Source organism: Equus asinus, chromosome 1 (genome assembly GCF_041296235.1).
Source record: "Equus asinus isolate D_3611 breed Donkey chromosome 1, EquAss-T2T_v2, whole genome shotgun sequence".
Lineage (NCBI taxonomy): Eukaryota > Metazoa > Chordata > Mammalia > Perissodactyla > Equidae > Equus > Equus asinus.
The window spans coordinates 35,625,091-35,697,179 of record NC_091790.1 but is presented as its reverse complement, the minus strand read 5'-3'; positions in this window follow the sequence as shown (position 1 = coordinate 35,697,179).

Sequence of the window (72,089 nt, the reverse complement as noted above, 5' to 3'; positions counted from 1 at the left end):
GTCTGCTTATTCTATCAGTTTCTGAGAGTGGTGTGCTAACACCTTCTGATCATGATTGTGGAGTTGTCAAACTCTCGTGGAAATTCCATCAGCTTTAGCTGTGCTTTTAGGTACATGCATATGGATAATTGTTATACAGTCAGCTTTCTTAGAAATTATACTTACTCCTCCTCCCTTAACATTTCCATGCCTCCTTCTTCATTCTCAGCTGATATTTTACTGAGGAAATAGAGACAACCAGAAGAGATATTCCACGTTCTTTCTCCACCAAATTTGCCAAACAACCTTCAATGATACCTACCTTCCTTCTTGTCACAGAGAGTGATTGCCCATCTCTCCAAAAGCTGACAGTCACTCCTCTAGAGAACACACAGACTTGCCCCTGCAATTCTGTCTTTCCCTCATTGTTAATTTTTTTTCCTGTATACTGGGTCATTCCCGTCAACATATCAACATGCTATATTTCTCCTAAATTAAAAAATCCTCCCTTAATCTTAGTCTCTCTTATTTAAATATTTATTTCTGTTATCTTTTACAGCAAAACTCCATGAAAAATATGTCAATTTTCAGAGTCTTGAAGGTTGGACTGGGACTTAAGACTACTCAAGCCATATGGCAGCTGCCAATGGAAAAGGCATGAAATAAATGCAGGTAATCAATCAACAATGCCCAATAAACTGATCAATATCCCTTCAGTCCTCTCTTAACAACCATAATGGAAGTTCTATTCAATCTCAAGCATCTCAGAAGTCGCTGAATACATAGGCAATTTCTCTCTTCCTTAGGGCTCTCCTCCACTGAAGAGAACTTAATATCCATAGTTTAACCTCCAAAGGAGTGAGTGCTTAAAGACTTTCCCTTGTTTACCTGTTTCTCAGTTAAAAACTGAAATCCAAGCTGAGACTCAGTGGGCTTTGGATGGGGTGGAGTTGAGATCGCTAGAAACCGAGATGCCTTATGCTCAAAATACTCCAAGTTTTATTTTCTTCATAACCTCCAGTGTCCTGTTATTCCTAATATGAATTATCTTCTTTGACATGAAATCATTATGACAGGCTCCTCCTTTCTCTACCTCTTGGGCTAGATATAATGGGGAATTCCTAGCCTTAGTCCTCTGCTGATTCTGGGGCCTGGGGTAGCTTGAGTTTGATTCTCTTGGAAAGGGGAGAGAGGTATAAACCCATAGATATTTCCTCTGTCATTTGGTTTCTCACTTTTAGATATTCTGCGGTAGTGTTTCTTCCTAAAATTCATAAAGGCAGCACAGTTTGCCAACACAAGAATTAATTTTCTTTGAAAGACTACTGGATCTGGTTTATAGGAATGATGCAAATTTTTTCTGCTAATATAACTCTTTTGCAAAGATGATAAAGCTGGCCTTACTATGTAAGCACACATTTTTTTTCCTGGCTTGATTTTCATTAAAAAGGTTTATTACCTTAATCAATGAAGACATTACTGCAGTGAAGGAAAGTTTCATTCTGGAACACAGGTTTCTTTCCTAATAAAAGGGGTGCTATGTGTAGATGTGGTATTGGCGGCTGGGTGAAGAAAAAGAGTTGGAAAATTTTCAGTTTATTTTGTCCTGACAGTAGGTGTAAATCTCTCCGTCTCTGAAACATTCAAGCTGTTTTCACAGTCTCATAAAAAATTGTTTCTCATCTCATCCATTTTGAACATCAAGCTGTTGTTGGTTTGTCTGTCCTCATCGACGGCAAAGGAATTGAAGAACCATCGATCTGATGAACTTTTGAGAGTTCATCTAGTTCTCCTAAGGATCTTGGTGAGGTGTAGTGATGGAACACAGGACTCCACATTTTGGAGTTCTGCCAAAATGTGATTTCTTCACTTACTGTCCATATTTGAGTAAAGTTGTTTAATCTCTCTCTCTGTAGAAACATGCAAATCTCATAGATTGTGGGAAAATTATATCTTATAGGGTTTTGGTAAGGGATTCCATAAAGTAACAGATACAAAGTACCTAGCACAGAGCTCGTCATATAAGTACTACATAAACATTATTTTACTTTTCTCCTGCTGTGTATCTGCAGAGGCAAGTGCTGGACTCCTATAGGAATATGGTGAGACCTCAATCAGAGGAATGGGAATTTCTCCTGGCCTTTCTCTTTTTACTGCAGCCTTTGATTGTCATGTCTCCTCTCACAAGTGATACAGTCGAGTAATGTCTGGGTGGAACCGGACTTTTGCACTGTACACAGAAAAGTCTGCAACTCTATTCCAGCCCTTAAACTGGCGGGGTGGGAAATACATTTGACACCACAGCCAGATCCCTTTAAGACGCTCACCAGAGTAGAACAATTTTCAAGATATCACTAAGGAAGGAAGCCCTGCTTTGCATCTTCCTAAGTGGACTCTTTCATGGCATCACTTGTAGAATGTTGTATTTCAAAATTGGCACAGAGTACTTTTCCAGGACATGTGAATTTTCTTTTCTTTCCCTTTAGGCAGGCTCATTTATCCCAAATGACTTAGTAAACACTTGACAGCTCACAAACCTAGAGAGACACCTGCATGTTGTCCTTGCATATTATCAGTCTGCAGCTGGGGGAGCCTCTCCTGCACAGCTGCTCCCGCTGTCACAGCCAACCCGGCTGGCCCTAGGACAGCATAGCCCTGTCCTCCACCACTTGCAGGACTGGTGCTTTCTTTCTTATTTGCTTGCCCTAGACGGGATTGCTTGTCTGCAAACCAGAGATGAAAGGTAAAGTGGCTTCACTCCATCTTAGACAAAGAAGGGATTGTACAGAGGTGACAAGGACAGTTGCTATTTTTCATTCTGCTTTGGAGGCAGTTATTAGTTCCAGTAGTTACTCTAGAGGGAATATCTTAATGATGTTGTTGGGACTATTACTGCTTTTTTGAGCAGAGGTGTGGGGTGATTTCTAGTTTTAAGAATTAGCAATCCACCTTTCTTACAATGTCTATAGGTTCTAATCAAAAAGAGATTCCAATTAGTTATGTGCGCTCATGTTCTTATCTTTGGACTTCCAGCATGTGATAAAATGTATAGTTTATGCCTGTTTGAAAAATAAGGATGTTTTTACTTTTTAATTATTCTTGGTGCATTAGTTTCCTGTGACTGTTATAACAAATTACCACAGACTTGGTGCTTAAAACAACAGAAATTTATTCTTTCCCATTTGGGAAATCTGAAATCAAGGTCTCAGCAGGGTCGTGCTCTCTCCAGAGGCTCAAGGGAAGGAAGTTTCCTTGTCTCTTCAAGCTTCTGGTGGCTGTTGGAATTCCTTAGCTTATGGTCGCATCGCTCCAATCTCTGTTTCTATCCTCATCTAGACTTCCTGTGTGCCTGAGTGTGTGTGTGATCTTCCTATGCCTCTTTTATAAGTGCTAGCATCTAGGGCCCACCCAGATCATCCAGGATAACTTCCCCATCTCAACATCCTCAACTTAATTACACATCGGCAGAGTCCCTTTTTCCAAATATGGTACCATCATTTACAGGTTCCAGAGATTAGGATCTGATATCTTTGGGGCCACTGTTCAGCCCACTAAACTTGGTAAGTAGCATTATTAAGTAATGGTAAATACAACACTCATGATTTTAACGATAGCATATATGAAAAAATTAATCTGAAATACGTCCTAAAGTAAATAAGAAAAATATGTATAAAGCCAAAGGAAGAATAGATTTGTGAATGAGGTTGTGAGGGACGGCAAGGGAGGCAGAGAAAAGAAATAGGAGAAGCCAATAAATTAGCTTCTGAAAGCATTCAAATCATTCTCATTGCTAAGGAAACCACTTCGCAATTTCCTCTCTCTATCTCGGCTCTGAGCAGCTGCTTTACTTATAATCTGGCTTCACTGAAGGACTTTAATTGCTAGGTGAAGAAAAGCCAAAGTGACAAAGTTAGAGTGGAAAGAAAAATTATGGTAATGCAAAATCACATAAAAACAAATTATTGAAGATAATTGGTAAAGCTGGTCCTTTTAAAAAGGAAGTTATTACTCGTCTCTTTCTGTTTAAAGGTACCCTAATGATGGTGGCAAAGTTATTTAAAGTGATTGCTTAAAATTAGTGCTTTTAAGTTTTCTCTGGATGAAAAAAATTAACTAAGCCATAATGTTAATTCATTTTCTTCAACCAGAAGTGTCAAATGGACATTTTGTTTCTTAACTTTCTTTTCTTCTGTTATGTTTTTAACTAAAAGAAGCCAAAATAAATGTATTGCTGAGTACTCTCAAGTGCCTCTCTGAATGAATGGGAGGAAATCACCAAAGTATGTCAGTAGCTATAATTTTGCTAGTTCTATAGGAATGTAGCTTTGCCTTGGGTTTTGTCACATAGAGTTCCATCAAAAGAATGGAACTCCTCTACCTTCGTCCTCTACTTTCTTGTTTTCTTCTCAGGAGGATTCCCTGAGTCCAGCAGCTTACCTCCTCCTCTGCTGCCTCCAATACTACTTGCGAAGTTTTAACCTCTCTTTTCCATCCTTCTTTTCAGCCAAAAAATTAATTTTGTTCCTTTTTAAATAATTTTTACAATGTATAGGGTAGTTAAGAAATTAATGATTGCAAGCTATTTAAAGCTCTTCTTGTGCGTATATAAAATTAGTCAAAAAACTCAAATTACTCTATCTTTTATTGAGTGGAAACTCAAGATGTTCTGTAATACTTTCAGCAGCAACCTTAAAATATATCTAGATCAGCAGCATCCAGTACAATTTTCTGCAGAATGGAAATGTTCACTTATGACACTGCCCAGTATGATACCTACTAGCCGTTAGTTGTTAGTAAGCACTGGAAGTGTGACTGGTGTGACGGAAGAACTGAATTTTAAATTTAGAATTTTAATATTTAAAAATTATTTTAAATATTTAAATTTTTATTTCATTTTAGGTAATTTAAATTTAAATGGTCTCATGTAGCTCGTGGCTACCGTATTGGACAGTGCGACTCTGATGGATCACGCTGGTATTATTTTATTTGTTCTTATTCCACAATATTTCTAGCTATGTTGCCACTTTTCACCCGTTGAGGGTAAGATAGGCAAAGGTGTCTTTTTTTATTTAAAAAACATATTTAAGGCCTGGAAAAAACTCAAAATGCATTTGGAAAGCGATCTAGGGTAGTGCTGTGCGCATACCTGACTTCATGGTTATTTAGGTAACAGATAAGTGGTGGGAAAGTAGTTGCAACAATATAAAAGCGATGATGCTATCAGCTATTTAATTCAATACCTACTAACTCATATATAACTAACACAGCCTGATGATTACACTTAGCTTATCCTTGTCTCTGTTACCTGTATAGACCGCAATCCTCGGGAAAAAGACAGATACAGGCTAAGCACATAGTCTAAGTCATGCTCTTGAGCCGGATGTAGAATAGACCTCGGTCTTAGGTGATTTGGGAAATCACCTGCTCTTGGGAAAACATGGCTCTATCCCATAATTTCAGGAGTTTTTGAAACCTCACTCTCATTGCAAAATCTACCCAGATCTGTTGGAAATCCAGGCAGTGAGTGTGTCAACTCCACTTGTCCCCTAGTCTCGAATCCCTAGTCCCTCTCCAGATCTCCATGTGATCATGAATTGTTCTGCTTCATGTCACGAAAAACTGTCACTGATGTTAATATGTTATTGCTCTTCTGGTATCATGTTCTTATTCTGTTGCTCTTTATAAATGGAGTAGGATGGTCTGCCATAGATCGCAAACTTCCAGGAGGCAGGGATTATCCTACCTAATCATTTAAATTCAATGTCAACTTCGACATTGCAAAAGTTTAAACACTAGAAAAAATCACTTTTTCCTGCTGCTGCTGGATGAGAGTGGAGCTCTAAGCTGCAGGAGAAGGATCGTTTCTTCTTTTAAAATTGACATCCATTAAATTATTATGTGCAATATTACTGGGAAAAAGTTTAAATATTTTGCAGATTCAGAGTGAGGAAAATAAAGGAAGGAATCTGGTGTTTAGCAATGAGAACAGATGCTTCTGCAAACATGTTGAGTCTGGAAAAGGGGAGGGCTCCACAGGGAGAGGCGAATATCAGAGAACGTGCAGCTCCTGACTTTATTCCTTTTAAAATTATTTTCCTGTTAAACAATCCAAAATGTACTATTCCTAATCTGAACTCATCGGTTTATGTGGTATATTCCTGCTTGGTTCATTTTCACTGTATATTGTAAAACTGACACTATGTGTTGCTTAATTTAAATTGTGAATATGACCCAAGGGTGAAAAATAAAAACAGAGCTAAAGTGTTTTTAAAATAACTCATACCCACTTTGCTATATTTAGTAAATCACTCCAGGCAACCCGCCCCCCCCCCCCCCCCCCACCAACACAGACACACTGGCCCCCATTCTCTCAGTGTTGGAATCCTCCACTATTTTCCATTAACAATCAGATATCAGTGCACCTAAGCTTTGGAAATTAGCTCTTGGTTCCCACTTGGGGATTAATAAAAGAGGTGAAAATGAATGTTAATTGCTACACCATTTAAGAATTCTGAGGATAATTAATAAAAGCCTTTTTCATAAGAAATACAATAAAATCACCAATTAATTTTGTGAAAGACCCAGAGAGGCTGTCAGTCACATTATTCTTTGATCTGTTTGGTCCAGGTAATGAAGAGTAATTGACCTTTAAAACTCAATATTTGGGTAAGGAAAAAAACAATGACAATACCTTGAATTTTATTTAAAAAGTAAAGAACTCTGGCAACCAAGTGAATTAATATAATAAAGAAAATGTTCATTTCCAATTATTACTATAGAGAAAAGCTCCATATCCTATTAAAATCAGCTTTCAATTTTGTACTACTGCAGATATACATACACGTATATTCACAGATATACAAGCACACACACACACCCCCCACACATATATATATATAAACGTTAGTTTGCTCAGGCTGCCATAGCAAAGTACCTCAGATTGGGTGGTTTAAACAACAGAAATCTATTTTCTCACAGTTCCGGAGGCTAGAAGTCCAAGATCAAGGGGTCAGTTGGTTTGCTTTCTTCTGAGGCCTCTTTCCTTGGCTTGTGGGTGGTCATCTTCTCCCTGGGTCTTCGCATGGTCATCCCTCTGTGTGTGTCAGTGTCCTAATCTTCTCTTCTTATAAGAACATCAGTCATATTGGATAAGTGCCCAAACCAATGACTTCACTTTTAACTTAATTACCTCTTTAAAGACCCTATTTCCAAATATAGTCACATTCTGAGTTACTGGAGGTTAGGACTCCTACATATGAATTTTGGAGGCAACGATCCAGCTTATAATATATATTTCCTTAAAATTCACTTAGCTTGAATTTTTTTTTGCTTCCTTAAGAATTTACTTTTTGTTTTTCTCCTGAGGAAGATTCACCCTGAGCTATCATCTGTTTTTAATCTTTATCTTTTGCTAGAGGAAGATTTTCCCTGAACTAACATCTGTGCCAATCTTCCTGTATTTTGTATGTGGGTCACTGCCACAGCATGGCTGTCAAGGAGTGGTGTAGGTCCATGCCTGGGATCCAAACTCTGGGCCACTGAAGCAGAACATGCTGAACTTAACCACTAGGCCACAGTGCTGGCCTCTACTTATTTTTTTATAATGAGCAACGTAAGTAAAAAAGACAAAATTTTAAAGTACAAAATATCTAGTCTCTCTCTTTCGCAGACAATCATTACTCATGCCCAGAATCAGTCACTACTATTAACTGCTTATTCTTCTAGAGAGATATTTTATATATCTATATGTATACATGTGTGTATGTTTGTATATATGTATGTGTGTGCATGTATGTAGATATGTGATGTGATATGTGTATATGTGTGATGTGTGTACAATTGAGTGAAAACAATCAGAATGCATAGCATACTTCCACTTGTATTTGAAAAATGTGATATACAGAAATATATATGTATGTGTATATATATAAACATATATAAATTATTTTTCCATAGTTTTATCATTTAAAAAAATATTTGCATCTTTGGCACATTTGGAATTTATTTCTGGATTGTTATCTCATTGTTCCAGTACTGTTTTTTGAGTAATCTATCTTTTCTCCATCATCTGAGATTCCATCTTTATCATTTACTGAATTCTCATACCCATTTGGATCTTTTTATGACTGTTCACTTCTGCCCATTTGTTGAAAGAGAGTTGCCCCCTATTGTCCCTGGCAGCTCTCTCTGCACTGTCTCATAACAGCTTAGTTGGGACCCATGGCTTCCCTTCTTTCTAGTGAGAAGGGTCAAGGTGGTTTCAAGCTCTCACCAGGTCTTTAGGTGCTTCCAGTACTACTGCACAGCGACTCTGGCCAGATGGCCTCTACATTAACCCTGTGACAAAAGAGAGCAGCAGGATGGTGGGGTCCCGCTGCTGGAACACATTCCACGATAAAGTGTGCCTGTGCCCAGCCTCAGACTGTGTTTCCATGGCATTGGAAGAGGTTGTGAACACATGTGCCCTCTTCCTGTGGGCCCTTGCTCACACTCTGTGATTCTCATAGGCATTGCCTCAGACCTTGACACCATTGATAGATAGGATTAGGAATTTTTTATTGTAGCTTTCTAATATATTTTAATATGTGCTACAGTTGTTCTTGTCTTATTACTCTTTTTTCAGATTTTCTTTCCCATTTTTGCTTATTTTCTTCCAGATTTCCAAGAACAAATTCCAAGTGGCAAGAATGTTCTTTTTGAAATCATTTTTGCTTCATAGACAACTTTAGATGTTTATTCTCTCTGGAGATGAGGCAGCTTAAGGACTTGGGAATGACTCTTGTTAGGAGAAAAATAAAAAGGAGAGGCTGTGGCTGGTGCTGCCTCTGCTTGATAGTGAAGTAGAGGCCTGTGCTGAGAGACACTTGCACTTCTGAGGATAACAGTGCAAAGATATGGGTATCTGGGGACCAGATGTGGGCCATGTGAAAGGGAGATAGCGTGAGTTTATCTTAAAAGGGATCTCACTGAACAGTGCTGCTATGGAGGGGAGATGTGACCATAAGAGATGGTGGATGCTCACCAGAGCCCAACTCCTGAGGAAGTGGTCATCAGTTGCCAATCAGAGGTGAGGCACTGCCCTCATCAAGATGCAATGGAGGTTTTCTATTTCCTCATTCCAAGTACATTTTCATCTGCTCAGTTTCAGCTCTTATGTGCTCTCCTGTTTGCACTGGGAAAACTGGCGTTTTGGGGCAAAGCAGTGCGATCTTATAGCATTTGTAGAATTATATTTAGGGCTTGGTACCCTCTCAAGTCACTCTTACATGGATGTTCTTGCAACTTAATAGAAAATCCCCTGGTGGAATAATGTGTTTGATGTTCCCTGCTTTCAGCCAAGAGGAACACGCCAACCTTTACTTCTTTTGTGGGGATGTTGAAATACAGATAAGAGGATAAGGAAAGTGGGCAAGTGTCTTTTCATCTACTAGTTGTGTCATAATGTAGGCATTTTTAGGCTTTCTAGTGTAAATTTCCAAACATTGGTACTTTTGATGTTCAAAAAAACTTGACTGTTTGATTTATCAATTACTGAGAACGGTGTTAAACTATGTGGATTTGTCAATTTAGCACTGCATTTTTCTTATACAAATGACCAAATTGGCCACAGAACATGCATAAAGTATAAAGAAACTGATTATGAAAAATTGTTTTCACAAAGCAATGATAAAGCCAATTGCAGTGGGTCCCCTCCCCCCCCAGTTTTATTGAGAAATGATTGACATACATCACTATATAAGTTTAAGGAGTACAGCATGATTGTTAAATTTATATGTATTGTGAAATGATTACTGCAATAGGTTCAGCTAACACTCATATTCTCATACAGATACAATAAAAAGAAAATAAAGAAGAAAAGCATAAGGGAAAAAAATTCTCCTTGTGTTGAGAACTCAGGATTAACTCCCCTAACAACTTATTGGTCTTATAACAGAAAGTTTGTAAATTGTAACCCCAAGTCTGATTTCTTTTCCTGAGTTTCTTGTGCTTGTTTGTTTTAATTTCACATATAAGTGGAACCATACAGTATTTGTCTTTCTATGCCTGACTTATTTCATTTAGCCTAATGTCTTCAAGGTCCATTCATGTTTTCGCAAATGGTGAGATCTTTTTCTGTTTTGTAGATGAATAATATTCTCCAACTTCTTTTTCCATTCATCCATTTGTGGACACTTAGGTTGTTTCTATGTCTTGGCTATTGTAAATAATTTGATCGCGGTGTTTTTTAAGTTGTTCATAAAATAAAAAAATAATGAATTTTTCAAAATCTTTCTATAAAATTAGAAAACATTGATACTAAAAGCCTAAAAAAAGGTAACGGAAACGAAAGAAGAAACTATAGTCCAGTTTAATTATAAATATTAACGTAAAAATCCTAAATATTTGCAAATATAATTCATCGACATATGTAAAGGATATTATAACATGAATACATCCATTGTAGAACTAAGGCAGTGCAACATCAGGAAATCAATCAATAAATTTCATATTAATAGGTCAAAAGAGAGAAACTAGAAATATAAAAGTTAAAATTTATTAAAATAGGAATAAATACTTGTTAACATGATATTTCATCCTTAAATTATTTTAAATTGTATATCTATCTGTATTCTATGGAAATTTATATTTGTTTTGTAGTGTACTGACAGGTCTAAACTCAAAGAGATACAAATAGGAAGTGTGTTTCTCTTTTTTCCTTCAAACAAGCATGTTCTATCCCATCTTCCTCCTTCCTCCTTTAAGATCTCAGGCAGGTCCACCCACTTGCAGGCATTAAGGATTCCAATCAAGTTGCAATTTAAAAGTTCAGTCTCACATCCCATGTAAAACATCTCCCCCTTTCCAGCTCAGACCCCACCTATTATTCGTGGGCCTGCACTGGAGAAGGGTGGGGAGAAAGCTGGTTTGTTCTTCCATTCTTTCTTGCTCTTCACTTTTACTTTTCCATCACTTCAGTCCTTCTGAGTTTCTCTTTCTTTCCTGGTTGACATCAGTTCCCAATATCCACAGCATGCAACTGGAGCACTCTCAACATCTTTCACCAACTGGATTTAGTACACTGGTGTGGGACTAAACTTTCCAGCAGCTCAGTAAGCATCCAGCCAGGGACTGAGGTGCCAATCTCTTCTTCTTGCAGAAAACTTCAATCTCTGTGAGTGGATCTCTTGGAATGTCACTCTTTTGGAACTCACTGGGAGGAGTGGGCAACATTTCTCTCTTATCTTCATGAAGAGGCCAACAACCTGCTATCACACAGATTCATTCTTTTAAATAAACCCAATTGTCTGCTGATATGGGCTGGACAGAGTGACAGCCAGTTACCATCTCTGGGAAATCCCTAGAGAGAGGTTTGGCAGCATCTGGCTATTCTCTTTAGAATGCAGAGTTCTTATCTATTATACTCAGATTTGAGGTTTTAGCCAAAATTCTAAGAACAAGAAAAGTCTCATTCTATATCTGTATAGGACAAAAGAAATGCAAAAGAAATAAAGATAAAGTTATAACTGAGAGAATAAAAAAAGGCCAAAAAATCTTTCAAAGAGAAATAAATTTGACAAATGTTTGGCAGGATTCATCAAGATAGCAAGAGAGAAGTAAGAAATTATTGTGTGGTTTTTTTAAGAGTGATAAAAGGTCCTTAATTTAGATGCAGTGCATATTAAAAAATAGCATAGAATGTCACAATAACTTTATTGCTGAAACCTGAAAACTTAGAGTAAGTGGACATATTCTGAAAAAGTTACTACCAAAACTGAATCGGGAGGAAATAGCTGAATTGTCTCATATCCTTAAATAAACTAAATTATTAGTTAAAATCTTGACATTCATACAGGTGTGTGTGTGCACTTGGACACAGAATGAGGCATGTGCACCATTTGCACCCTCGGTTAGCTAAGGGGGCTGAGACTTGAGGGCACTCCTAGCTGATTTTTCTCTTATTTGGTCATTAGAGTCGCCTTCCTTTTCTCCTCAGCACATAAATAAAGACCAGAGTTGCATATTAATATCTGATTTATTTCATAGCTTATATTCATCTGCACCTGCAATACAATTTTTACAGTCCTGAGGCAGAAACTACTAGTATTTTTTTTACCCCAATATTCTGTCTCACCTTCTTCTTTGCTGACATAACTCTAACAATGGAGTGAAAATATACCAGCAAATAGTATAATTTTTTGCTTGTCCTTGCAGCTAGATGTAACCTTTTCACTAAGTTCCAGGTAAGGGAGAGACAAGCAAAATAGTGTATCATAGAGACAGCTTCCCCCCACCCCCACCTTCCTTCACTCTGCTGCCTGGAACAAGAAGCCTGAGGTGACCATTCCTTAAGTTACTGTGAACAACCAACACCAGTCCGGCACTGCCTAATTTTAGACTTTCTTACACAAGAGAGAAATATAATTGTATCTTGTGTACGCCAATATTATATTCTTTTAAAAAATGTTTTGATATGTGGTAATCAAACTTCACCCCAATACAAGGCCCCCGGCAGATGGCACATAGTGGTTCTTCCTGATGGAACAGGAACATGTGCTTTTGAGTTTAGTATCTCCATTGCAATTGTCCCTGTCACAAGTCCATTTTTATAGGGAAGACCTTAACAGAAACAGCCACCTCTATGGCTTTGAATCCAGAAAGAATCTTTTTTTAGCACAAGTATTTGTAAACTTTTATCTGATTGTGAGATTTTTCAATATCTCTGCGATAGGATTTAACTTGGTGTCAAAGTCTTTCTTTCCACATTCTGCTAATTATTTCCAAAGAATACTTCAATTCTCTTGTTGCCAGTAGCTTGTCTCAGGGGGTCCAGATTAAGAGGGCACAGTCAAGGCCATGCCCACTGGCTGTTTGTATTGCATACAGCCATGCCGAACCTTTGCATCAGCCCCAGTAGGTCTGGCATCTTTGTAAGAAACTTGATGTCCGCTTAAGTGTCCAATTCCTGGTTGTATTCACCAGGAAGTTTAAAACATTTTCTCAATTTCATCCACTAGCATAACATTGCACAAATCTGGCTTTCTGCCTGAACCATCCACTACCAAGCCGTGCATTCCCCCTAAATGAAATTCCAGGCTTGATGTGGTCTCCACAAGATCTCTTTTACTTTCTGTTGGTGGCCCAAAAACCACCTCTGCTCAAGCTGGATTCACATTTTCCCTCTATTCCTCTTTTTAGAACTCAGGGGGACTTGAAAAAGCACACGTGGCTTTGAGCAAAGGTGATTTAATTCTGAAATCTGTGTTGGTACAACATGTTGACTTGCAACCTCCAATTTTAGTCCCATTGACACTATCAAATAGAGCAGTTTAAAACCTTGACTTGGGTGACTCAACCCCACTGTTGAAGGAAGAATGTCCTGGAAAGCAAGAGTAATTCCAAAATAACGCATAAAGGGAACACTCTGTCGTCAACAGTACTTAAAATCCCCTTGTTTTCTTTCCATCTACCTGGCTCACACCAAAACTGCTCTCATGACCAGCATACTCCTCTCCAAAATTACTCTACAACTGTCACCTTTATGCATCTCATAATTTCCTCAGACCCTCTTGCCTTCCTCCAATTCTCCCAACAAAAGCCAACACACTTGGTCTAATCGGAAAGGCCCCTGAACAGAAAAGAGGGGATAGAAAAGAGACCAAAACGGGACAAGGCAAATTAGTTTTTGAGGTTAGGGGAAAGAAGACTGGGAGAACTCACAGGTCAATGATTTTTATCCCGACACAGAGCCATTGGGTATTTATCGTTCTCATGTAAGATTGAAGTATATTTATTTGATTGATCTTGATGTCTGTGGATTTGAAGGCAATAGGAGATTCCTTGATTACCTGACCATCTATGACCATTGTTTACCTACACTGCAGGTGCTTCTCCATACCAGAGACAAAACCAAAACAAAACAAAACATTTCTCCTGCAAAGAAGCTAGAGTCTAGGCCGGCCATAAATATTTATCACCCTTATTCCTCCTTTAATATCTGTTTGATGAGTAGATTCTGATATCTCAGTTTCCATTGACACAATGCCGTTGTTGACAGAAGTGGTTGGAATAAAATACTTTCCGTGGGGTATAAAATCAGGGGACAAAAAGGAATTGGCCAGGAAAATTCGAGGAGGAGGTAGCTGCAGTCTGTTTTTGTTTTTTTTTCTTACGTACTTTTTTGGAAAGGAAAAATAACTGGACTATTTCTGACTTCAGGAGTAAACTCCAATGATAATAATTGTATCATCAAAATACTAGAAGCCACCAGATCCCCTCGCAGTCCTACAGCTTCACTCTCAATACAAGGTTGCAAGGTGCTGAGAGGTTTCTTAGAGTCGGCGCACATCAACCAGGCATCCAGCCTAAGAAATGAGAAGAGGACTCTGAGAATCTGGAACTTTAATTTTGTTTATAAACACTGGAAAGGGATACTTAATATTTTCCACTTCATGAAAGATAAGTCAACAGACTAGAAAAAGAACAACTGCAAAACCAACCGAGAGGGTTTAATGGAGAGATTCTGCACCATAAAAAAGATCATAGTAGGGAAAGGGTATTCTTTAGAAAAAATTTTAGTAGTACAGTTTAAAAGGTGCCCTTTTTTTTCTTATCGACTAAATTCAGGAAAACATTAACTATAGGAAATAAGAAAGAAAAGACAAGATGATGAAACAGCGTAAAAAAGTAGCTAAGAGGGGCATAAAAATTTAAAAAGAGAAAAGTGACTGTGGTGAAAAATACTTCTGTTTAAACTAATATACTTGCAGAATTTACATATGCACCTTGTTATAGGCTGAACTGTGCCCTCCCTAAATTCTGGTGCTGAAGCCCTAATAGCCAAGGTGACAGTATTTGGAGATGGGGCCTTTAAGGAGGTAATAAAGGGTAAATGAGGTCATAAAGGTGGGATTCTGATCCAATAGAACTGGTGTCCTTATAAGAAGAGGAAGAGATGCCAAGCGTGTGTGTTCACAGAGGAAAGGCCATGTGAGGACAAAGTGAGAAAGAGGCTGTCTGTAAGCCAGGAAGAAATTTCTCACCAGAAACCAACCCTGCTGGCACCTTGATCAGGGACTTCCCAGCCTCCAGAACTGTGAGAAAATAAATTTCTGTTGTTTAAGCTAGCTGGTCTGTGGTGCTTTATGACAGCAGCCCTGCCTGACTTAAACAGACCTCAAGCAGTAATAGACAGAACTGGAATGTAGAAAATTGAAAGAGTAAGGTGAAAGAATAATTTCAGAATCTTTTTTTCGAAGGTGGAGGAAAGTAGAAACTAATCTAAAGAAGCGAGTGGGGAGATCTAAGTCGTGGGAGAGAGAGAAAGAGAGAATGGTGACCCAACATTGATAGGTATTGGTATATATTTTTGATAAGAAAAATATAATGAAAATAGCTAAACAATAAATGTTTAAAAACATTTGGAGGATACATCTAAACAGCAAAGTTTACTGATGAAAAAAGGCCCCTCACAAGCAAAAATATTTAATTATAAGGCACCAGCACTTTCGGTGATATCATAATATTGGACAATTTCAAGATTAAAGAAAGACTTTTAAACCTGTGATTCCCAAACTTCATGGTGAGCTGCCTTGGGGCATCACCATAAACCCATAGGGGCACAACGGGATATTTTACATTTTTCAGGGAAACTGAACATCTTTCAGATGCTGTGTAAATTATTAGCTTAAGGTAGTTCATAAGTTCAATTTTTGATTACACTAATTCCTTTTTATGATTTCATATCTTTGTGAAATTGGAGTTTTTGGTGGGTGCTCTGATAAAAAACACATACCACATGAAATTCAATGTGGAACAAGAAACGAGGCTGGAGGTGTCCAACCTGATTCCAAGGTTTGAGAAGTTGTGCTGTGATGAACAGGCAGACACATTTGTGATTATGTAACTGTGGTCATTAAATAATTTAAGGGTGGCTAGTAAGCAATATTAAATTATTTAAGGGTGCTGTGAACCAAGGAAGTTTGGGAACCTCTAATCAAACAGGAAGGCATTTGGGCAGGAAAAAAAGAGAGGAAAACAAAGCCATTTATTATAAAAATAATACAAATTAGCTTGTCTCAGTCTTCTCCCACAAGAGTAAACTCCAAATGACTAATGAAGTTTATATTAACATGAATTAGTAATTAAATTAATCTCATTCATCTTCAAATCTTTGGTGAGGATATGCTCGTCATATATATTTTCTCAGCTCTTGAATGTCTACTATCGCTTTTAGTTGAGAGGAATCACTAAAACGTATTAACACAAGATGAACTTAAACTAAACAAGATCAACTACTCAGCAGTAGGGAAGAGCGTGATGGAAGTGTGCTGGGGGCCAGTATTGAAGGCACAGTTTTCCACATATATGGTTTCCAATCCATTTAAAAACACAAACTATTTTAAAAGAAGATAAAGAATTCAAAAATATAATTAAAAAATAAAAATATGTATCTATACCCTTACTTTTTCAGATGATAAATACTAATATAATTAATACAAACATTTTATCTATTAAATGCATATTAAAATGTATTTTTTCATGCTTAGTTGAGAAAATATCATGTGCCAAATGCTTCTAAGGTATTGAGTCAATTTCTCTATGTGTAAAGGTTTTCTGAGATATTTTGTTTACACCCTAGCTTATTTAGAAAATGAACTTTTAGAACTTAAAGTAATTTTCAGTGCCGTTAATATATGAATGATGATAAATTGAAAGGAAAAGAATTCAAATGAATGTCATTACATTTGACTTTTGAGATTCCAAAGCCAAATATATAGCAGAAAAATATACGAATATCTGACTTTCATTAGTTAGTGTTGCGTTTAGTAATATAAATTTATGGAATAAAGATATTAATAAAAGTGCAAGTAAAAATTAATATTCTTCCCAGCTACTTTAAAGTGCTGGATATATCTAGACATATTTATAACATGCATTTAATGATTTTATAAATAGAAAATTATAACTTGTTAGGCATATGCAGTTGGCCTTTATTCTTTTTTTCCCCCAATTATTTTCTTGAGGTTATTATGGTTTATGACATTGTGTAATTTCAGGTATACATTATTGTTTATCAGTTTCTGTATAGACTGCATTGTACTCACCGCCAGTAGTCTAAATTTTACCCATCACCATACACATGTGCCCCTTTTGCCCACCCCTAGACACCCATCCCTCTGGTAACCACTAATCTGTTCTCTTTCTCCATGTATTTGTTTATCTCCCACATAAGGAATGAACTCGTATGGTATTTGTCTTTCTCTGGCTGACTTATTTCACTTAACATAATACCCTCAAGGTCCATCCATGTTGTTGCAAATGGGGCTATTTTGTCTTTTTTATGGCTGAGTAGTATGCCATTGTGTGTGTATATATATATATATGTATATGTATACATACACACTACATCTTCTTTATCCATTCATCAGTTGATGGGCACTTGGGTTGCTTCCACATCTTGGCTATTGTGAGTAATGCTGCAATGAACAGAGGGGTGCATAGGTCTCTTTAAATTATTGGTTTCAAGTTCTTTGGATAAATACCCAGTAGTGGGATAGCTGGATTGTATGGTATTTCTATTTTTAATTTTTTGAGAAATCCCTGTACTTTTTTCCACAGTGGCTGCACCAGTTTGCGTTCCCACCAACAGTGTATGAGGGTTTCCTTTGCTCCACATCCTTTCCAAAATTTCTCATTTTTTTGTCTTGGCAATTACAGCCATTCTCACAGGTATAAGGTGATATCTCATTGTAGTTTTGATTTGCATTTCCCTAATTAGTGATGTTGAACATCTTTTCATGTGCCTGTTGGCCATCTGTATATCTTCTTTGGAAAAATGTCTGTTCATATCATCTGCTCATTTTTTTTTTCCTGAGGAAGATTCACCCTGAGCTAACATCCACTGCCACTCTTCCTCTTTTTTTTCTTTTAAGTGAGCTGCTGTTGCATCATGGCCATTGACAGACAAGTGTCTGTAAGTCCATACCCAGGAACCAACCCCAGGCCACCAAAGAGGAACATGCTGAACCTAGCCACTAGGCCACCAGAGCAGGCCACCTGTGTCCATTTTTCGATAGGGTTGTTTGTTTCGCTGTTGTTGAGTTGTATGAGATCTTCATATATTTTTAAAATTAACCCCTTCTCTGATATATGATTTGCAAATAGTTAATCCCAGTTGGTGGGTTGTCTTTTTGTTTTGCTCATGGTTTCCTTTGTCTTGTAGAACCTTTTTAGTCTGAGATACTCCTGTTTGTTTATTTTCTCTTTCATTTTCCATGCCTGAGTAGACTTGGTATTCAAAAAGCTACTGCTAAAACGAGTGTTAAAGAGTGTACTACCTATATTTTCTTCTAGCAGTTTTATGGTTTCAGGTCTTACATTCAAGTCTTTAATCCATTTTGAGTTAACTTTTCTGTGTGGTGTAAGGTAATGTTCTACTTCCATTCTTTTGCACATGGCTGCCCAGTTTTCCCAACACCATTTATTGAGGAGACTTTCCTTTCTCCCTTGTATGTTTTTGGCTCTGCTGTCAAAGATTAACTATCCATAGATGTGTGGTTTTATCTCTGGGCTTTCACATCTGTTCCATTGATCTCCATGTCTGTTTTTGTACCAGTGCCATGCTGTTTTGATTACTGTAGCTTTGTCGTATATTTTGAAGTTAGGGATTGTTCTGCCTCCAGCTTTGTTCTTTTTTCTCAGGATTGCTTTGGCTATTTGGGGTCTTTTGATGTTCCATATAAATTTTAGGATTTTTTGCTTTATTTCAACAATGTTATTGGGATTCTGATTGGGATTGCATAGAATCTGTAGATTGCTTTCATTAATATGGACATTTTAACTGTGTTTATTCTTCAAATCCCTGAGCATGGAATATTTTTCCATTTCTTTACATCTTCTTCAATTTCTTCCAATAATGTCTTACAGTTTTCAGTTATAGACCTTTCACTTTCTTAGTTAAATTTATTCCTAGATATTTTTATTCTTTTTCTTGAAATTATAAATAGGATTGTATTCTTGACTTCTCTTTCTGCGAGTTTGTTATTAGTGAATAGAAATGCAACTGATTTTTGTAAGTTGAGTTTGTACCCTGCAATTTTGCTGCAGCTGTTGATTATATCTAATAGTTCTCTGGTGGATTTTTTAGGGTTTTCTACATGTAGAATCATGTTATCTGCAAATACCAAGAGTTTCACTTCTTCCGTTACAATTTGGATACCTTTTCTTTTTCTTGCCTAATTACTCTGGCCAAACCTCTAGAACTATGTTAAATAAGTGTGGGCACCCTTGTCTTGTTCCTGTTCTCAGAGGGATGGCTTTCAGCTTCTCACTGTTAAGTACGATATTGGCTGTGGTTTGTCAAATATAGTCTGTATTATGTTGAGGTACTTTCTTTCTATACCCATTTATTGAGATTTTTTATCATAAATGGATGTTGGATCTTGTTAAATGCTTGAACTGCATCTATTGAGATGATCATGTGATTTTTACTCCTCATTTTGTTAATGTGGTGTATCACATTGATTGATTTGAGGATGTCAAACCATCCCAGTGTCCCTGGTGTAAATCCCACTTAATCATGATGTATGATCCTTTAAATATTTTGCTGTATTCAGTTTGCCAATATTTCCTTGAGAATTTTTGCAACTATGTTCATTAGGGATATTGGCCAGTAATTTTTCTTCTTTGTGTCATCCTTATCTGGTTTTGGATCAGGGTATTTTGGCCACGTAAAATGAGTTAGGAAGTTTTCATCTTCAATTTTTTGGGATAGTTTGAGAAGAACAGATATTAAATCTTCTTTGCATATTTGATAGAATTCTCCAGGGAAGTCATCTGGTCCTGGACTTTGATTTTTTGGGAGGTTTTTGATTATTGTTTCAATTTCTTTACTTGTGACTGGTATATTCAGATCCTCTATTTCTTCTGGATTCAGTTTTGGGAGGATCCTCTATTTCTTCTGGATTCGGTTTTGGGAGGTTGTATGAGTCCAGGAATTTATCCATTTCTTCTAGATTGTCCAATTTGTTGGCATATAATTTTTCATAGTATTCTTTTATAATCCTTTGTACTTCTGTGATATTGATTTATTTAAGGCTTTTTTTTTCCTCAGTGTGTCTGACTAAGGGTTTGTCAATTTTGTTTATCTTTTCACAGAACCAACTCTTAGTTTCATCAATCCTTTGACCTCAAACTGTAAACCCCCCCCCCCCCCCCCGCCCCTCAGCTCACTCACTCAAGGTTCTAAGTCAAGGAAAAAACAACAATTTGGCTAATTTGGGTTACATGCCCGAGTTTATTGGGACAAGAAGAGAGACCTTTGGAAGGAGAAGGCTGCGTCTAACAACACTATCCACAGGGAGAGGAGGTTAACAAGGTGCCAACATGTAGACGTCCATGTGGGGTAACCAAAAATGACAGTGTTGATTGGAGCAGGCCATTCTGGTCTCAATGGTCCTGCTCAAGGATTTAGTTTGTACCATCTCAGCCCACCACAGTGGTTCTGATAATGTGGACCCTCAGAAAGGATGAAGTGGATTTGCTGTTGTTTTCTTTAGGAGGCTCTAATGCAAATTTATCCACAAGGAGGAGAAACTTATTATAAGACAAAAATAAAAACATATTTTTTACACATTTTTTCCTGTAACCAAAGTATTTGTTTTACCAGAAAATAATGCACCCAAGGTAAGTTAAGCTGGTTACTTTCTAGTGGCAATTTCTTTCACTAAAGCTATTTTAATCCTCTGTCTAACCAAAATCCAGCTGAAAGTAATTAAAAACTAACATATATAAAGATTTGCTTGTAAATTTTAAAAGTCTTTTTGGGAGTCACTCTATTTCTGACTGAGTGGTTAACAACATGTAGACCAGTGCTTTTCAAAATTTTATATGCCTACAAATTACTACAGGCATCTGTTAAAATGTAGATTCTGGTTGAGTAAATGTGGGTGATTCAGTAGATGCTGCTATTCCATGGACCTTGCATAGCGAGGATGCAGACAAATGTATTTGGAAAGATGATCAAAATCAAGTGTAACTGAAAATGAAGAGGTAGGAGGGAAGAGCCTTGTAAACCAATATGAGGGCTTTTAATTCTATCTTGAAAGCCTTAGAGTCTGATTTATCATGATTAGATTTTTATTTTAGAATAATCACTCTGGAAGTTTTTGGAGTACGTGTGGCAGGGGTATTGGACTAGAACCAGAGAAACTAAGTAGCAGACAAGAAGTAATAGAGTCATCTGGGCGGAGCCAGACTACAGGATGCTGGCTCAGGGGCCGCAGAGAGCCAATCTACAAAAGACACTACATTTGACAGAAATACACTGAATTATGGTGCCAGGTAAGCCAGGCTTCTCTACCTGTGACCTTACGCAACTGGTGACATGTAAAGTGATCACGCTTCAAGCAAAGTGGGCTATACTTTTGAGCATAAACAGTATGGCATGCTTTGCTTCTCTTGCCCTATGTCATGATTACTGAATAGTGTTGGAGCATGGAGGTATGTGGTGTGAGGAGCAACTGCAGACCTTATATGTGATCATGAGACCAGCTAACTAGAAGCCCCTTGAAGTCTGAAAGTTTTGTTACCACCAGTTTCCCTCTAAACTGAAATAATGCATGGTGTAGTACTGTAACATGGAAACGAGCAGCATATTTTATCATCTAAATATAAGCCTTCAAATATACCTCCCCAAACATGGTCTGATTCATAAAATTGATATACTAGAAAACCAAAAAACATTTTTAGTATATCCAAGTAAGGGATCTCAATCTTTAGTAAATATGAGTGACTAATGTCATCCTGTGATGAATAAAGAAGATTGAAGTAGAACACAATTCCAAATAGGTAAAAATACAATTTCACAGTCAGTAAATGCAAGGAATCTTTTTCTGAACACAAAGAAAGGGACTGTTAGGCAATTTTAATTAATATAAGTTAGGTTCTCTATGCCAACACAAATTAGAGGTTAAACTAATGTTTAAGGAATATTTGCTTGAAGGGGGCCAAAGTAATGACCTGCATTGCCCCCCCCAGGCATGATGGTAGGTGGGATTTTGAATACATTAATAAGAAATTAAACAATGAAATAAATCAGATAATAGAAATGGATGTCTTCGTCTTCCTTATGGATCCCTCAATGTGCAGAATGCCACCTAACACGTAAAGAGGAGTGGCGAGGCAATACTTCCACTTGAACAGAGATAACTTTAGGAATAACTCTGGATGCTTTTCCCATCTTGATGATTTGATTCTTCTCCTCTTGTGCTTTCCACTATTTTTGGCCCTAGTGAAGAATAGGAGAGTGTGTGTGTGTGCGCACAAGCCTATGTGCCCATATCCTGGGGACAGAGGAGATGATGATGTGAAAGGGAATTTACTATCATCCAGGAAGAGAAAGTCAAATCTTCCATGGGAAAAATGGAAGGATGGAGGGAATTCATACAGCTGGTATTAAGGGGCTGTACTTAGTTTCGCATTTGGGAATGTGGGGAGAGATCACTTCACAGTGTGCAATAGGGCAACCCCAGTATGTGAGGAGTGGTGATAGTGTGTTCAGGCAAAGAAAAGAGTAAAGATAGTGTTCCTGCATGCCTATTCTTTCTAAACTCTCATGTGGCCTAGAATGGATTTAGAAATTCTCAGTGGAGTAGGGAAAGAAGCTGAGTTTGGAACCTGCAGGCCTTTTCTGTAGAAAAGAGCAGTGTGAACTCAGAGCAGAGATAAAGATGTGCTGCCTAGGCAGGAGCCAAACAGATGATATGGCCTGAATCATGGTGGTCTCAATCAGGAAGCGGCCACTAGGCTCTGAGCTTCCTGGAAGAGCAGACCACTACATTTATTGGCATTTACTTCAGGAGTAGAAGCCAGCAGGGTGCCAGTGACCAGGAAGGAAAAGCACATTGTATTACAAGAGCAAGTGGGGACCCAGAACACAGGACAAGATCCTGCACATGGATCCAAGGGCCAGGCTCCCTTCTGGCACGATTAGGTACAAGCATTCCCATATATCCAGATGCCATCTTGAATTAAAATCTAATTTGAGGCTTAAATACTTTAAGAAAATGGTTGCTTCTTAAAAGTAACTATGCCTTACACTATTTTAAACAAGAACTTGATAATTTCTTTGAGTTTTACTTGATTAAGAACTAAACAAATGTGACATTTAAATTCCAATTCAAGAAGCTTTGTTTTCTAACCTTTAAATTAAAGAAAACTTCAGTTTAAATTCAAACTGCTCATTAGAGAAAACTAAGAAATGATCCTCCTTAGCACGAGGTGGATATAGTGTCATGATTATTCCTATTTTACGTGGTAAAGATAAGTTATTGTGCTTGTGAAATAGAATGTAGTGCCTAGAATTTTAAACTTTTTCATTTTTCTCAAATCTGTTAACAACTGGAATCTAGACAGTACTGCTGCGTTTAATTATTTCCTTTCTGCAGCATGTTAGCTTGGATGATTTTTACATTGTGGAGGGCTTTAAATATCTGAAATTATCTTTCAGGAGAAGTTGGTTTGCTTGTGATTTGTATATTTCTCCCTGTGTAGGACTTTAATTTTTACACGGGTATGGTCCTAATGATATATGAGAAGGGTGGATAAACGACTCTCTTTTGGGGGTTTTATAAGGAAGGCTACTCCTTAGCACATTGGAAAAACTCATTTGCTAAATGGACCCTCACTGTACTATGAGTTGTTTACTTTGCTCTTTTATGTAAGTTCCTGCTTAGTTCCGGTGTTAACCTGATTTGGGTCATTTCTCCTAATCTCTCTTTTCGTAGCATAAAAATGTCCATTCAGGCACCTGACAATCCTGTGAAAAGACAAATCAAATGACTTTCAGGTTATTTTTATTTTAGTATGCTCTTTCTAAAGCTGATCTTCTGAGAGCCTTTCTTTTATCGTCTGTGAAATAGGAGTTACTCCTTGGGAAAAGGATTTTTAAAAATTGAATGAAACCATTCTGGCCACTTTTTTCTCTTTATTGTTCATGGTTAGTATTTTTCTTAAAATAATTTGAAATGTAAAAGGACTCTCAAATAAATTGGGGGTGTTGTCTATATTTACTTAACTAGTATATTTTTAGAGTGAGTATGCTATATACTATTCTTGTTCAAAATCTTTTCCCCAGAGAAATAATAAGCACATCTAAGAGAAATAAAATGATGCAGAATTTAAAAGGCTATTGTTGAGATTTTATTTTTTTCAGCAATTAATAAATATGCCTTCACATGGAGGTGTATTTGTCAATCACACAGAAAATTCCTTGCAAAAATGAGAAAGATCAGTACGTGTCTCACGTTAAACACGGTGTAAATGATGCCACCTGCGTTACTAGGCACCAACAGCAGACGGCGCTAAAACACTGCAGTTAGTGATCTGGGTGGTATTCGCAGCCCTTTTCGCACATATGGCTAAACTGAAGGATTGACAGGGGTACACTGTAACTACCTTTGATTTTAGCGGTGTTTAAATACAGGATATTTCTTCTTTTCTTTCTGAACATGAGAGAGCACACTTCACAAGGGAGCTCAAGAACTCTCTTCGTTCCTCTTTGTCTCTTTCGTTCTTGATAGCAGAAATTAGTGTTTGGGTACCTGTGATGGAAGGAAAGAAATAGCTGGCTAGATCTGTTTAAATTAATCACTGGCCATGAACCTTAGGAGAGTGACAGGAAGGAAAGATCCTCAGGCTGAAGTTCAGGGATAATTTACACAGGATTAGAAGTGTGCATTCCTGGGGTGTGGCAGGGGGAAGAAATGCAATTTTTAAAACCTCCCCCAAAATATGAGCTATTTTTCTCTGATGCTGGTTTTTTTTTGAAAGCAATAAAATGGTAGATTTTGAGACGATATATTAGGATAAATACAAAAGTTTTTAAGAAAAGGAGACGTTGTATCATGCTGCTTCTCGAGTTAGAATAGAAGGAGTGAGGGATCATTGCTGTGTTATGGGTGAAAAATGTGTGATGGAGAGCAATCATAAAGTTAGGCATAATCCTATCATGGCTTTTTAAATTTTTTAAAAAGATTTGTTTATTAGTAAGGAAACAAACACTGGATGGAGTATTTCTGTTTTAAATTATATGAAAATCTCTCTGTATAGTCATAAGCATTATCAACATTTTCTTTTTTGCTTCTGATATTAACTGATGGTCTATCATTGGAGATAGATCAAAAGAGCTCAGTGACCACCGATCACTTATGCTAATGGACTATGCCCAGGTCCTGTGTAGACTTGGGCTCTGTGTTCTCTGAGGCTATCTAGAATTCTGCAATCATATGATTTTATGACAATGAAAATCATTTGATAGTAATCATGAAGATGTCATCAGGAATATTGATTCATTTAAGTGTCTTAAGATGTGACCACCTGGAAGTAAATTTGTTTCTTAATGACTGTATTATGTTGGATATTCTCAGAAAAAGTTTGTTAAAGAATAAATTACAAAACTTCAAAAATGTATTACTATTCGGGGCTGGCCCCGTGGCCGAGTGGTTAAGTTTGCGCGCTCCGCTGCAGGCGGCCCAGTGTTTCGTTGGTCGAATCCTGGGCGCGGACATGGCACTGCTCATCAGACCACGCTGAGGCAGCATCCCACATACCACAACTAGAAGAACCCACAACGAAGAATATACAACTATGTACCAGGGGGCTTTGGGGAGAAAAAGGAAATAATAAAATCTTTAAAAAAAAAAAAAGTATTACTATTATATTTTCTGTTCATTAGATAAAATAAGAGAACACACAAAAACAAATTTTTGACATAGAAATTAAATCAATTTAGTGGAAGTAATTTATTCGTTAAGAAATATGATAGTTGGGAATCTCAAAAAATATGTATAACGGATGATTTATTTTGGATTACCTTGAGAAACACTCTAATATTTATTACTTTGAATTTTATTGCATGTCAATTAAGTCACATTTATCACCAAAGATCTGAAAAAATAACACAAAATTTTGGAGTCCCTCTGTCTTCCTAGAAATAATCACAGAAAAAGGTAAAACAAACTAATTAAGCATAGAAATGTTATTCTTAGGCATAACATATTTCTGCAAATTTTCTAGAGAAGGTAATTGATGACAGCACTCCAATTACTTTGTTAAGATTAAAACAACATAATTACTATTTGATAGTGACTAACGATATTCAATATTTTTTCTCAGGGTCTTTTTTCTGAAAATGAAAACTTTGTATAATCACTTAATAAAGTGCCATTTCAGGAGATAAAAGTTAATAAAAACCATGTTTTACTCTACTGCTGATAAAGAAAAAAACATTTTCACTTTTTAAATTTTTTTTTTTCGGGAGGGGGTCAATTCTAATAACAAGGCTTTGAAAAGACTAAGATTTTCAAAATGTCTTCAAACTCAACTTACAGTATTCTTGTAAACACAATAGAAATTTGAAAGTAATGAGCTTTAATAACCAAATTAAATTAGCACAATTGCAATTTTTTTTTGAATCAACATTCTAAAATTTTTAAATTTATTTTTTGGTGAGGAAGATGGTTCCTGAGCTAACATCTGTTGATAATCTTCCTATTTTTGCTTAAGGAAAATTGTCACTGAGTCTACATCTGTACCAGTCTTCCTCTGTTTTGCATGGGGGATGTCACCACAGCATGACTTGATGAGCAGTATGTAAGTATGTGCCCAGGATCCAAACCTGTGAACCCTGGGCTGCTGAAGTGGAGCATGCGAACTTAACCGCTACACCACTGGGCCGGCCCAGAATCAACTTATTTTTTCATATTGCATGTAGTTTTAAGTATATATTTAGTAGTTTGATTTATAGGTTTAAAACTATACTTAGTAGTCTTATAAATAGGTTTAATAGTTTTATGAGTACATAAATTATGGACAATATGTTTTATTTTCATGAGCTAAGAGAGAACTTTGGTGCCAACTAAAAGAAACAAAAAGAAGCATTCATTATATTTTATTTCTGTTTATTATTGCTCCATATATGGCTGCATGATTTAAAATATTTTGATATTTTATACTTTTATTAGAACACACATTAACACGGACTTTATACATACTTATCTGTATATTTTGGTACTAAAACAAGGAAGACATTGACAAGTACCTGAGGTTGTTTGTTAAAAACTCTATAAGGAGGAGTGACATCAGCAACATGGTGGAATGAGCTGTTCCCTTTATCTCGTCCCCTTAGAACTTCAACTAAATGACATTCATTGTTCAATGGAGGACACCCACCCAACACAACAGGTTGCCTGAGAGACACATGCAGCTATACGAGACATATGCAGCTTCCACCTGAAGGTGGAAAGATAGGCCTCCAGAAAGTAGTGGAGATAGGTGAGCATTCCCTGACCTTTCCCTGGCAGCCCTGTGCACATGTGCAAACACCTTCCCAGCCAGGAGCACCCATAGTGTTGCTGCAGTCCCACAACTGGGAATGCACTTTGGCATGATTGTGAGAAGAGGCAGAGACAGCCCTGAGCTCACGTGCCAGTGCTTTCCTGGCCTGCAGGAGAACCCACCCTGTGGGCACTCCCAATGAGTGGCCCAGGCTAGGACCCCTCAAAGAAGCCCCACCCATGAAGCATGGCAGCTGGTGCAACTGAAAGAAGGCAGTGGCAGATCTACATGCCCATGAATGCTTTCTCGGCCAGGGGGAAAGCCCATAGTACCGCTGCAGTCGCATAAGTGGGAATGAGCCTTGGCATGACTGTAAGTAGTGGTGGCAGTACGGAGCCCATACAAGAATGCTTTCTTGGATGGCTGGAGAGCCCACTGAGCCACTGTGGACCCAATGAGGGGCCCAGGCTTGGACCCCCCAAAGAATCCCTGTCCACTAAGCACAGAAGCTGGTGTAACAATAAGAAGAGGTGGTGGCAGCTCAGAGCCTGCCTGCAAACACTTCCCCGGCCAGTGGGACCACCCACATTTCCCCCAGAATTTCCAGCAGATGGAATGGGATCAGAAACACAGCTCCTGCTTCCTCACAAGGGTAGCAGTTGGAATCTGTGAACGGATACTACCACAAAGGCGGTGGCAAAGGATTAGTTCATCAAACACCATGAAAACTACAGCAACAATTCAGAGCAGAAGGAAAAGGACAAGTCTTCAGAATCCAACCCTGAAGGCACAAAAATTTACAATTTAAATGACAGAGAATTCAAAATATCTGTCAAAAAGAAACTCAACCAGTTAGAAGAAAACTCAGAAAGACAGTTCAATAAGCTCAAGAATAAAATTAATGAGAAGAATAAATAGAAGATACAAAATATGGAAGATATAAATAAATAGAAGATATAAAAAATAGAAAGAGGGGGCCAGTCTGGTGGCGCAGCAGGTAAGTTCACACGTTCCACTTCAGCCGCCTGGGGTTTGCCAGTTCAGATCCCAGTGTGGACCTACGCACTGCTTGTCAAGCTATGCTGTGGTAGGTATCCCACATATAAAGGAGAGGAAGATGGGCATGGATGTTAGCTCAGGGCCAGTTTTCCTCAGCAAAAAGAGGAGGATTGGTGGCAGATGTTAGCTCAGGGCTAATCTTCCTCAAAAAAAAAAAAAAAAGGAAGAAAGATATTCCATGCTCATGGATTAGAAGAAAAAACATAGTTAAAATGTTCATATTAATGAAAACAATGAACAGATTCAATGCAATCCCAATCAGACTCTCCATGACATTCTTCATGGAAATAGAAAAAAGAATCTGAAAATTTATATAGAACAACAACAAACTCTGAATAGCCAAAGCAATTCTGAGAAAAAAGAACAAAGCTCAGGCATCACAATCTCTGACTTCAAACTATATGACAAAGCTATAGTAATAAAAATAGCATGGTACTATACAAAACAGACACAGAGATCAATGGAACAGATGTGAAAGCCCAGAGATAAAACCACACATCCATGGACAGCTAATCTTTGACAAAGGAGCCAAGAACATACAAAGGAGAAAGGAAAGTCTCTTCAATAAACCATGTTGGGAAAACTGGACAGCCACATGCAAAAGAATGAAAGTAGACCATTACCTGACACCACACAGAAAAATTAACTCAAAATGAATTAAATACTTGAATATAAGACCTGAAACCATAAAACTCCTAGAAGAAAATATAGGTAGTACACTCTTTGACATTAGTCTTAGCATCTTTTTGAATATCACGTCTACTCAGGCAAGGGAAACAAAAGAAAAAATAAACAAATGGCATTACATCAGATTAAAAAGTTTCTGCAAGGCAAACAGAAAGGAAACTCACCAACTGGGAGAAAATATTTGCAAATCATATATCCGACAAGTGGTTAAAATCCAAAATATATAAAGAACTCATACAACTCAACAACAAAAAACCAAACAACCCAGTCAAAAAATGCACAGAGGATATGAACAGACATTTTTCCAAAGAAAATATACAGATGGCCAACAGGCACATGAAAATATGTTCATCACTAATCATTAGGGAAATGCAAATCAAAACTACAATGAGATATCACCTTACACCTATCAGAATTGCTATAATTACCAAGACAAAAGATAACAAATTTTGGAGAGGATGTGCAGAAAAGGAAACCCTCATATACTGTTGGTGAGAATGCAAACTGATGTAGCCCTATGGAAAACAGTATGGAGATTTCTCATAAAATTCGAAATAGAAGTACTGTTCCATCTAGCTATTCCACTACTGGGTATTTGTTCAAAGAACTTGAAATCAAGAATCCAAAGAGATTTATGCACCCCTATTTTCATTGCAGCATTATTCACAATATCCAACATGTGGAAGCAACTCAAAAGGGTTATTGCACTAACTAGAACTTCCAGCACTTGCCCTGTTCCTGATCTTAGGAGGAAAGAATTCAACCGTTCATCATCAAGTACAATGTTATCCGTAAGTTTCTTTGTTAATGTTCTTTATCAATTTGAGTAAATTCCCCTCTATTCCTATTTTTCTGCAAGTTTTTATCATAGAAGTGTGTAGAATTTTGTCAACTGCTTTTTTCTTTTTTTGCGTCAATCGATATGATCGTGTGATTTTTCTTCTTTAGTCATTAATATGATGATCATTGCATTCATGGAATAAGCTCTACTTGGTCAATGTGTATAATTATTTTGTATATTGATGAATCTGCTAATATTTTTGTGTCTTTGTTTATGAGGGATATTGGTTTTTCACTTTCACTCTTTTTTTGTTTGTTTTTGGTGTCAGTGTAATAGTTATTTCATAAAATGAGTTGGGAAGTGTTCTCTCCTCTTCTGTATTTTTAGAAGAGGTTGTATAGAATTGGTCTTAACTCTTCCTAAAAGTTTGGTAGAATTCTCCAGTAAAACCATCTGAGTCTGGAAATTTCTTTGTTGGAAATTCTTAAACTATAAAAGTTTTCTTAATAGTTTTAGTTCTATTCAAATTATCTCACATTTGATGAGTTGTGGTAGTATTTTTGAAGAATTCTATGTAAGATGTGAAATTTCAATGTGTACAGTTGTTCATAATATTTCCTTATTATCTTTCTGATGTCTGCAAGTTCTATAGTGATAATCCTTGTGTCATTCCAGGGAAAATTTGTGTCTTCTCTCTTTTTTTCTTTGCTAATCTTGCTAGAGGGTTGCCAATTTTATTGATCCTTTCAAAGAAACAGTTCTTCGTTATGTGGGGGATCAGAGTTTGCAACCCCAAAATGTGTCTCTCTGACATGATTATTTTGGGGAATAAAAGACTCAGAAAGAAACTTGGACCTTCCTCCTAACTGCCTAAAATAATTTAAGATAGAAGGCCTGTCCCAAGAAGGAGCTATCACCATAGATAACTCTAAGTGTGGTAGACAGGAAGGCACTAGCAAGCCCATTTTTATCAAAGTTCTCTCTTGGGCTTCATTGTCTCTATATGGCCCAGCAAACTTTTGTCCATTAAACATTTGCTTTTCCATCTCCACGTAAATTGCCTTCCTCCCCTTTGATATCCCAAACCACTGCCCCCAGCATCCTCCTTTGTCTTTAGCTAAAGATGGCCTTTAAGGTAGTGGCTTCTGCCATATTGGTGAGTTACTCAGTCTTTCTGGGTTTCTCCCATGTATACATGTTATTAAACTTTGATTTTCTCCTGTTATTCTGCCTCATGTCAATTTAATTCTTAGACCAGCCAGAAGGACCTGGAGGGTAGAGGAATAGTTCTTTCTCCCCTACAGTTGTATTCCTTTTCTTTATTGCTTTTCTGTTTTAATTTTATTCTTTTCTAATCTCACCTTAATTGTTTTCTTCCTTCTAATTGATTTATTTTGCTCTTCTTTTCCTAAGATCTTGAGGTGGGAGCTTAGATTATTTATTTGAAATTTTTCTTCTTTTCAAATGCACGTATTTTGTCTCAGCCTAGCTTTAGTTGTGCCCTACAAATTTTGACATCACATTTTCATTTTCATTCAGGTCAATGCATTTTTTTTTTGAGGAAGATTAGCCCTGAGCTAACTGCTGCCAATCTTCCTCTTCTCGCTGAGGAAGACTGGCCCTGAGCTAACATCCGTGCCCATCTTCCTCTACTTTATATGTGGGACACCCGCCACAGCATGCCTTGACAAGTAGTGTGTAGGCCCACGCCCAGGATCTGAACTGGCAAACCCCGGGCCGTCCAAGTAGAAGAGAGAACTTAACCGCTGCGCCACTGGGCAGGCCCCAGGTCAATGTATTTTTTAATTTCCCTTGAGACCTCTTCCTTGACCCATAAATTATTTAGAAGTATATTATTCAGTTTCCAAATCTTGGTAGATTTTCCTGTTATCCTTATATTATTGATTACTAGTTTGCATCCATTGTGGTCAAGGAACACACTCTGTATAATCTAAATTCTTTTAAAATGTTGAGGTTTGTTCTACGGCCTAGAATAGGAATGACAGATAGAAACATAGATGATAGATGATAGATAGATAGATAGATATAGGCATATAATATGTATGTATATATGTTCCATGGGCACGTAAGTATATATATTCTGTTATTGATGCATGGAGTGTTCTATAAATGTTTGTAAAATTCTGTTTATTGCTGGCGGTTTTTAGTTTTTCTACATGCTATGTCTGCTATGTTCTACATCTTGCTGACTTTCTGTCTAGTTGTTGGAGCCTTCATCTATAAGTATAGATTTGTCTATTTATCCTTTCAGTTTTCTCAGTTTTTGCTTCACATATTTTGCAGCTCTGTTGGTGCCTACATATACAAGATTGCTAATTTTTGCCTTTTTTAATTATATAATGCACCCTCTCTCCTTGGGAGTTTTTTGCTCTGAAGTCTAGACCTAATATTTATGCAGCCATCTCCAATTTCCTCTGATTAATGTTTGCATGATATATCTTTTTCCATCCTTTTACATTCAACCTGCCTCTTGTTATATTTAAAATGAGTTACCTGCATACAGCGTATAATTTGGTCATATTTTTTAAGTCACTCTGTCGGTCCCTGTCTTTTAGCTGCTGTGTTTAGACTATTTCAGTTTAATATACTTATCCATATGTTAGAACTTGTCTGCCATTTTATTTTTTTGTTTCCTGTTGTCTATTTTTAATTTCTCTGCGTTTTTCCCTGACTTCCTGTGGATTAAAAGAACATTTTTTGTAATTCCATTTTGATTTATCTACAGTGTTTTAGATGTTTTTAGTAACTTTGTCTAGCTTTTTGTGACTGTTCTATCGATATCTAAATCTACATATCTTATCACAGTTTACAAATGTCATTTTACCAGTTTGAGTAACATATCGTAAAGTCACCTTCCTTTGTGTCACTTTATCATTCTCCCATTATAATATAATCATTTTAAACATTTTTCTACAAACATCTAAAACCCTTCGCATAGTGTTATAATTTTTGCTTCCACTGTCAAACATAATTTTGAAAACAAGAGGAGAAGAAAAGTCTACTGTATTTTACCCATATTTTTGGACACCTCTTTTTTCTTCCCTCCTCATAGTCCCGTTTCTTCTTTTGTCGTTTCCTTTTTGTTTTCTTTTTTTTTTTTGGATAACTTCAGCCATTCTCTTAGGTTAAGTCAGCTGATGGCAGATTCTCTTCATTTTCTTCATCTGAGAAAATTTTAATTTCTCCCCTTCACTCCCCAAGGATATTTCCCCTGGATGTAGGATTTAGGGTTGACAGTTCTTTTCTTTCAGCACTTGAAAAATATTTGTCAATTTCTTGTCTTCTATGGTTTCTGACGAGAAACTGCTGTCATTCTAATTATTTTCATCCTCAAGGTAAAGTGTCATTGTTCTATGACTGCTTTCAACATTTATTTTTTTTAATTATGGTATGCTGTGGTGTGAATTTCTTTGGCTTTATCCTCTTTAGGTTTTGCTCAGCTTCTTGAGTCTGTATGATTATGTCTCTTGCCAAATTTGGGAAGGTTCAGTCATAATTTCTTTGAGTACTTTTTCAGATCTGGCCTCTTTCTCCTTTCTTCCTGTGACTCCAATGACATAAATGTTAGATCTTTTGTTATAGTTCCACCTGTCCCTGAGGCTCAGCTGATTTTTTTGAGCCTACTTTTTCCCTATTATTGAGATGGTATAATTTCTGTTATTCTGTCACCCAGCTCACTGATTATTCCCTGTCACCTACATTCTTGGTTGAGTTCATTCACTGAGCTTTTAATTTTGGTTATTGTATTTTAAGTTTTAAAATTTCCATTTAATTCTTGTCAAAAGTCCAGGAACAACAAAAGTTAAAACCATATCAGCAAAATAGTATTTAGTAAGAGTTTATTATGCATATAGGAACAGTTCATGAACTGGGAGCTTTCAAACTCAAACTTGATATGAAGCTCAGAGGCATGATGTTACAGGATGGCTTATAAAGTGGAAGTGAGGAAGTCATTTAGCCTTTATAATGATTGGTTATTAAAATGGGGGATCTAGATGGCAGGAAATTGGTTAAAAGTGATTATCTTATACCATTTTTAGAAGATGACTTAAATTTCGTTTATGGTTATCAGAGGAATTTATAAGAAATAACCAGTTAAATTTTGCTTAAGTTCATGAAAAAATTAGATTTAGTTTTGCTTCCATGGCTTAAATGATTTTGTCTGTTTAGGGAATTTTCAAGTCTGGTTTCCATTTTATTTTATTTTAATGTTCTTTATAGTTCTATTTCTTTGCTGAGACATTCTTTATTTTCATTGTTTCAAGAGTTTTTGTAATTGATCATTGAAGCATTTTTATCATGGTGTGGTGGCTTTAAAATCCTTCTAAGATATGGGGCTGGCCCCGTGGCCGAGTGGTTAAGTTTGCGCGCTCCGCTGCAGGCGGCCCAGTGTTTCGTTAGTTCGAATCCTGGGCGCGGACATGGCACTGCTCATCAGACCACGCTGAGGCAGCGTCCCACGTGCCACAACTAGAAGGATCCACAACGAAGAATATACAACTATGTACTGGGGGGCTTTGGGGAGAAAAAGGAAAAAATAAAATCTTAAAAAAAAAAAAATCCTTCTAAGATAATTCTAACATCCCCGTCATCTCAGTGTTGGCATGTATTGGTTGTTCTTTTTCATTGTTTGAGACCTTCCTAGTTCTTGGTATGGTGTAAATCTTTAATTCAAGTCTGAACATGTTTGTACTATATTATGAGACTCTGGATCTTATTTAACTGTCCTATTTTAACTCTCTTCTTCTGACACTGCTCTGGCAGGGGACAGGGGGCATTGCCTCATTACTGCCAGTTGAGGTTCCTAACTTGTTGACACATTAGGTGGGGGCTACTCCTTGTTACTGCTGGACGGAGTGGGTGTTCCCACTGCCCATCTGGTCTTCCCTGGCACTGTGGTAGCGTTGCCTAGTTACCATTGGCAATGGTCATAATTCTGATTCTTTCTACTCTTCTGACAGCACCCCAGCAGGGAGGAGCCTCATCACTTCGAGTGGCGGTAGAAGTCCATGTTTGCTACTTGTTCTGTAGTGACACCACGGGGAGGGCCACATAACCAGCCATCAGGGCAGCTGGTCCTGGCTCCCTGCTTGGCCTTCTCAGACACTCCTCTGGCAGGAGTGTTGAAGCTCCTCTTTACAAATTCACAAGGACGGAAGTCTAGGCTTCTTACCTGGTCTTCGCTGCATGAGTAGGGGGAGGCACAGATTTTTCTTGGTTGTTTGGCTGAAGTAGGGTGGTTATGGTCTACAACTTTTCGATCTTTCTAGGCTGCCCCTTTCCTTGTCCTTTGGCAAGAGAAAGCAGGCATTTTTTCTTTGGTACCTATTGGCATCGACAGGTTGTTGGCGCCTTCAGCTCTAAGTGTAGGCTAAAAGAAAAACTGTGGAATTCACAGCTGTGTCGTTTATTGGTCTTGACATCTCTGGCTTGTTTTTTCTCCATCTTTCAGGGTCTTCTTGTTTTAAATATAATGTCCAGGGTTTTTAGTTGTACTTAGCAGGAGGACCAGAAGGAAGTATGTCTAGCCCATGTTCCCAGAAGTGCAAGTCTGTCTCAAGCACACACTTGTTTTCATGTGTAACTGCTTTATTAGGGGGGATTTCGGGTCTACCATCTTTAACTAGCTGTTTCCTTTCTCTGACAGAAATTGACAGGTAAGATAGATTTTGCAGTTCATCAAAACAACCAAGCCAACAAGAACACTAACACGAATTAATGCTTCCTGAAGTAACACCTCTCTTTTCAGTTGCCTTCAACATGTTATTTCTAAGTGCACAGCCCTTTTCAGAACTTCAAGTTTGCATCCAGGAAGAGGTTGTCCCATTTGTGTTTAGAGGCTATGATGTCTCTCAGATCACTGACTTTGCTATAACTATTTTAGCCTAAATTCTCCAGTCAGGATATAGGGTGATATTGTAACACTGTGACTCTCAGCTGAGGGCTATTTTACCCCCAAGGAGGGCATTTGGAAACAACTGGAGAAATTTTGGGTTTTCACAACTGAAGGAGGAATGTTCTACTAGCTGCTGGTGGTAGAGGCCAGGGATGCTGCTAAACATTTCAAAGTGCACAAGACGTACAGTCTCAATAAAGAATTACCCAGTCCAAAATGTCAATAAAGATGAGGTGAAGAAACTCTGCTGTAACACACTCTCTTACTAGATAAACTAGTACCTATTATTCAGCAAATAACAGGTGAGAATTGCCCTCTGAGAAAGCCACCTTGGCAGATACTGCAGCTTTCAATGCAGACCAGAGGATCAGTAGAAGCACCATAGTCTAAGAGAGAATTTATATACGATAAAGATTAATATTCCCAAAACAATGTCACGTTTTAGAAAAAGACACTCAAATAAATTTATATAAATGAAACACGTTAAAATAGTTGCTTATGATGGTGGGGGAGAAGAATAGGAATTGGCAATAGGAGAAAAATTGGAATAAATAGAGCAAACAAGAGAAGGTTCTAGAATAGACAAAATTAAGATGATTTGGAATGAACTGAATTTCTTTTTTTTTTTTTTTTAACTCAGTAGCTGCATTATTAAAATAGCGGTATTAGAAACCAGGTCTCCAGAATAAAATAGAAATCAAAAATATTATTTTCCTGTAGCTTATACTTCTTACTATGTACAAAGCAATGCAGTAATAACAGCAGAGGGACTAAAATTCCAAAGCATAATTTTTACCCTTGAAGAACTTAGACCAAGTTTTAGATAAAATGTATAATTATAAGAAATATTCAGAAAATATAATAACAGATTGAAATCAAGTTTATATTAACTATAGAATTGATGTCTCAATGCCATGCTTACATAATTGCCAAATAGCTGACTTAAACTAACAAAAATTTCTATATGCCATTCATGCAAATAATATGAATCGAATATCTACTATGTGCCAAATTCGAGGTGTATCAGCTAACAAAACAGACAAAAATTTATAATCTCATGAAGCTGATATCTATCTGGGGGTGTGAGACTGTAAGCAATAAACATGATGAATAAGTACAGTGCTGTGTAGAAAGTATTGGAACACAATAAACGTTTTGGGAAAAATAGAGCGGTATAAGGGAGGTTGAGAGTGCTGAATGTGGAGGTTTGGGATGCAAAATTTAAAGTAGGTGCTTAGAGTAGACCTCACTGAGAAAGCGGCATTTGAACACAGATCTGAAGAAGATAAGACAGTTAACTGTGGATGTCTGTGAAGAGTGGTCTGGGTTATAGAGAGATGGTGAAAACTGCAGGTGGAACAGTTTTGGGGAAAGAGTCAAGCATTCATTTTTGGACAAGTTAAGTTTGAGATGTCTGTTAGACATCCAAGTGGAGATGTGGCGTAGGTGGTGGATATATGAGTCTGGATTTCAGGAGAAATGGCTAGGCTGAAGATACTATTTGGAACTCATTGACATATTATTTTTAAAGCTATACTTCCCTGTGAGCTCTCTAATGGAGCTACGGTGAAACAAAAGCAAATCCAGGATCCTGGAGGCCAAGTGAAGAAAGTTGGAAGAAGGGAGAGATTGATGGAGTCAAATGCTGCTGACCCAAAAATGACAAAAATAATGAAATTATAACACAAGACCTCTCTGTTTGTATGTCTATATTTTGGTTTCTTAAGCATGTTATTTTTAAAATATATTTTTAAATGGCTTAGCTATTTTTAGAGCAGTTTTGGGGTTCACAGCAAAATTGAGAGGCAAGTACAGAGAGTTCCCATATAACTGCTACCCCCATACATGCATAGCCTCCCTCATTATTAACATCCCCTGCACAGTGGCACATTTGTTACAATTGATGAACCTGCATTGATGTATTATAATCACCCAAAGTCCACAGTTTACATTAGAGTTCACTCTTGGGGTTATATATTGGGTTTGGACAAAAATACAATGACATGCATTCATCCTTATACCATCATACAGAATATCTTCACTGCCCTAAAATTCCTAAAAAGACCTTTTAAGAAAGGTGTTATAAATGTGCTCACAGATTTGAAAGAAAACTTGAACGTATGAGGTGAAAAATAGAAGATGTAATAAAATATGCCAACTAGAATTTATAGAGATGAAAAATAGAGTTTATCTTAAAAAATGTCCTAGATAGGATCTACAGCAGATAAGAAAATCTGCTAAATAAAAGATCGTTGGATTTGAATACATAACAATAGGACTATTGAAACTGAAACAAGAAGAAATTAATAGAAAACAAAAAGGAACAGAGCCTCAGTGCCCTGTGAGACGATGAATGGTCTAACATGCATTCAATTGGAGTCCCAGAAAGGGAAGAGAGAGTAGAGATACAGGCTCTCACTGGAAGCTTGTCTTTGGAGTCATTTTCAGTCATGAGTTAGATGCTGTGTAGACAGTGTACTGTGTGCTCTAAACTTTGGGGGAATCCTGTTATGCTCTGTGTCTCCTTGTTTGAGATGGTGTGGGGAGGCATATACACTGAGAATTCTCTGCAAAGAAATTCTTTCTATTGGCTTCTTCACTGCAACATTTTTATTTCCTGAATGTGGCTTGAAGGTTACCTAACCTGTTTTTAACCACTTTATTTGCAAGTCCAACATAGGTGGTGCAGCACTTCATTTTGGAATGTGGGAGTACCTACAGTCATCGTTTTGTTTCAAGCTTCTGAGACCCTTTCCAAAATTTTAACCTAATACTACACTACATTGTGCTAAATCCTGAACAATTCCTTGACCTCAGATTAAGAGTAGTGATATCATGAAATTAACTCTTTTAAGTTCCTAGGTTACCATTATTAGTGTTATATATGTGCTTTGAGATTCTTACAAAATGAGATGTGATATAAATACAAATTGATAATAATATTTGAGCATAGTCTTATAGAATATATGTAAATAACTTTGATGATTACTAAAAATCAATTTGAACTGATCAAACTCTGCGAATATAATGTTACTGTTTTAGAATTTTTTTAAAAGCTAAAATTACCTGTAATCTTTGGTTGCAATTTCCATCATAAGAAAATGACCTTCCAGACCCTACAGTCTATCATGTGCTTCTTTCTTTTACCTTCAGACTTTTGTTGCTAGACTACTTCTCTGCCTGGAATAGCTTTCCTCAATTTTATTCTCCTATATGATCAGATATGACTTCTTCTTCAAGCTTAGGTTTCAGTTCCATTTGTCTCACTAAATTTTTCTGGATTTCTCTATTTAAACTTTTCTTTTTCCCCCTAATTGCTATAAAAATTCTAGTTTGAACTATGTAGCTTGGCTGTTACTATGAACTATGACATATTGTTATGTTTCTTGAGTTTTCTATAGTTCTTGAGGAACTATACAGAAGTTCCTGAGAGAGATGGGTACACAATACAGGATAACAGAGTGTAGTCAACTGGGAGGGTGGGCTGGATGCTCAGAGAACTGGATGGCATCCTTGTTTTGATGAATTCCATACTGTTCAGCTTCCTCTTCTTAAACAGGAAACACCTCCCCAACTCTCGTCTTGCGGTATCAGAAGTCTGATTTTTTTTTTCATTACATCAAGAATGGTTCCATCTCTCAAGAATGACTTTAAAATAAGTAAGATTTCAAAGGCTGGTACATGAACCAAAATAGTTATGTATTACTTTATAATAAGAATTACGAAAGCCAAGAGGACTGTAAATTATGTTTTCTAACTAACATACTCTTTCCCTGAAAAGATATGTGAGAAGCCAAGTTATAATTAGAAGGAAGCTTGATGAATATGAGATCCAAATCAGCTAGGTGAATTTATACGATTTTAATAATTTGTGCATTAGGCTAGGAAAGTCTGATACATTTATTTCTACAGCCAAGAGCTACCAATGTGGCCAGGCTGCTCTTGTTTTGGGGCCAAAGTTCTCTCTTTCCTGGACAATTAGAATAGTACTCTTGGTTTTACCTTGATAATATTCCTTTTTATATCCTATCTGGGCAGAGAGAAACAATCCTTCTTCAGATAATATATTCAATTAGGTAATAAGTTTTGCAGGCCTTGGAGATGTTCAGATTTTTTTTGTTTTTTTTTTTTGTGAGGAAGCTAACATCTGTTGCCAATCTTCCTCTTTTTGCTTGAGGAAGAGTGTCCCTGAGCTAACATCTGTGCCAATCCTCCTCTATTTTATGTGGGATGCTGCCACAACATGGCTCGACAAGCAGTGCTAGGTCCGTGCCTGGGGTCCGAAACTTTGAACCCTGGGCCACAGAAGCGGAGTGTGTGGACTTACCTACTACGCCACCAGGCCGGCCCCTATCTGGGACTCTTCATGACAACAACTTCTTCAATAATATGTTTCTTGACAGATTGTAAATTGGTAAGTGTAGAGCCACATCTGATATGAGTCTAGGACCTCTCTTAAATACCTAACACAGTTCAGGGCCTTTGATAAACAATTAATGCATTTATGTTTGATTAATAATGAAAAGTACTGACCAAGTATTTTTTATTTTGATTGGATGTCTCCTGTCTACAGGAAATATTCTCTAGTAATATCCACGATTGAATCTTGAACTTTCATAATTATTCATGGTTTTCCTTCGTAACATCCCTAGTCATGTTTCTTATTTAATGTAGAAATTACTTACATTGCTGTCATTAACTATTTCTAGAATCTTCCCCTTCTAGCTCCAAACTACCCTCATTTTCTACCTCCTGATGACACTCTATCTTATGGGTTCAATTTCTTTCAAATCCCACTTTTTAAAAGAAATCTTTCAAGTATATATAGTGAACAGAAAGACTCTAATTTCTCCCATGTTTGTTCATTATATTTCCTTTCATTTCTAATAGCAAGAAAAGTAATTTTAAAAAAAGAAAGAAAAGTTGAAAACTGAAAACATAGTAAAATAATTGTAATGTTTGATCTCTCCCTTCTTCTCTCTCTATGTGAACCTATGTGAACACAAGCTACATTATGTATATACATGGACAAACTCAATGAATGCAATGTAGACCATAAACATTATAATTAACACTCGTGCAGAAACAAATGTGTCCATGTAGTATACATATAAAATTTTGTGAAATATGTAAGTCGCCATGTATCTTAATGATAATTATTTTCTTAGAGCTAATATATATTATATAACAGAACTTGTTATTGCAGACAAATATAAAGCAGTTAGAAAATATGAGTAGCACAGGAAAATATGAAGCAAATGCTGTAAGACTTTCTACTTTCCCTTCTCTTCCTCTCCCCATGTTATCCCCTCCAAAGGAAACCGCTGTTAATAATGCCTGTGATTCCTTCCAGAAAACTCTACGTGCTGTTCTGAACCTTGCCCTTAATTGCTTAATTTGTGTTATTGTGGTTGCATGAATGTTGTCTCTGTGGTACTTTGGAAGGCTTATAATTTGCTTTTGTTCTTCTGATGGTTGGCTTTATGTCATTATTTAATATATCTCACTACTTTTATTATTTTACCTACTATAGATGGGCTCTATTACCTCCTTGCTGGGAAAAATGGGAACATTATTAAACTGTGTCTTTTTTTCAGTTTCCTTTTCCACTTCTGGCTCACATTTTAGACTGGTTGTATTCTTCTTAGGCTTATTCCTTTATGTCACCCCATTTATAGCAGTAGTTAATAAATGTAATCCTCTGTTTCTTGATTGTCCAACTTTAATGCTGCCTATTGATTCCCTGAAAAGGAAATGAAGAAATTCAAGCACTTTCAATTTTTTTCCATTTTTATTCTTTCTTCACCTTTAAAATATGATTACTTAATTTTATATTTTAAAGGTTTGTCTTAGCTTGTTAATCCATATTTGACACAGTTCTTTATGCATAGTGCTTTAAAAAATAAAAATTCAATATTTCCCACTGGTCATTTAAGCATGATTTCTTCTTTCACTCTTTTTAGTTGTCTCAGTTCCGTTATAGATTTATTAAGGTTTGAATTGCGTTTGCTATATTTCCTGAGATCTTTCATATTTGAGAATGTTTGCCTGCCAGCTTTTTATTAAATGACTAGTTATAAGATCTTGGGTCAAACTTTCTTTACCTCAACACTCAGTGGATATTGTTTCATTTGCTCTTGATCCTGTATGCTGCTGTGAAGCAATCATTAGTCTGTCTGATTTTCTCTTTTCTTAGAAACTTTCCCTTCTCTCTGAAGATGCTTGAAGAATTCTTTCCTTTTCCTTAAAGTTTAATGACAATCAGGAGATATCTGGGTGTCAATCCTTCTGTGCCATTATTCCTTCAAACTCAAAATCTCTTTCAGTCTGCAGATTCTGTTCTTTTTTATTTCAAGAAAAATTTCCTTTTATATTTTTGAATATATTTTCTGTTCCATTTTTGGAGTTCACATATTTTATAAAATATACTTATAAAATCTTCTAAAATATAATTAGCCTTATAATTTTCATTTTTCTCTGACCTTTGTTTCTGTGACCCTCTCTATCGCTTTAATTCTTTCTTTTTCATCTAAATTCTCTCTAATTCCCTCATGCGTTGCTATTATTCATTGTTTTATCTTCAGCTCTATTTCTTGCTATTTCTGATTTATCGTTTATGTAATGATATCACTTTGATGTTCATTTTTCCTTTATTCTGAAATCTCAAAAATTTCATTCTTTTTTTATCATTTTATTTTGTTTATTTTAAGCTATTTTATGTGGTGAAGCTCTCATCGAGACTTTTAATTTTTCTTACTAATCTTTAATCTTTAATCTTTCAAACTATATTTTTTATCTTCTGTTTGTATTTTCTTCTTTCTTTCCCTTCCATCCTTCCTTACTTTTCTTTCTTCCTTTTGTCAATGTTGCAAATATATTTGTTTAGATAGGATGGCATATGTTCTTGTTTATGATAATGTAGTTAGCTCTGTCTAAGCCTTTTTTTATTGATATAGACTGAATACTTTTAATTGCTTTTCTCATCTCATATGAAACCTGTTGGTGGTTTTTGTGTATGTGTGTGCAATAGTTTGAAACTTGAGAGTTTTCTGTGGCCTGAAACAAGGGAGGGGGGATGGTGGGTGTGGGGGTGTGGATCCAGGCCCCTTCTGGCATTTCCTAGATCTCTATTCCCAGCCATGCCCACTTTGTTGGGATTTCTATACACCTGTGTGCTCTATTGATGAATACACACGAATCTTATGGACAGTTTCTCTTTGAAGATCTGGCTTCAGCATGGCAGGTTTGGAACTTCCATCAGTATATCACCCGGAGCTGTTCTCTTAACCATTTGCCTCACTTTCCATTTCCACTCTGTCTTACCAGAATAGAGGAAATGATGTTAAAAGGGCAATTCCACAGATGATTCTCCTGTGCTCCACCTGGGGGTCTCTCCTGCTTTAACTTTCATTTGACTGTTTTCTGAACATCAAAAAGTTATTAATATCACTGGAGAAACTAGGTCTGGGGGATTATGAGACCTTGGTGTTTCTTCTCCTGCTTTCCTCTAGTAAGAATAGTCCAAACTAGTGAAGCTCAGTGTGTTTGTCCTTCTGTTTACATACGTACAATTTTGTCTTGGTGGCACACAGGGATGCTTGAGTAGGGGACTAACTCTCTGGAGACATGTGCATGTCCTCTCCAGGTTGCCTACCTAAGGTTACCAAATAACTAGGACACCTAGTTACATTTTAATTTCATGTAGAAAATGAATAATTTTTAATCTAAGTATGTCTCAAATATTGCATGAGCATGCTTATGCTAAAAGATTTGTTATCTATCTGAAATTTAAATTTAACTGAGAATCCTGCATTTTTATTTACTAAATCTTGAAAATTTGCTACAGCCTCTTATTTTCTATCTGTGTCTTAGTGGTGGGTTATTTGCAAGATATTTTAAGACTTTGTTTACTCTTCTCTGACCATGGTTCTGGGGAATATAGAATTAGAAATGGCATAGAATTGCACCAAAGCAAGTCAAGGGATGTTTTGAAACTTTTATGTCATTTGCAAGCCCCAGATTTTTTCTCTGGTGATTGTAGCTAGTATATTTTATGTAATTTTAATTTTATTACTGTTTCTTTTTAATGCAATTAGTTTCAGGAGAGGGGAGATTCTGAGATCCAGTTTCAATTTGCAATCTGAACATAGAAGTAATAATTTTTAAAATTTTCTGAGAACGTTTGTTAACACATTAAAGGTTATTTTTATGTGCTTCCGAAACTCTGTTAACAGAAATTAGCAAATAATTGTTAGATAACTTGTCCCTAACAGTCTGAGGTCCTATGGCACAGCCCCATGTATTTTGTCACAGGCACAAAAACAAGCTAGTTTGTAATTTGTTAGATTAAAAGACTAGTGACCAATATTAATGTAATATAAAAACCCATGTTTTACTATAAATGTGAGAAGGGCTGAAATTGACATTTTCTCATATTCACTCCAGGAAAAGTTTGTTTTTATTTTAAAAATTATTTTATATCAGGTGAAGCAAGATTAAGGATTTAATGTGAAAAAAATAAAGATTTTGTTTAAAATTATTGTAAAAATAGCATTTGGTTCTTAATCTAGGCTAGAGATGACTGGAGAGACATTGAAAGAAAAAATATATATCTTAGTATCGGTGAAGAAGCTTTCAAAATGGTATCATAGTGATAATTCTCATCTAAAATCTTAATTTAAATTTCACGTAATAGGAGGTCCATAAATATTAGCTCTCTTTCTTTTCTTTTCTTACTTTCCTTTTCTGATTTTCACCTTTCTACAATGTTGTAACAATTTTGCCTAGCTATTACTCAAAGGAGGTGATGAGGTTCTATGCCGCCTAAAATATTCTGGATCTAGGGAGTTTCCATGTAAGATTTCTTTCTAATATAGTCACTGGCTGACAACCGAACCCCATAAATTTGACTATCCATGCAGGAAAAAAAAGATTGAGTGTCCAAAATTTATTATTCAAAAAAATAATGCTATTTATTTAAATATTAATAACTTTTGTTAATTGATCTGTATAGATGTGTAACACTCCTATATATGTATTTTGTTAATTGACATGTATAGATGCATAATACCCACAGTTCATATCCAATAATTTGCGATATGTGTATGGGTGACATTCTTCAGCTCATTGTAACTCCAGAAGAAAATATATTAAACTAGAAAAATCTTTTTGCTGTTTGCCATCTAGGTAGTTATGGCTGCAATAGCTATCATAATAACAATCAATCAGGAGCTGAGGGAGGTATTAAGACCTTGAGCATAGTTTATAGTTGAAACTGCATTATGAATTATTCTCCATGAAGGTCTAAATTATGGACTGCCTTCATGCTCTAGGGTCTGAATAAGTAAATTTTTCATATGATTGATTAATGTTCATATAGAGCATACAAACAGCCTAATAATAAGTGCTAAGGTCATTAGGCAACCTGAAGATCAATAATATGATTTTATTACCAAGTGAATAAACTGGACCACTTTAAAATGAGCCAGTCATTCTTTAAATTAATGGACACCCAGCCATGACACAGAATGGAAAGCTTGTTCCAGGCATTAAAATCAATGAAGTTCATTAAAAAAAGAGACACTTTTGCCGAGATGCAAAAAAAATGAATTTAAAATAATCAAATTACCAAACTATTTATTGATTTCATTATGATTTTAAAAAACCAACTTATTAAGACAATACAGAATTCAAAATTGTGATATTGTTTTTTTGGCTTAGTTGTCTTTAAATTACTGTTTTTCCCAACTAAATATAATGGATGTCTCAATAGATTAAGTAGAAAGAGTAAAGAAATATTCCCAGCTGAATGGTAGTTGGTACTTATCCAAGATAAAAAATATGGTTGAGCATCAACAAATGCTTAATTTTAGATCACAAAAGGGCCACTTTTATCTCTAGATCTAAAATGCTTATTATACGGATGTTATCTATATTATACAGATATATATCTATAATATCTATATAGTGAATTATTATTGTGTTAAATAAATCAACTCTATTTTAAACATATATTGCTCATTTAACATTATAATAACTAGCCTATTTAAAGAGTGAGGTTGGGGAATCTTTCTCATCAAGAAAAATATGAAAGATTAAGTAGAAGCACTAGAGATAGACTATCTTAGAATGTTACAATGTAAAGACAGTGTAGTCAGTGGCCAGTACACTAACTGGTCTATTCTAGAAAGTAGTCACATTAAGTCTATATTATAAGCTGGTTGGGAAGACAAAGAGGAAAGAGCAGTTTATGTGAATTTAAGTCTTGTGGCAATGAGTAGCAGAGTGCAAACCAATGTGTTGACCTTCTACATAAATGTGGAAATATGATATTAAAATCAAATAAGAATTTTCTAGAGATAGAAAACTAATTAGTCTTTAGAAAATAATTTTGTTTTATTTAATTAATGTTATACTTCATTATCATATAAAAGTGAACTAATTTATAATCTGTTAAATGCTTGTCTTTATGATTTACACTCATCAGTGTTTGAAGTGGTTGATAATATCTACTCTGATGTCATACAGTCTGGGTGGAAATCCTGGTTGCATCACAATTAGGAAAAATTCTCTCAAATTATCCAAATTTGAAAGAGACAAAAAGCTGATTGCTTGAAACTTTGATATTATTCTAGAGCATTTTCTAATTAACCTGTTTGAATAAAAGCATCTTTTTCTACTCATAAGTCATCCGTCTTCAGAAGATCTTAGGAAATGAAACGTAGCACAGAATATTTGAATAACAGTATGCAATAGATAGAGATCTTGGTGATTTGCCATCTGGATGATCTGTGCTTTGCTCCTGACTAGAGATTAAGGCACAGAAATGTATACATTGTTATGATTTGATAGCCTAGTAGAGAAAACTTCTAAAGGTGTTATGGTTTTATTGCTCAGTAGAAATGTAGCCAGTTTTACATGTAATTTAGTATCTTATTCGGGCATTCCTTTCCTGTTTGACTATGTTCCTGAATCATTCCTTACCTAGATCTATTGTCTTTTCTATCCTTTCCCTTATAAATGAATTAAAATAAATATTAATTTAATTAATTAATTAATTAATTAAAATTTTGACATGATTGAGAACGTTTTTAAGAACAAATATGTCAGAAGGTTTGAGAAATGTCTATAAAAAGAGTTTGCCATTGACTAGTGACATACAGAGGAAGCAATCAGAGGAGAACGACCCTGAGAGTCTACCACTGCATATACCACTGTTTTAGTTTCCTAGGGCTGCCATGTAAAAGCACCACAAGTGTGGCGGCTTAAGACAGCAGAAATTTATTCTCTCACTGTTCTTCAGGCTAGAAGTCTGAAATCAAGGCGTAAATAGAGCTCTGTGGTCTTGAAGACCCAGGGGAGGATTCTTCCTTGCCTCTTCTGAGCCTCTGGTGTTTCTTGGCATTCCTAGTTTGCAGACATATCGCTCCAGTCTGTTTCTGATGTCACACGGTGATCTCTTTGTGTGTCTGGGGTTTTGTGTTCCAATTTCTCTCTTCTTACAAGGACGCTAGGCACTGGATTAGGACCCATTCTAATGAGTTCATTTTAACTTGATTACATCTTCCAAGAACCTATTTCCAAATCAGGTCACATTCACATGATCTGGGAGCTTAGGACTTCGACATATTTTTAGGGGGCACACAATTCAACCCACAACACCCAGCTATCCATTTTAGCTCATGCATTGTCTTCTGTTTCATTATTCTGGATCATCTGTGCTTTGCTCCTAACTAAACACTCCACATGCACACTAGATCCCATCCTCTCTGGCTTATCTACTGACATCTGTACGGAAAGTTTCCCTCTCTCTTAGTCTTGTAACACAAGATTTTCTCTCTGAACTGGATCATCAGCATTGGCATATGAACACGTGAAAATTGTCCCATCTTAAGAGCAAAGAAACGAAAACAATCCCCTTACTTTATCCCACATCTTCTTCTTGCTAATATTCAATTTCTTTGCTCTTTTACAGCCAGACTCTATAAATGAATTTTCTATACTTCCTGTATCTACTTCTTCTCTCTTCCTCTCTCTCTCTGCTATCGCTTCACTGAAATTGCTCTTGACAGGGTCAACAATGACCTTATTTTGCTAAATTCAATGGTTAATTCTTGGCTCTCGCCTTACTTTGATGTAGTTGATTACTGCTACCTCCTTGAAAAACATTTTTTCCCTGTTTTCAAGACACCACAGTTGTCTCTTTTCCTCCTGGTTTCACTGATTACTTCTCTTAGACTCTTCATCATCCCCCCAGCCTCTACATGTTAGAATGCCCTTGGGCTCAGTTTTGGTTCTCACGTCTTTTCTAATGACATAGATTCTCAAGGTAATCTCATCCAGTCTTGTGCCTTTAAATACTTTAAAGCTTAAAACCTCTAAACACTTGTTGAGTTGACTCCCAGGTTTACACTTCCATCCTGACCCTTTCTTTGAAGCTTTAGACTGTGTATCCCATAGCCCACTTGACATCGTTGATGTCAATATTTGATATATTAATAATTTCATTCTTTGTTTCCTCCTACTAAATGTAAACCATATGAATGTGGGAATTTTGGCCATTCATTTTATTGTCTTGGTAATTATCTAGCAAGTATAGTGTAGGCTCACAAAATATGAGTTGACTGACTGAATGAATGAACATTTATTTTCATATCCCACTTAAAGGCAGCAGGCTATAGACAGATTTATAGAATGCAAAGAAAGCAAAAAAAAAAAAAAAAAGCAAAGCCTGTGGTTTTGGGTAAAGAGAGAATGCTGATTTGCAGGAGAAAGCTTTTTGGTGAGAATTGTTCTCACTATGCCAGAAAAAGTAGAGCCTTCTTATTTCTTCTTTCGGCTCATAAACTAATTTTCTGCCTGTTTATATTATTTGGACAGATTCTAGAATACTTGAAACATTATAAAAATATTTAAGAAATAATATATCTGCTAGTTGATAGTATGACCATGCTTTACAAAACAGTAGCTGAAATAAGCACTTTGTCCTGTAATAGTTTCTTCAGTAGCACTGAAACTTATAAAACTTAAGAACAAATATTTTAACAGGAATAACTGCTCTTCATTTCTTTGCTCTCATAAAGGCATTATTATCCTACAAATTTAATTCTGGCTCCATTACTACCTGTAGTTTCAAATTTACCTGTCAGGGGCTGCCCCAGTGGCATAGTGGTTAAGCTCACACACTTTGCATTGGTGGCCAGAGGCTTGCTGGTTTGGATCCTGGGTGAGGGCCTATGCACGGCTCATCAAACAATGCTGTGGCAGCATCCCAAATACAAAATAGAGGAAGATTGGGAGAGATGTTAGCTCAGGGCCAATCTCCCTCATACACACACAAAAATCACCTGCCAAATGGTGTGTTTATGCATATCATGGTGAATAGCCCCTTTTGTAAACAAAATAAAATGATATAAAAATCCATTTCCTGGAAGCAAGGAGAATAAAAGTTTTTACTGTGCTTGGGAACTACTCAACACTTAACCAGGCAGAATAAGCTACAAAATATCTTAACACTTACTGTGCTTTCTATTTATTTAAGACTCACTAAAGATCAAAACTTATTTCTGTGCTTTTTTTGAATGGCTGTATTCACCTAGAGAGGTATTTAGGGTGGTATGGGGTCTTTTCCCAGAATCTAGCAAGATTGAAGGTAGGTAATTCTTAAGTAGGGCCTCAAGTGGTTGTTGATAAGGTCAATACATTTATAATGAGAGCAAAGAGATCATCTTACTGACACCATAATTAATTTAGTCATTTCCCAGGTGGTTCATAAAATAAACTCAATTTTTTTGGTGGTAATGGGGAGAGGGACTGATAACACATATTTCAATATGTTTGTCACTATATTAGGGATAGAATCTATCCAAGAAGCAGATGATTCGTGGGATAAATAAAAAGAATTTGAAAATTAATTGATTTTTTACACAGTCTTATAGGTGGAACAAAATCTCAGAAACAAACTTGATATCTTTAAAAAATTATCTTTAGAGAAATAGATGTTATCTGAGAAATGAGTGTGGGATAATAATTTTAAGGCATTGGTAAAGACTATAATAACCAGAAAAAAAGATAATGTGTTTGAAAATGTCTTAAATATATACAAAAGGAAGAGAATTTAGAAGACAGTGGTGAATCTCAGAATGAATTACATAATGTTTTAGCACTTCTTCAATGAGTCTTGCAGTCAAAGACTTTGGTGGTTCAAAATAAAGAATCCGGGGGCCAGCCTGGTGGTGTAGTGGCTAACTTCATGCACTCTGCTTCGGCACATAAAAAATAGAGGATGATTGGCATAGATGTTAACTCAGGACCAATCTTCCTCAAGCAAAAAGAGGAAGATTGACAACAGATGTTAGCTCAGGGCCAACCTTCCTTACCAAAAAGCATACCTTAAAAAAAGAAAAAAAACATAATAAGGCAATGTCTTTGAATGCTTTAAATGTGGAAAACTCTTTTTTATCATCAATTTTACAGTCTGTATTTTTTCCCCCTCTGCCATTTTTCAAGACTTTTCTTCAGCTTTAATTTTCTGTATTTTGAAAATGATATGCCTAGGTGTAGTGTTTTTTTTTTTTTTTTTCATTGTCTTACTTGGTATTCTGTGAGCTTCTTGAGCTGTGGTTTGGTGTCTGACATTAATTTGGAGAAATTCTCAGTCATTATTGCTGCAAATATTTCTTTCTCTCTTTCTTCTCCTTCCAGTATTCCCATTATGCATATATTACACTTTTTGTAGTTGTTCTTTTTTTTTTTTTTGAGGAAGATTAACCCTGAGCTAACATCTGCTGCCAATCCTCCCTCTTTTTGCTGAGGAAGACTGGCCCTGAGCTAACATCGTGCCCATCTTCCTCTACTTTACATGTGGGATGCCTACCACAGCATGGCCTGCCTAGTGGTGCCACGTCTGCACCTGGGATCCAAACTGGCGAACCCTGGGCCGCCGAAGTGGAACGTGCGAACTTAACTGCTGCACCACTGGGCTGGCCCCTGTAGTTGTCCCTTTTGTAATTGATAGTTCTTGGATATCATGTTCATTTTTTTCTTCAGTCTTTTTTCTCTGCTTTCCATTTTGGAAGTTGATAGAGACATATCCTCAAGATCAGAGATTCTTTCATCAGCCTACTAATGAACCCATCAAGGGCATTCTTCGTTTCTGCTACAGTGTTTTTGCTCTCTAGCATTTCTTTTTGATACGTTCTTAGAATTTCCATCTGTCTCCTTGCATTGCTCATCTGATTTTGTTTGCTGTCTACTTTCTCCATTGGCACCCTTAGCATATTAATCATAGTTCTTTTAAAATTCGTGTTCTAATAATTCCAACATCCCTCCATAGGAGTCTGCTTCTGATACTTGCTCTGTCTTTTCAAACTGTGTTTTATGGCTTCTAGTATGCCTTGTAATTCTTTCTTGGTAGCTGAATTGTAGTACTTAGGCCTTTAGTAATGTGGTGGTGGTAAGATGTTGGGGATGGGGAAGCATTCTATAGTCCTATGATCAGGACTTTTAGTGAGCCTGTGCCTATGAACTATGAACTTCACAAGTGTTTCTCAGTCCCTTCTTCTCTTAGGTGGAACAGGATGCCTAGAGGGCACTGAAGTTGGGTATTTCCCTTCCCCCAGGAAAATAATGGAAGTAGAAGTAGATGTGTTGGTATATATACACATATTTCTTAGCTGCCTCCGTTGAGAGGACCTAGTATCTATAACATCTCCAAATTAGCCATCTGCCACCTAGATATTCATTTCTAAATACCAGTTTCCAATAAAAGGAGCCAGAACTCCTTGGAGAAATGGCTTATTCCAGTGCTGACACAGTGCTATTGGTTGAATTGTGTCCTTCCAAAATTCATATGTTAAAGTCCTAACCCCAAGAATCTCAGAATGTCACCTTATTTGGAAATAAGGCCATTGCAGTGGTAATTAGTTAAGATGAGGTCATTAGGGTGGGCCCTAACTCAATATGACAGGTTTCATTATAAAAAGGAAGAACATCATGTGAAGATACAGAGAGATGCATGGAGGGAAGATAATGTGAACAGACAAGGGGATAAGACAGACTTCTATAAGCCAAGGAGAGAAGCTTGGAACAGATGCTGTCATCACAGCCCTCAGAAGGAACCTGTCCTGCTGACACCTTGATTTCGAGTTCTAGCCTTTAGAACTACAAAACAATAAGTTTCTGTTATTTACTCCACCCAGCCTGTGGTACTTCCTTATGGCAGCCCTGGCAAACTGATACAGACAGAGAAAGTATAAGATGAGCCTGGGGTATCTTTGATTACAAAAATAAGGAAACCTCAAAAAATGGGGATATGTCAAAGAGACAAGGACCATCTTGAATATGGGACAATTTGAACCTCAAAAAAGATGAATGATAGTAAAAAAATTATAGCCCTTTGAATATTAAAAAAAACAAAAGTTTATACAGACATGAACAAATAAATGATTAAACAAAGGGAAAGTTCTTATCTACAGAAGGATTCTATTAAAAATCTAGAAGAAGAAATGATGATATTAGGAAATCACCATTTGTCAAGAATTCATTAATATTTTTTTTTCAGGGAAGAGTAGTCAATGGCTATTAAAATGAGAGGGCAATGATATGGAAAATACTATATTTGCACAGTCTCAAAGTATGTTCCCCTAAGAAACTTACTAATTACAAAAAGGAAGATAGTGACATTACAATGGAGAAATCTGGAAGACACCACCTTAACCAAATGATCAAAGATAATGTCACCAATATTGGGACAAATAGATATAATGCATCTTTTGATATGTTGTATTGAGAAGGATAAAACATCAATTCTGTGGCATTCTTGTAAAAAAATGTGTAATATAAATCTAATCATGAGGAAACAATAGAAAAATCCAAATTAAGGAATGTTCTGCAAAATAACTAGCCTATATGTCTAAAAAATGTTTAGGAGAGAAAAAACAAAGAAAGACTGAGAATTGTTTCAGTTTAAAGATGACTAAAGAGACATCATAACATAATGAAATAGCGAGGACATTAGTAGAACAATTAGTGAATTTGAATATGATCTTTAGATTAGACTATTGTGTCTAGGTTACTTTTCTGATTTTAATAAGTATATTTGGTCTTATAAAAATATCCTTTTTTATAAGAAATATACACTGAAGTATTTAGAGGTAAAGGCACATCATATTTGCAACTTACAAAAATTTCAGGAAAACATAGCAACATCTTTAGCTGTTTATTTAATCTATCAATCAATCAATTTATCAAGAGAATTAATGGTAAAGTGTGGTAAAATGTTAACTTTTGAGGAACTTAGGTGCATTATGTAAGGGAAATCTTTATACTATTTTTGTAACTTCTATGTAAGTCTGATTTTATTCTAAAATGAAAAGTGCTGTACTTGGTAAGAGATAGGTAAAAAGGATGAGAAGAAAAAGAATGAAGATTTTCAGTGTGTGGTATTTTGCTTGACTCACAGGATAGATGGTGAATTACTAGCAAATTTCTGGCAAATAGAGGTTGTTGACTAGATATTATGAATATAGAAGGAGGAGCGGTTTTAAAAATCAAGATAAGTTATATGTCAAGTATGAAATTTGTTCTCTTCAGTAATAATTCTTTTTAGCTGAAAGAAAAAAATAATGTCTTGAATACTAAACTAGCAGGTTTTCAATATCTTAGGATTTTAATTAAAATCATTTTAGAGCTTGCTCTTTCACAAGAATTAACTGAAGCTTGCTTCACCTAGGCTAAGAAAAAAATTAGGTTATCACAGAGACACGATTCTAAGGGGAACAAAAATAGGTAGCATAATATAGTAGGAAAAGATCTATTAAGATGATTATTTAGTATGAAATTAGAAATCCAATTTCTAATCCTAATATAGGTTGGAATAGCAGAGATCTTGAAAATGAATGGTGATCATGTTATTAAAGGTGTTTTAACAGAAGGGCCTCCCTTAAGATATTGATATATATATTTAGGCTAAATAAACCATATCTGAGTGGCAATTAATCATGATTCAGTTTTTAAGTGTCTTAGTTGGGAAACATTTCAATTAGTTATTTCAGTCTGATAGCATGTTGCAGATAAAACCCCAAATCCTGAGAAACGGTCACCAGCAGGATTTTACTGGTGGTGGCAGATTGAAGGCACGCTTGAATGTTGATCCAGCGTGGAAACCACCTGAGTCAGCACCCTAGGGAAATGGGTTCCTCTGATGTTATCAATATCAATGTATCCTTAAAATTTACCACTTTGTAAACAAGTGCCTGGATATCCACTCCTTTCAATTTGTTTTTTCTTTTATTCCTTTTACGCACTGTCCATGTACACTCAGATAAGAACCAGATATTTTCTTTCCTCACTGAAGGCTATGTTATTATGCTTCGTTAAATACAGCCTGGAAGTTCATTCCTCCCTCCGCCTGCACCTCCCCAAGAGCTTTTGTAATAAGTCACAATATAGTTATTTAATATTCTTACTTTTATTATATTTATAAAATTTCACAAGTTGGATTATTATTTTCATGAATTTTATCACACTGTTACTAATAGACAACCTTGCACCAAATTAATTGTAAAGCTCATGACACTTCACCCATCTCTTCTTGCTTGGCATTTCCATACACACTAATTCCCCTGGAGACTATTTAGATGGATGCTGGGCAACTGGGAAGGTGCTGAGGGAGAGAAGCTTTCTTCTTACTTCTGCGGTTTCTTGGGGAAATTAGCCAGATGGTTTGTGAAGCTGTTTTTCTTACCGTGTGGTTTTGTGCCACAAAACATCTTGTGGAATTAGTGAGCCTATCTTCAAAAGAAGAAAAAAAAAGATAGAGCGAAGGGATGTGCTGGATTCTCTTTTCCCTTTGGTGTCTTGTTTGTAGAGCCAGGCTGTACAAAAAGAGCTAGGATGCATTTTCTTCCTCCCTGCTGCCCCTTTCAGACCTGTAAAGAAAGCATTTTGTTATTGATCTGCTGCCTGTACCACCTGGAGCAACAGTTTTGATCTTTCCTTTGAAACACTTAGCTACCCAGGTTTATTCCTCTTTTCTTTACTTACCCTTCTGATATGTGAATTTAGCCAAGGAGTGTCTTGTAATAGCCTCATGGTTTATTTTTAAAGTGAAAAACAAAACTGGGTAATGGAATACTTTAGAGACTCCACTGATTCACAAACTAGTAACCTTGTTGCTTATGTATAATCATTCTATACACACCCGCTTTTAAGATCACGCAATGCTTATTTGTTACGATGTGTTTGGTATAGATTACTCCACTTAGTGTAGTAACAAAATAATTCTCCACGCCACACTTACACTGTCCTTTCCTCTTTTGAAAGCCTTTGCTCATATTATTTTGTATGATCCTTACATAGTTTTACCCTATGAAAATGATCACGCTCAGAAGACTGTGAGCTTCTCAGTGGAAGAGAGTCCTCTAAGAGGATGATGTAGGTTTAGAGAGTAGGCATTCTACCCCTTGGTCCCTGTCGTCCTGCTGTCATGGGGCCACTCAGCTCTTCTGTGGTTCAGGGGACAGTCTGTTCTGATTCTCCTGGAATGAATAGTTCTGTGAATCAGGAGACATGGTGTTCTCTTCCTGACATTACAGCATCAGTATTATAATGTTAGATTTTAGTTTCCTCACTTTTCAAGTGGGGAAAATATTTGTTTTCTGAGCATATGACCAGCAATGTCAATGGGAAATAAAAAGTATTAGATTCCATGTTTTTGTTCTCATGGAATTTGTAATCTTGCAAGGAAAATTAGACACATGAAGTAATAGCAAACAGAGAAGACAGGTTGCTGTTATCAGCAGCATTAACAACAGCAAGACCTTGTGACAGTTTTCCCTTTGCCTCCTGGGATTACATCGAGAAGACAGGGGCTAATTTAATTCACAAGATAGTAAGATTGTTTTTTGAAATTTTAAGATGGTTATCAGAACACTCAGATCCAGCCAACCTTGTTTATACATGCCAAAGAAATGTAAATTATATAAAGTTTTTTTTATAGAAGAAGCCCTTCCAACATTATAGCTTCTGCAACCTCCTCACTGGCTTCCTTTTCCAATCACCATAACATGTCTCTTCCTATAATGAAAAAAATATTGACAAGAGAGTTAGTTTTTATGGGTATTCCTTCTCTCCTCCCATTCTTTTCATTGATTCTCACCATTGGATATTGAGCCTTTCAAATACCACACATCCCCAATCATTCTGCATCACTCGGTACATGTTATGATATTTTAATTCCATGTGTATTTCCCTTAAGATCTAAAGTTATATACTCTTCCTACATAAAAAGAGGGGAAACTAGGTCCCTATCACAAGGAAAAAAACTTAAGAGTGTGTAGTGGATTGCACTGTGGCCTCCAAAAATTATGTCCACATCATAAGCTCTAGAACCTGTAAATGTGAACTTATTTGGAAAAAGAGTCTTTGCAGATGGAATTAAGTTAAAGATCTTGAGATGAGATCATTCTGGATTAGCATGAACCATAAATCCAGTGGCAAGTGTTCTTATGGAAAACAGACAGAAGAGGAAAGACACAGCGAAGGCCATGTGAAGACAGCAGCAGCCTTATGCAGCCACAAGACAAGGGAAACCTGGAGTCACCAGGGGATGGAAGAGGCAAGGGTACTCTTCTAGAGCCTGAGGAGAGAGCGCAGCTCTGCTGACACCTTGATTTCTGACTTCTGGCTTCTAGAACCATGAGAGTAAATTTTTTTTTGTTGTAAGCCACTCTGTGGTGATTTGTTACAGCAGCCCTAGGAAAGCAACACAGAGGGTATTCCAAAAATTTAGCAGGAGACACAAAGGGTTAGTTAGATTGGGCAGGTGAGTGGGTGGAGATTCAACATAAAAAACTTGTAAGATAAAGAAAACTTGGGAGAAGAGTAGAATAAACATTTTTTTTGTTCCTCACTGTTGGTGCTCACCTTTCCTCCGTTTCTCCTGTTACAGAAGAAGTACTCATCCTAAGTGAGAGCTCTAGCTCCCATCTCTTCCCAGGGACTTCACCTTGACTAATATTCCCTCTCTGTGTCCTTTATTTTTACCTTTTTCACAGTCTCTTTCCTGTCAGCATTTAAATATATCCTGGTAAATTTCATCTAAAAATACAAACATATCTGTATATTTGGGTCTACTCCATTCTTTTTATACTGCTGTATAGTATTCCATAATGTGTATATATCACCCTTTGCTTATTAGTTTTATCAATTTCCCTCTAGAAACTCCTATGGTGTTCTAGTATTACCTGATTATAAAAAGGAGTGATGTGCCTCCTTGTCCATAGGTAGGAGTTTTGCATTGGGGTAGAAATAGATAGTGGTATTTTAGGTTATATGATATGCACATTTAAAGTTTTAATATGCATTTGCCAAATTGTTTTGAAGAGTCTGTACCCACTTAAGCTCTCTTTGGCAGTATATGCTTACGTCTTTTCCTGTCTCTTAATAAAATATGGTGTTATCTTATTTTTTAAAAAGATAGCCATAGAAATACAGAACTGTAGTATTTAATAGAGAAAAAAAACAATTACATATTTTATTTTAGTATTTACATCTATATTTCAATCCATAGGAAATGTCAAAAAGACTATATATTAAAGAGATTATTTTGATTTCCAAGAGTAAGTAAGAGTAAGGGAAGAGGATTGAGAATAGGTGTTTATCTGTGCCCATTTACGCATTTCAAGAAAAGCATATTCATGCATGGCTTGTAATATTGGAAGTATTTTAGAGAGTGATGTCAGCATCATGGGGGAGTAAGTTGTTCCCTTCATCTCTCCCAAGTTACAACCAGGCAGACATCCATTGACCAAGAGAGGATTCCCTACACAGCACAACAGGAAGCCTAAGAGATCCATGCAGCTAAACATCTGAAAGTGAGTGGACTAGACCTCCAGGAGGCAGTGGAACTAGAGGAGCAGTCCCTTCCCCCTCACCCAGCCACAGAGATCCAGGGCATGGATTCTCACACAGTAGCGTGTGTGACTGTGAGTGGAGGTGAGGGTGGCCCAGCCTGCATGTGACCACCCCTGGAGCAGCAGTAGCAGCAGCGGCCCATGTGGCTGCCTGCGTAGTGGTTGTGGCAGCACCACCCATGCAACTGCCAGCAGAGAGGCAGTCACGGTGGTGGCCTGACCCACACAACTGCCAGTGAACTGGGTAGAAGCACAAAAAAAAAAAAACCAAAAAAACCCAGCCCATGCCCCCTCCCAGGGGTGGCAGGTGGAAACTGTGATCAAAAGCAACAGGAACCACAGCAGAACTGGTGATCCAGCCCCCAGTGGGAGCACTCCCAACACCAGTTCCATCAGCAGTGGGGGCTGCATATAAGTCCTCTGGTCTCAGGCACCCAACAGTGACAGGGACACCCAGGAACCCAGCACCCCTGGTAGCAGTGCAACCAGCACCCACAGACAACCCAGGAACAGCAGCACAGGTGATGCACAGGGCAGCAGCATTCAAGCCTGTGGAGAGCCCACAGAGAGCTAGCAGAGGTACACGAGATCCAGGTGACCCTGGAAGCAGCAGAAGTGCTCACAGCCTAGTGACCCTGGTGGTGTGACCTGAGACTGCAGCAACATCATAAGCAGGAAGGCACCAGCAACTCCAGAGGCACAGTGAGCACCAAGAGGGCACTGATGACACCTCTAGCAGAGGCAGTGGAGGGTGGAAATTGCAGACTTTCAAATACAACTGGAAGCAGCTCAGAACCAAAGTCAGACCCAAATAAGAAAGATGTTTACTACCACAATTGTGCCAGCAGAGGATCAACTCACCAACACCATAAAGAACTATGGTAACATGGCAGAACAGAAGGAAAATGACAACTCTCCAGAAACGAAGCTTGAAGTCATAGAAGATTACAGTCCAAGTGACAGAGAATTCAAAATAACTGTCAGAAATAAGCTCAACAAGTTCCAAGAAAACTCAGCAAGACAAGTCAATGAGCTCAGGAATAAAATTAACAACAGATGGAGTACTTTATCAAAGAGATTGAAGCCTCCCTCAAAAACAAAAAAAAAAGACGGAAATCCTGGAAATGAAGAATATAATTAATGAGATGAAAAATAATGTAGAAAGCATTAAAACTAGAGTAGATCTTATGCAGGGGAGAATTAGTGACATTGAAGATGGAAACCTAGAAATGATTCAGATGGAGGAGAAGAGAGAACTAGAATTAAAAAAAAAATTAAGAAATATCTGACTCAATTAGGAAAAGCAGTACAAGGATAACAGGTATTCCAGAGGGAGATGAGAGGGAGAAAGGAGCAAAGAGCATGTTCAAAGAAATAGCTGAGAACTTCCCAAACCCGGGGAAAGAACTGGACATGCAAGAACACGAAGTTAATAGAACTCCTAATCACACCAGGGTGAAAAGACATTCTCCAGGCATATAATATTAAAACCGGCTAAAGTCAATGACAGAGAAAAAATATTAAGGGCAGCAAGAGAGAAGAAAATAACCTGCAAAGGAAACCCCATTAGACTTTAAGCAGATTTCTCAGCAGAAAACTTACAGGCTAGGAGAGATGGAAAGATGTATTCAAAATACTGAAAGATGAAAACTATCAGCCAAGAATACTCTATCCAGTGAAATTATTCTTCAGATATGATAGAGAAATAAAAGTTTTCCCAGGCAAACAAAAGTTGAGGGAGTTCATCACCACTAGACCTATTTTACAAGAAAGATTGAAGGGAGCCCTCTTACCTGAAACAAAAAGACAAAGGTTTACAAAGCTTTGAGCAAGGAGATAAACAGACAGACAAAATCAGAAAATCACAGCTCTTTAGCAGAAAAGCTTAACAAACAATTATAGCATAAAAGAGAAAGAGAAAGAAAGCATCAAAAATAACTATAACCACTTCAATTTGGTCACAAACGCACAATACATAAAAGAAAAATTTGCGACAACACAAACGTAGAAGGTGAGGGAGAAAGGGATGGAACCTGAATTGGCTAATGGGGATAAGAGGCTATCAGAAAAAGGACTGTCTCATCTATGAGATCTTTTATTCAAACATCATGGTAAGCACAAAATACAAAATTAGAGCAGAATTACAAGTCATAAAGAGAAAACCATCACAGAAAACCATGAAACTGAAATGATGGAAATACAGGGCAAAAGAAACAATGTAAATATAGGACAACCAGAAAACAAGAGATAAAATGGCAGTATTAAGCTCTCACATATCAATAATCACTCTAAATGTAAATCGATTGAATTCCCCAGTCAAAAGACACAGAGTGGCTGGATGGATTAAATAACAAGACCCAACAATATGCTGCCTCCAAGAAACACATCTCAGCTATAACGACATAATTGCTCAGAGTGGAGGGATGGAAGATGATACACCACACAAATGGCAAGCAAAGGAAAGCAGGTGTAGCTATACTTACATCAGACAAAGCAAACTTCAAGATAAAAAAGATAACAAGAGACAAAGATGGGCACTGTATGATGATAAAAGGGACATTCCACCAAGAAGACATAACACTTATTAATATATATGCACCTAAAACAGGAGCACCAATGTATATAAATCAACTATGGACAGACCTAAAGGGAGAAGTTGACAGCAATACAATAATATGAGGGGACTTTAACATCCAATTTACATCAATGGATAGAACATCCAGAGAGAAAGTCAGCAAGGAAACAGTGGCTTTAAATAAAACCTAGACCAGATGGACTTAATAGATATATATAGAACATTCCATCCAGAAACAGCAGAATACACATTTTTCTCAAGTGCACATGGAATATTATCAAAGATAGACCATAGGTTAGAAACAAAGCAAGTCACAATAAATTTAAGAAAACTGAAATTATACCAAGCATCTTTTCCAACCACAATGCTAGAAAACTAGAAATCAACTATAAGAAAAAACTCGGAAAATCACAAACGTGGAGACTAAAGAACATGCTACTGAACAATCATTGGATCCATGATGAAATCAAAGGAGAAATAAAAAAATACCTGGAGACAAATGAAATTGAAAACATAACATACCAAAACTTATGGGATGCAGAAAAAGTGGTACTAAGAGGGAAATTTGTCATACCTCAGCAAACAAGAAAAATCTCAAATAAACAAGCTTACACTATACCTAAAAGAACTAGGAAAAGAAGAACAAACAAAGCCCAAAGTCAGTAGAAGGAAGGAGACGATAAAAGAACAGAGAGAAATGAAATAGAGACTAAAAAAACAATAGAAAGAATCAATGAAACTAATAGCTGATTCTTTGGGAAGATAAACAAAATTGACAAACTCTTAGCCAGACTCACTAAGAAAAAAGAGAGAAGACTCAAATAAATAAAATCAGAAATGAAAGAGAAGAAATTACAATGGACACTGCAGAAATACAGAGGATTATACGAAAATACTTTGAAAAGCTAGACACAAAGAAACTGGATAACATAGAAGAAATAGATAAATTATTAGTATCATAAAAATTCCCAAAACTGAATCAAGAAGAAATAGAGAATCTGAATAGAACAATCACAAGCCAAAAGATTGAAACAATAATCAAAAACCTCCCCAAAAAGACCAGACAACTTCCATGATGAATTGTACAAAATATTCAAAGACTTAGTACCTATCCTTCTCAAACTCTTCCAAAAAATTGAAGAGAGGAAGCTTCCTAACTTATTCTACAAAGCCAACATTACCCTGATACCAAAACCAGACAAGGACAACACAAAGAAGAATATTACAGGCCAATATTGCTAATAAACATAGAAGCAAAAATCCTCAACAAAATATTAGCAAATAGAATACAGCAATACATTAAAAGGATCATACAACATGATCAAGTGGGATTTACTTCAGAGATGCAGGGATGTTTCAACATCTGCAAATCAATCAATGTGATACACCATAATAACAAAATGAAGAATAAAAATCACATGATCATCTCAGTAGATGCAGAGACAGCATTTGACAAGCTCCAACATCCATTTGTGATAAAAATTCTCAATAAAATGGGTTTAGACGGAAAATTCCTCAACATAATAAAGGCCATATATGACAAACCCACAGCCACAATGGTGAAAACTGAAAGCCAACCCTCTGAGAACAGGAAGCAGACAAGAGTACTCATTCTCACCACACTTATTTGACATAGTACTGGAAGTTTTAACCAGAGAAATTAGGCAGGAAAAAAAATAAAATGGATCCAAAGTGGAAAGGAAGGAGGAAAACTGTCACTGTTTGAAGAAGACGTGATTTTATGTAGAGAAAATATTAAAAAATATACCAAAAACTATTAGAAAGAATAACAGAATACTACAACATAGCAGGATAGAAAATCAGCATACAAAATCAATTGTGTTTCTACACACTAACAACAAAATAGCAGAAAGAGAAATTAAGAATACAATCGCATTTACGATGGCAACAAAAAGAATAAAATACCTAGGAATAAATTTAACGAAATAGGTGAAAGACCTATACACTGAAAACTATAAAACATTGTTGAAAGACATCAAAGAAGACACAAAGAGATGAAAAGATATTCCATGCTCATGGATTGGAAGAGTTAACATCGGTAAAATGCCCATATTACCTAAAGCAATCTACAGATTCAGTGCAATCCCAATCTGAATCCCAGTGACATTCTTCATGGAAATAGAACAAAGAATCCTAAAATTTAGATGGACTAACAAAAGATCCCAAATAACCAAAGTAGTTCTGAGAATGAAGAACAAAGTTGGAGATATCACACTCCCTGAATTCAAAATATACTACAAACCCATAGTAATCAAAACAGCATAGTACTGGCAGAAAAACAGACACATAGATCAATGGAACAGAATTGAAAGCCCAGAAATAAAACCACGCATCTATGGATAGCTAATCTTTGACAAAAGAGCCAAGAACATAGAATGGAGGAAACAAAATCTCTTCAATTAAGTGGTACTGGGAAAACTGGACAGCCACATGCAAAACAATGAAAATAGACCATTAACTTACACCATACACAAAAATTAACTCAAAATGGACTAAAGAATTGAATGTAAGACCTGAAATCATAAAACATCATCAGTCTTAGCGGCATCTTTCTGAATACCATGTCTACTCAGGCAAGGGAAACAAAAGAAAAATAAACAAATGGGATTACATCAGACTAAAAAGCTTCTGAGCACCAAAAGAAACCATCAACAAAACGAAATGACAACCACTAACTGAGAGAAAATATTTGCAAGTCGTATATTCAACAAGGGGTTAATTTTGAATGTATGTAAAGAACTCATACAACTCAACAGCAACGAAAAGGAACAGCCTGATCTAAAAATGGGCTGAGGATATGAACAGACATTTTTCCAAAGAAGATATACAGATGCCCAAAAGGCACATGAAAAGATGTTTAATGTCACTAATTATTAGGCAAATGCAAATCAAAACTACAATGAGCTATCACCTCACACCTGTAGAATGGCTATAATTAACAAGACAAAAAATAACAAGTGTTGGAGAGGATGTGGAGAAAAAGGAAACCTCATACACTGCTGGTGGGAGTGTCAACTGGTGTAGACACTATGAAAAACAGTATGGAGAGTCCTTGAAAAATTAAAAATAGAAATACCATACAACCCGGCTGTTCCACTGCTGAGTATTCACCCAAAGAACATAAAATGACTAATTCAAAAAGATATATGCACCCCTGCCTTCATTGCAGCATTATTCACAATAGTCAAGATGTGGATGCAGACCAAGTGCCCATCAATGGATGAAAGGATAAAGCAGATGTAGTATATATATACAATGGAATACTACTCAGCCATAAAAAAGACAAATAAGGCCATTTGTGACAACATGGATGGACTTTGAGGGTATTATGCTAAGCAAAATAAGTCAGAGAAAGACAAATACCATACGATTTCACTCATATGTGGAAGATAAACACATAGATAAAGAGAACAGATTAGTGGTTACCAGAGGAGAAGGGGGTATGGGGAGTGTGAAAGGGGTAAAGGGGCACATATGTATGGTGACAGAGAAAAACTAGACTATCAGTGGTGAACATGATGCAGTCTATACAGAAACTGAAATATAATACTGTACCTGAAATTTACACAATATTATAAGCCAATATGAGCTCAATAAAATTAGAAACTGAAACCCAGAGAGGCCGAGAGACCTGCTCAAGTAACACCTCCAGAGTGAGAACCAGACTTGCCTTATTCCCAGACAGGTGCTTTCTCCCTCTGCCTAAACTTCCTTTGTCATTAAAACCAGCTGAATTGTTCAGTTGGTGGCTATCCTCTTGATGGCTGAAATATTTATGACAATTGTCCCTATCCTTGAGAATTCATTCCACCATTATTCTCTGATATTGATTGAGCATCTCCCATGTGCCAGGACTGCTGAGGATACAGCAGGAAACAAAGAAAACAGAGCCCTGCCCTCCTAGAATCAGTGTTCTAGTGGAGTGAGACAGATGATAAACAGCACAGATGAGTGGAACATGCAGCATGCAAGATGATGATAAGTGTTTTGAAGAAACACAAAGCAGGAAAAGGAAATTGGGAATAAATTTGTATTTTTGTGTTGAGAGGGAAAGGGTGAGTAAAACCTTGAGCAGTGTAGACAGAAAAGATATCACAGAAAAGGTGACATTTGAGTAAAGACCTAAGGTGTTGGAGAGCTAGGCAATCCATTTCCTTCAGGGCTGTGGGAAATCTTGGCTTTCTCCATAGTGAAGAGACAGAAGATTTTCCATACGTCTCTCCTTCATCTTCTACAAGCAGTCAACCCAACCAGATGTTCTTTTCCCCAAAATATTTGCAGCAATAAGAAGGGTTCCTCTTATGCTGCACATCTGGAGGTACGTGCTTATAGAACTATAACTCTGCCCATGAGAAGTGTAAACGGGCTTAGCCAGCATTTGAGAGCTGAGCAGGGAAAACTGGGTTTGCGTCAGCTGAGCCAGGGCCTGCTTTTCTGTCTATTCTCTGCCCACTGATTAGGCTTAATCTACAGGGTTTGGATAAATCACAGCTTGAGAGAACTCTGCTACTTGGAAACACTTTACCCTAAGATCTAGAAAACAGAGAATGGGAAAAAAGCCACTTGTTTTCTTGAAAAAGAAACAGTTTGCTGAAAATGACCACACCCATGAACATCTTTTGAGAGAAAAGAATTCTCAGTGAGCTCAGGAGATTCAACCATTAACTAAATTTTATTGTAGATAGAGGAGACGTAGCTTTGTGATTGTTAGTTTTCTCATGTTCTGGATGATCTTAAAAGAAGACAAGATTCTCTGACTTAAAAATTTCAAGAATCTCTGTGTATCTACCATAAATAAGAATAAATATGAGACTTATAACGAAAAACACTTTACATATGGATGCATAAACTATGTATCGACAGATAGCTACCCTGGGGATAACAAATTTCCCTTAGTGGCTTTCAGATTTTCTTTATACGTCTTTGTTACAAAAATTCTGATATTTCAGAGAAAAAGATATCTTCATCAAATTCTCAATGCCATCTCCATTTATTCATTCATCCATTGCAAATATTTATGCAGTGTATATTGCATGCCAGGCACTGTACTAGGCACAGTCTATGTGATAAGTTCTAGAACTACCTTTTCTATAGTTTGTATATTTCCTTATTTCTTAAGGATCAAAATCAGCTGTAATTAGACGCTTTCTAAATTTGTGTATTAATACATTACAAAATACGATATGTGAACTGTGTATAGGACTACCAACTTCTGGAGGTGAACATGGTCAAATTTGAATTAATTTAAGTGTTAAGGGGTAGTGGGCAGTGACATTATTAAGTAATAAAATAAGTTTCAAGATTTCAATTTTCTAAATAGACTCTGCATGATAATATTATAATGCTAAAAGGGATATTGAATCTGTTTTCAACCTGGGCATAGATATTTAGGATCTTTAAAATTTTAAATAACAAGAGGACTTCCACTTATGGGAAGATGAAGTATGCATACTTTTCCATTTCCTTCTGCTAAATACAACTAAAAACTCTAGACATTATGTATAAAACAACCATAACAAGACACTGAAAGGTGAAGAGAAGGCAGACCAGCAAGGGATCTTAGAACCCAAGGAACAACACAGCAGTGAGTTTGCTGAATTTTTTTCCCCTTCATATATCCCAGATTTGTTGTTGAAGAAGCCAGCGATCTAGAAACACCAATGGATGCAATAAAAACAGCCCCAACAAAAGACTGCTCTGTTGCCAAAGGACCAAGAAAGAGACAGAAGACTTTTAGACAATAATTGTCCTACTCTACTCTTGGATCTATCAGAGAACTCTACCCTCCACTACTTCCTGTCTCATCTAAGGCTTGAGGAGGAGGGGACCCAAGAAACACTTGCAAAAGTCACAGCCCAGGGACACGGACCCACTAAAAGACTGAGATTTAATCCTAAGAGTATAGAAGAATTCTCTTCCCCGACACCTTAACACCATACCAGCAGGGCTCCAGGATAATAACAGTGGTGGGGAACACAATGCAGTCTATACAGAAATTGAAATATAATAATGTACACCTGAAATTTACATGTTATAAGCCAATATGATCTCAATAAAATAATTTTTTTAAACTATTTTAAATCTAAAATCATATTGATTGTCAGGTGGTCTACATTTTACATTCCATTAAGGAACAAATGGTGCCAATTAAACTATGATGCAATGCCTTATTTTTATCTGGAATGTTTTATTGTATGCTTAATAAATGAGTCCTTTAAAAATTCTTGTACATAGATAGCTATATCACGCTACTTTTCACGAGGTGATTTTTACGTTATACTGGATTTTTATACTGCATTTTTATGCACCTCTGTGAACAAGCTAACATTTAATTTTAATGCCTAAGTATAATGTGATCCTTTCTTAAGACATTAAACAACACGTAGTATCAATGATGCACATAACTCAACTAAAGTGATAGCAATACGCTCAGGCGAAGACAAGCATGCCATAATGGTCATCAAGCATCCAGATGACCATGATCGTAAGGTATATTTGTTTTCTGAAACTAACAGAAAGATTCATTTTAGGATTTATAATAATAGTAATCTTAAGAATCCTCCCATGACCCAATTCTTCCATCTAGCTCGATCTGTTTCCATCCTACATAGACAAGATTATTAAAACAATTGTCTATTCCTACTTGCTCTATGTTCTGATTTCCCCAACTCACTTATTTATCAATCCACAACAATATGACTCTGCACCTCATCCTATTTTGAAACTGCTCTTTCCAGGGTCACCAATGATCTCTTTGTTACAAAAATCTTAGGAAATATTTCAGTCCTCATCTTGCCTAACTTCACTATCATTTGACATGGACAACCTCTGTTGTGAAACCATTCATTTCTGCTTCTCCTTCTCTTTCTCTGACTGCTCCTTTCCTATCTTTATTCAGATTCCTCTTTCTTTTTCCTCGCTGAGATGCTGACGCTCACAGTATTCTATTTAAAGCTGTGCACTCCTTATCACACTAGGTATAGCAAAAAGGTCCAAGCAAATAATATATATATATGAAATGAATCAGTAAAATAGTGTAGATAATGTTGCAGTTTGTGACCTGATTGAAGACATTCAAATTCGACAAGCAAAAACTAGACAAAAAGTAAACTAAAGGCCAAATAAAACAAATCTGCTCTGCTGGCTGGATTTGCTATCGTGTGCCTTCTAGTTTCCTCCTTCTTTCGAGGCCATCCCATCCAATCTCATGGCTTCAATTACCGTCTATACTCACTTTTATTATTCTCAAATCTGTGCTTCAGGATCTCTTTTCTGATTGAGACTCTAATCCAAATGATTATTGGACACTGTCATTTCAAGTTCCACAGGGAGCCACTCCCTTTTCTAATTCTTTGCCCAGCTGATCCATCAACAAGTTCTCTCTAGTCAGTTCACTGTACATCCTGACTGCCACTACTGGAGTATAAGTCATCATATTCTCTCACCCTTTCCATGATAATGTGCCAACTGCTCTCCTTGAACCTAACCACATTCTTCTTAAAACAATTTTTGATAGTCTTCCTTTTGTTTCTTTCATCAGATCATACTTTTTCACTGCTGGTGTTTCCCATCCTGGAGTTCTCTGTTCTCCACTCCTTCTCTTGACTTGCTGTGTTCTGATCTCAGCTTGAATTTCATTTCCTCCAAGAAGTCTTAACCAACGCTTACCCCTACTTACCCCCAATGCCTTTCTAGGGTGGACGTCCCTGCCATCTGCTTTTTTAGCTCTTTTGGTGTCCCTGTCATGCCCTTATTTGATCTCATTTTAATTACATGTTTAGTTGTATGTCTCTCATAACTGGTTCTCCTAAGTCCTTTGAGAGGCTTAACCATAACCAGTTACCCAGCTCCTAATATAATGCACACCACTTAGGGGTCACTTTCTCCATATTTGCCGAATAAATAAATGAGGAATTATTTTATTCCCATTTCTTATAAATATGAGAACTCTGCATGCTTTGCACTGTCTCTTTATTATTACAAGAGAAAATTGGTATGTTATAGATTAGCAATTGTCATGGTAAGATTTCATGAATTAGAAAGTAAATTTGGCTTGGATATATGAAGAATATTTTTTTGAAGTATATTTAATACAGACTTATGTACTTCATGGGGCTGCCATGAAGATCACATGAAATTAACAATATGAAATCATCTGAAAAATGTAAACGCTATTCAAACGATGATGGTTATTATAACTAAATTACTCATAGTATACTGGAAAGAAGCCAAAGAATTAAAAGGTAAAATCTCTGAATAATGAGAGCCCATTCTTACTATTAGCAAACGTGAAACATTGACTGTGAGCCACAAATGTTAAAGCCGGAGAATATGGAGGCAGATGTAGAAGACGTGGTCCCTGCCTTCAACACTTTACATGCTTGTGTGATGGGTTGGTCAGCTAGAAAGCAAAAATAAGAATCATAATTTTCTACTTTAAGCCTATTTATTTTTAAAAAATTGAATTTATTGAAGTAGAATCATATGATAAAATGTAACAATTTTTAGTTTACCTTTCAGTTTGCAAAGGTGTTCTCGATGGTAACTGTGAACACAATCAAGATATAGAACATTTCCATCATCTTAAGAGAGTTCCCTCTTGTTGTTTTGCAGACAAAGTCCCATCCCAAGCCCCAGACCACACCATTGATCCACTTTTTGTTAACAAAAATGAATTTTGCATGTTCTAAAATTTCATGTAAATGGAATCATATAGTTGGTATTCTTTAATGCCTTGCTTCTTTCAATTAGCATACTGTTCTTGAAATTCATCTGTATGATTGTATGTATTGGTAGTTTGTAATTTTAACTGTTGAATAATATTCCAGTGTATCAATATAACACATCTTGTTTATAAATCCATCTGTTGATGAATGTTTAGGTTATTTATAGCTTGGGACTGTTATAAACAAAGCTGCTATAAACTTTTGTGTACAAGTCTTTGGGAGGACATATGTTTTCTTTTCTCCTGAGTAAGTAGCTAGGACTAGGACTGATGGATCACGTGAGAAGTGTATATTGAACTTTATAAAAACTACTGAACAATGTTTTAAAGTTCTTGTACAATTTTGTGTAGCAATCTGTAATCTATGGAAATTCCATTGCTCCACATCGTCTTAAACACTTGATATTGTCAGTCTTTTTAATTTTAACCATTCTTGTGTGTATGGTGGTAATTCATTATGGTTTTAATTTTCATTTTCTTGATATCTAATGATGTTGAGTATCTTTTCATGTATTTATTGGTCATTCTTATATCTTCTTTAGTGAAATATATTAGCAAGTCTTTTGCCCACTCTTTTTTTATTGTGTTATTTGGCTCCTCCCCCCCTCCCTTCCTCCTCCCAATCCCTCCTCCTTTTCCTCCTTCTCCCCCTCCTCCTCCTCTTCCTCCTTCTTCTTCCTCTTCTTGAGTTCTAAGAGTTCTTCACACATTCTGGATTCAAGTTCTTATCAGATATATGTATTGCAAACCATTTCTGCTAATGTGCCTAGCCTCGTTTTCTTAATAATGGACTTGGAAGAGAAGTCTATTTTTTTGAAATTGCCTTTATTAACTTTTTATCCAAGAAACCTTTACTGCTTCAAGGTTGTAAAGATTTTTCTACTAAATTTCTTTTATATGTTATAGTTATAGCTTTTACATTTTGATCTATTATCCAATTAGGCTTAATTTTTGTGTATGGTGTGAACTAACTTTGAGGTTCATTTCTTTTTCATAGGCTGTCCATTTATTCCATCTTATCCTTTTCCTATTCAGTTATCTCTTTTTGGAAACTCTGCTCTATTTGTCTATCTAATAATCCTGACTCCAAAATCTTATTCTCTTAATTTTTTAGCTTTATGGTAAACCCCAAAATGTGATACTGTAAGTTTTCTAGCATTCTTCTCTTTTTGCAAAACTGTTTTGATTTATCACATTTGTTTGAATTTCTATGCAAATTAGAGTATCAACCTTTCAATGTCTGTGAAAAAGCAAGCTGAAATCTTGATAGAGATTGTGTTGTATTTTTAGATCAATTAGGGGAGAACTGACATTTTAAAACTAATTATTTCATGTACTGTAACAAATCATTATGTTTTGAAAAACTACTCAGAACTTCTCAGTAATTTATCACTTACCTGTGATAAAAACAAATAAGTTATTTGTTCCTGCAGACCTGAAAGTAAATTGAAAACCTTACATATTGGCTGTGGGAACCATAATATTTGCCTGTGTGTCTTGTTTTTCTATTCCAGTTCTATGATTTTGAGAAATTCTTACCCAATTCCTATGATTGGTAATCTCAAAGTACAGCTCTACTCCCTTTCTCTACTGTGTGGCCAGGCTGGGCCAGTCATAGGATTGGACCCACTATCCCTAATGATTAGATTGACAATGGAACTGTAATGCTGAATTCGCTGTTGGAGTAACAGAAAAGATGTCACTTTTTTTCCTTTTGGGTCCTGAGATGACAGGAAGTGGTGCTGAGGCCAACAGCTATTCACCGTCCTATTATGAGGAAAGTCCCTATAGACACAGAGTGAATGAAGAGAACATGTAAGAGAAGAGTAGAATCAAAAACTAGAAATTGTGAGAAAACCAATGACAAAGTGTAACTCCTGGATCGTAGAGTGCCGGAGTCACTCACGGGCAGTCAAGTTTTTCCCTTTGGTTGAAGCCAGTTCAAGTTACGGTTTGACATTTATAAACTCGAAAATATCCTTGCTGACATCATATGTAGACTTGTCTCCAAAAACATTGTGTTGAAAGAATATCTCAAGTATATTTAAAATTTCTTTAGAAAAGAGAGGTATTTTTTTTTCATCTTCAAATTTTCATTGTAACCTAGTATAGTGTTTCTCTGAGTGTGTCTATGTTATTAGTTTTTCTGGGAGGAAAAAAAAAAGAAGAAAGTGGGGATTAGTGCCAATAACTGTGGGATAATCTGAGTTAAGCCAATTTGACATTTCCTTGTTGAAGTTCTTCTGAAAGCCTTTAGTTGCTAATGTGCATGGGAAATATCAAAGTGTTGACCAAACATTTCTGGAACTCTTTATTTTACTTAAAATATTATGGAAATGGATTTCTTATGGGTAAACCCTGAACTCAATAGCAAAAAACCAAGTAATCCAATTAAAAAATGGGCAGAGGATCTGAGCAAACATTTTTCCAAAGAAGATATACAGGGGGCAATACACATGTGAAAAGATGCACAACATCATCAATTATCAGGAAAACACAAATCAAAACTACTATGAGATATCACCTCATGCCCATTGGAAAGGCTATTACTAAAAAGACAAGAAAGAACAAGTGGGAGAGAGGATATGGAGAAAAGGGAATCCTCACATACTGCTGGTGGAAATGTAAACTGGTACAGTCACTACAGAAAACAGTATGCAGATGCCTCAAAAAATTGAGAACAGAGGTCCAGCTATTCTACTTCTGAGTATTTATCCAAAGAATATAAAAACACTAATTCAAAAAGATATTTGCAGTCTTATGTTCATTGTGGCATTATTTACAATAGCCAATACTTGGAAACAACCTAAATGCCCATCAATGGATAAATGGATAAAGAAGATGTGGTATATATACACAATGGAATACTACTCAGCTGTAAAGAAAGATGAAATCATGCCATTTGTGACAACATGGATGGACTTTGAAGGCATTATACTAAGTGAAATAAGTCAGATAGGGAAATCCAAATACAGTATGCTTTCATTCATATGTGGAACATAAACAACAACAACAACAATGACAACAAACAAACACATAGACACAGAGGATAGATTGGTAGTTCCCAGAGGGATAGTGGGTGGGAGGGAGAGCAAAAGGGGTAAAAGGGTAAATGC